General features: G+C 56.5%; 3 protein-coding genes across 5 annotated transcripts; all 3 read right to left on the bottom strand.

Annotated features, from left to right (window-relative positions):
* Positions 1-3,741: 3,741 nt before the first annotated feature.
* CSNK1G2 (casein kinase 1 gamma 2) lies at positions 3,742-8,341 on the bottom strand (the record flags this gene model as incomplete). 3 transcript variants are annotated; one of them, XM_080712553.1, is made up of 11 exons in its annotated part: positions 3,742-3,796; positions 3,879-3,985; positions 4,048-4,131; positions 4,213-4,361; positions 4,427-4,511; positions 4,575-4,660; positions 4,772-5,006; positions 5,075-5,223; positions 5,402-5,471; positions 5,547-5,587; positions 8,059-8,341. In XM_080712553.1, the coding sequence occupies 11 exons, from the start codon at positions 8,339-8,341 to the stop codon at positions 3,742-3,744; spliced, it is 1,344 nt and encodes a 447-aa protein (XP_080568679.1). The 3 variants fall into 3 exon arrangements, with proteins under 3 accessions (XP_080568679.1, XP_080568680.1, XP_080568681.1); XM_080712554.1 differs by having other exon boundaries at positions 5,075-5,277; positions 8,155-8,341; XM_080712555.1 differs by having other exon boundaries at positions 8,155-8,341.
* Positions 8,342-43,856: 35,515 nt separating this feature from the next.
* SCAMP4 (secretory carrier membrane protein 4) lies at positions 43,857-53,013 on the bottom strand (the record flags this gene model as incomplete). The annotated part of the gene is made up of 8 exons (XM_080713897.1): positions 43,857-44,036; positions 45,883-46,000; positions 48,469-48,570; positions 50,689-50,845; positions 51,104-51,232; positions 52,350-52,401; positions 52,637-52,764; positions 52,866-53,013. 8 exons carry the CDS (start codon positions 53,011-53,013, stop codon positions 43,857-43,859), a joined length of 1,014 nt encoding a protein of 337 aa, XP_080570023.1.
* A 1,331-nt stretch (positions 53,014-54,344) lies between these two features.
* ADAT3 (adenosine deaminase tRNA specific 3) lies at positions 54,345-55,451 on the bottom strand (the record flags this gene model as incomplete). Its single annotated transcript, XM_080712361.1, has 1 exon — positions 54,345-55,451. One exon carries the CDS (start codon positions 55,449-55,451, stop codon positions 54,345-54,347), a length of 1,107 nt encoding a protein of 368 aa, XP_080568487.1.
* Between the last annotated feature and the right edge of the window lie 10,782 nt (positions 55,452-66,233).

The raw sequence follows: 66,233 nt of genomic DNA, 5'->3' as shown, positions 1-66,233 counted from the left end.
TCTGGACGGCTGGCTCACCCGTGGCCAGCAGGCCGCCTGGCTCCTGGAGCCCAGAGCAGGGCCTCTGCCGTGCGCCTGGAGGGACCCGAGGCAGGCGGCTGGGCCTGTCAAGACGCAAGGGGACCCCGCGGGCAGACCCCTGCCCTGCACACACTGCAGCCCAGGCCCTTATGCGCCCTGTCCAGAGGCGCTGGAGGGTGCAGCCCCCCAGAACCCCCACCTCTCGTGTCTCTGCCCCGTGATCCCCTAATGTATGTCCGCCCCAAAGCCATGGAAGGTGTGTGCTCCTCACACCGCGTCCACAAATGATTTTTTTAAATAAAGGAGAGAAATGGATCTTTGCGGGTGCCTTGTGCTGGTGCAGGCCAGGAGCCAGGACCGTTCTCTCCCCTTGGGTCCTAAGGGTGTTTCCCCTAGGGTGCCTAGGGCCTGCCACAGGGGCAGGGGCAACCTCAGACTAAAGCAGGGGCAGTGGTGGCGCACCCTTGCAATCCCAGCCTTTGGGAAGCTGAGACAGGAGGATCCTGGTTTACTGACAGCCTCAGCTACTACTGAGGCCCTTTGCAACTTAGGCATACCCTGTTTCCAAATAAAGAATAAAAAACAGGAGCCAGGCGTGGTGGCTCAGGCTTGTAATCCCAGCCTTCTAGAGGCTGAGACAGGAGGATCACGGTTCTCTGACAGCCTCAGCTACTTAGCAAGGCCCTCTGCAACTTAGTGAAACCCTCTTTCCAAATAAAGATAAAAACAGGCCAGGTGTGGGGCCCAGTGGTGCGCGCTTGCCATCCCAGCATTTGGGAGGCTGAGGCAGGAGGATCGTGGTTCGTGGTCAGCCTCAGCTACATAGTGAGGCCCTCTAGTGAGACCCTGTGTTCAAATAGAGAATAAAAAATTGGGCTGGGGGTGTAGCTCGGAGGTCTAATGCCTCTGGGTAGAATCCCCAGTGCGACACACACACACACACACACACACACACACACACACACACACTAATAATAATAATAATAAAATAAAGGCCAGGTGTGTGGCGCACACTTGCAAATTCTAGTACTTGGGAAGATCGCAGGTTTGAAGCCAGCCTCAGCCACTTAGCAAGACTCTGTTTGCAAGTAAACAAAATAGGTCTGGGGGTACATCCCAGAGGTAGAAGTTCCCCAGGTACCATTTCCGATACAAGTAAATAAGATAAAAAGCTGGGGGGACTTAAGAGGCCGATACTACAGGAGGGTCGTAAATTTGGAGCCAGCCTCGGCTACTTACTGAGGCATGCTACAATTTAATGAGCCCCTGTTTCAAAATAAAGAATTAAAAATCAGCTGGGGGTGTAGCTCGGAGGTAGAATGACTCAGGTTCTGTCCTGAGTACTGCCAAGAAAAAAACAAAAGCCATAGTCTAGCGGGTTCTGCTGACTGTGGGCGTCACAGGTCACAGAGCCCACGGGCCTCCTCCTCTCCCCCCTTTGTTTTCCTTTTGTAGTACCGAGGGGTAGTCCACCTGTGAGCTGTAGCCCCCCTCCAGTACTATTTATTTATTTATTGCAGTACTGGGGTTAAACCCAGGGGCATTCTGCTTCTGAGCTACACCCCCAGCCCTAGTTTTTAGTCCTTTTTCTTTTCTTTTTTTTTTCCTTCAGTACTGGGGATGGAACCCAGGGGCATTGTACCTCTGAGCTACACTCCTGGCCCTATTTTTTATTCTTTATTTTGAAACAGTCTCACTGAGTTGCAAAGAGCCTCACTAAGTAGCTGAGGCTGTTGTGAACCACAATCCTCCTGTCTCAGCCTCCCGAATGCTGGGATTACAAGCGTGCGCCACCATGCCTGGCTTCCAACTCTTTATTCTTTATTTTGAAACAGGGTCTCACTAAGTAGCTGAGGCTGGCCATGAACGTGCGATCCTCCTGCCCCAGCCTCCCAAGTACTGGGATGACAAGCTTGTGCCACCATGCCCAGCTTTATTTCCAAACAGGCTCTTGGTAGGTTGAAGAGAGTCTCATTACTTGCCGAAGCTGTCCTCAAAACTGAGACCTCCTGCTTCAGTCTCCCAAGTACTAGGATTACAGTGTGTGTTACTGTGCCTAGAAAGCACCTTTATTGTTTTTCTTTTTTGGTTCTGGACTTTGAACCCAGGGGCATTCTACCTTTGAGCTAAACCCCAGCCCTATTTTTATTTTCAAACAGGGTTTCACTAAGTAGCTGAGGCTGGCCGTGAACCTGTGACCCTCCTCTCAGTCTCCCAAGTACTGGGATTACAAGCATGCACCACCACACTTGGCTGCAATTTTCTTTCTTTTCTTTCTTTCTTTCTTTTCTTTCTTTCTCTCTCTTTCTTTCTTTCTTTCTTTCTTTCTTTCTTTCTTTCTTTCTTTCTTTCTCTTTCTTTCTTTCTTTCTGTGTGTGGTATTGGGATTGGAACCCAGGGGCATTCTTCTGAGATACATTCCCAGGCCCCCACCCTTTTCTTATTTGGAAACAGGGCTTCAATAAACGGTTGAGCACCTGTTTTTGAGGTTGTTTTTAACCTGATCCTCCTTGTCTCAGCCCCCCAAGCACTGGGGTTACAGGTGTGCACCATCTTTTTTTTTTTTTTTTTTTTTTCCCCCCGCCGGTCTGGGCCTGGAACCCAGAGGCATTTGACCTCCGGGCTACACCTCCCGCCCAATTCTTTATTCTTTATTTTGAAAACAGGGTCTCAGGAAGGGCCTAAGTAGCGCGATCCTCTGGTCTCAGCCTCCTGAATGCTGGGACGACAAGCGCGCGCCCCCTCGCCCGGCCGCCCTCTCACTCTGAAGCAGGGTCTCACTAAGTTGGGGAGGGCCTGGCTAGGTAGCTGAGCCTGGCCCCAGCCCCTGACCCTCCGGTCGCGGCCTCCCAGGTTCTGGGATGGCAGGGCGCAACCACCCCAGCTCCCTGCGCGCGTGCGGCTCGCGGTGGGCTGGCCTTCGTCCAGCTCCAGGCTCAGTGGGGCTCAGGTAACTACCCCCAGCCGCCCCCTCCCCTGGCCGTGGGCGCGGCCAGCGCGGGGCGCCTTCAGAGCGGGCCTGCACCCCGGCCCCTCGGGTCTCTGGGAACGGACCAAGCAGCCCCGCCGCGTCCTCCGTCCTTCCAGGCCAACCGCTGCCTTCTCTCTCTCCTACCCAGGACCCCACAGACCCTCCTCCTGGAGGGGGTCGCGTTTCTGGACCGCCCCCCTTAGAAAGACCAGAGGCCACACTCGGGGTGGCTTTGTTTTCCTTTTATTTTTTTAAAAAAGCCCCTAAATTCTATGGCTTCAAGGAAGCGTCAGAGAAACGTAAATGCCATTTCTGTACACTCCGTAAAGCAAGGACCGCGCGGCCGCCGCCCCCCGCCCCCGCCGCCCGGCCTGGGGGGGCTTTAAGGCTGTGGCCGGCGGGCGGGTCCAGCCGCAGCCAGCCGGCGGCCCGCGGCCTCGGCCCAGGCGCGGCGGGTCCGGGGGGCGCGGCCAGCTTTGGTGCAGCATGTGGGGGCCCGCCCGCCCGCCGGCCTCCCCGCGCTGGGCCTCCTGGTCAGCCCCGGCCGCCGCCCCCTCGAGAAAACGGCCTTCGGATCGCGGGAGGAAAGCTGGACTTTATGGGGCGGGGCGGGGCGGGGCGGGGCCTCCGCGGTCCCTTCTCTCCTGGTTCAAATAGTCGATGCTGTCGAGGGGAGGGCCAGACTGGCGTAGACGTTTCGGCCAGTCTCGTGGAGGGAGCGCGCCGTCCTGGGCGGCGGCCGCGGCCGGTCACTTGTGCCGCTGCAAGGATTTTCTCTTCCTCCTCTTGAAGAAGCAGCAGCACCTGCGGGGAGGCGGCGCGGTGGGCGCGGGCCCCCCGCCCAGGCCCCGCCCCCGGCCCCCCGGCCCCGCCCCCGGCCCCGTACTTGGTGTCGTCCGTCACCTCCACCTCCGCGGGGGCCGTGATGGGGGCGTTGGAGTGTCCGGCCGTGGGGTCGTCGGCGTTCAGCTCTCCGTTGGTGGAGTTCACGGCCTGGGGAGGGCGCGGTGAGCGAGACCCCCGCCCCGGCCCCCGGCCCCGCCCCCCGCGCTCACCTGGCTCTTGCCGTGCGGCGGCGCCTTGTCCCGCGGCTGCGGCTGCGGCTGCAGGTCCGAGTGCGCGGCGCCGATGGGCGTGGGCTGCGGGCGGCGGTGACCGGGCGGCGGTGACCGGGCGGCCGGGGCCGGGGCGCCGCCCCCCGCCCGCCCCGCGGCACCTACCAGCGGCTTCCCCGCCCAGTCGTACTCGTAGTCGAAGACGAAGCCGCTGCGGTCGAAGAGGTCGGTGAAGAGCTTGCGCAGGTAGTCGTAGTCCGGCTTCTCGAAGAAGTCCAGGCGGCGCACGTAGCGCAGGTAGGCGGCCATCTCCTCTGCGGAGAGGGCGGCAGTGGGCGGGGGCGGCGCGCGGGCGCGGGCGCGCGGGGCGGCCACTCACCTGGGAAGCTGTCGCACAGCGCCTCGATGGGGGTGGCCCGCTTCGTGTCCCCGATCTTCTGGTAGCGCTCCTTGAGCGTGTCGGCCTGCGGGGGCGCGGGTCAGCGCCGGCGGGGCCCCGCCCCCCCCGCCCCCCGGCCCCGGCCCACCTTGAGCCCCTGCCAGGGCAGGCTGCCGCGCAGGAAGTACAGGAACATGTGGCCCAGCGCCTCCAGGTCGTCGCGGCGGCTCTGCTCTGCGGGGCAGGCGGCTCAGCGCGGGGGGGCCGCCGCTCCCCCCGCCCAGGCGCGCGCTGGCTCGTGCCCCCCCCCGCCCGCTCCCCCCGCCCAGGCGCGCCCCCCCTCACCCTTGCCCAGGTGCGTGTTGACGCTCATGTAGCGCGCCGTGCCCGTCAGGCTCTTGTGCTCGCGGTACGGGATGTGCTTCTTGGTCTCGGGGTCGATGTACTCCTTGGCCAGCCCGAAGTCGATGATGTGGATGGCGTGCTGCCGCTTGGTGCCCGGCCGCCCCACCAGGAAGTTCTCGGGCTTCACGTCGCGGTAGATGAGGCTCTTGGTGTGCACGTACTCCATGCGCGTGATCTGCGGGGGGGGGGAGGTGAGGGGCGCGGGGAGGGGGCCCGCCCGCCCCAGGCCCGCCGCCGCCGCACCAGCTGAATGGCGATCATCAGCACCGTCTTGAGCGTGAAGGTGCGGTCGCACAGGTCGAACAGGTCCTCCAGGCTGGGCCCCAGCAGCTCCAGCACCATGGCGTTGTACTTCCCGCACGGCCCGAAGTAGTAGACCTGAGGGACGCCCTCTGCAGGGCCAGGCGCGTTGGGGCCGGCCTCGCCCCGGCCGCCGGCTCCGCCACCTGCGGCCTCGCCCCCCGCCCGCTCCGTCCCGCCGCCCTCGCCCCCCCCACCCCGTCCCGCCGCCCTCGCCCCCCCCCCACCCCGTCCCGCCGCCCTCGCCCCCCCCCGCCCGCCTCCGCCCACCTGCGGCGCTGAGCTGCTTGTAGAAGCGGTACTCCAGGTGCAGCTGCGGGGCCCGGGACTTGATGGGCTCCTGCGGGCGGGAGGGCGGCAGGCGGTCAGCAGCCCGCGCGGCGGGGCGGGGCGGGGCGGCAGGGGGGGCACTCACCAGCTTGATAGCCACGTACTCGTTGGTGTAGAGGTTCTTGCCTGCGGGGACACAGCGCATCAGGACAGCAGGCCCCCGCCTTGGCCGCCCCACCTCCCCATCCTGGGCAGCAAGGAAACCCACTCTCCAAAGGCACAGCTGGGGTGTGGGCTGACCCCTACCCATGCACCCCACCTACCCTGCGCGTCCACGGCCCACTGCTGTCGGGGAGCCCCGGCCAGCCAGGAGGAGGCCTCTCCTGCGCAGGCCAGCTGGAGCAGAGCCTGCAGACTCAGCCCACAAACCTGCAGCAGCTGGGGGCAAAGCCCAGCCGGCAGGCCGCCCTGCCAGCGTGGCTCCCACCTGCGGGTCACTGGTGAGGCCCAGGCGGACCAGGGAGGCTGCTGTGACTCCCGCCAGCAACTCAGAGCCCCAAGGAGTCGGCTTAGCTCGGCAGGCCCCGCCTGGCAGTGCGCTGGCTCTGCAGACACTGCCTGCCCCTGCACCTGTGCCCAGTGCCCCATCTCGGCGTCACCCGGGCCACCCTGCGGGTGCGCCTCAGCCACCCCTCCACCTCGCAGCGGTGGAGGGCCTGGGGACACCACAGATGCAGCTGCGGGCACTGGAGGGGCGGCCCAGACCACGCAGCCACACTCCGCGCCAGTAGACTGTGCTGGAACGCGGTTGGCACTGGCTCCCCAGGGCCTGTTTCCAGCCCTGGTTAACCATCTGCCCATCAGCAGCCCAACGGCCTGTGGAAGGACCTGGGAACACACCGCTCAGTTCTGATAGGGAGTGATCATTAGTTTTAAGAGGGCAGGGAGCCACTGGCCCCTCCGTGCCTCCTGTGCTGGGGTCTCCCATTGCACACTTCCCATCCTGCAGTCTTTTTTTCTTCTTTCTTTTTAGTGGCACTGGGGTTTGAACCCAGGGTCCTTCTACCTCTGAGCTATACCCCCAGCCCTATTTTATTTTTTATTTTTATTTTTGGTGGTACTGGGGTTCCTGAAAACCCTTCTGCCTCTTGGCTACACTCCCAGACCTATTTCTTTTTTTGATATATATATATATATTTTTTAATTTTTTTTTTTAACTTGGAAACAGGGTCTCTTAAGCCAGCACGGCTGGCTTCGAACCTGCACACTCCTCCTGTCTTCGCCTCCCGAGCGCGGGGATGACAAGTGTGGCCGCCGCGCCCGGCTTATTTTTATTTTGAAACAGGGTCTGAGTCCTCCCACAATTTGTCCTGATCTCTGAGACAGGAGGACCGCGCAGGTTCGAAGCCAGGCTCAGCTACTTAGGCCCTCAGCAACTTAGACCCTGTTTCCAAATGAAATATAAAAAATAGGTCTGGATGTATAACTGGAGATAGAAGGCCCCTGGGTTTCATCCCTACTACCACACACACAAACATACAGGCCCACGCTTGTCATCCCAGCATTCGGGAGGCTGGGACAGGAGGATCACAGGTTGCAGACAGCCTCAGCTACTGAGTGAGGCCCCCTGCAACTCAGTGAGACCTGGTTTTAAAATAAAGAATAAAAAATAGGGCAGGGATGTAGCTCAGAGGTTGAATGCCCCTGGGCTCCATCCCCAGACCCTCAAAAACAAACAAAACCAACTTCACAATATGACCCATGAGGGAGGAGAACCACCATTGGGTCTGTTATGGGCTCATTGGGTCTGTTATGGGCTCAGGACGTATTCACGTCGGGATTAAGATGCTTTTCGTGCTGGGATGGAACCCAGGGCCTTGCTCGTGTAATCCAGCAGGCCTCCTGGGCCCTGGCTGCAGACTGCCCGGGAGAGGGAGGGCTGTGCGGACACAAGAAGCAACCCAGGGTCAGCGCCAGCCACACCCTCCCCACTCACCATGGGTGCCCGCCTGCTCCCAGGGGAACCTGCACCAGCCCACAGGGGTAAAAAGTGTGCGGCAGCCACCTGCTGGGCTTTAGTGACCCTCTTCTGACCACCTGCGGTGGGTGTCAGATGCGGGCTCTGCCTGGCTGAACTCCACCAGTGGGAGTGGCCCTTCCTGCCTGGCCCTGCTCCCTCTAGCACCCCCCTGCCCCCCCCTTCCCCGTGACAGGCATCCGGCTGGATGGAGTGTCTGGCAAGCCCCACCGCATGGGGAGCTGAGTGCCCTCTTGCACACAGGGCTCCAGGAGTTTGTGGTAGTGCTGGGTACCCCAGGCAGCACGCAGGGTGAGGCCTAGGCCCAACCCATTGAGAAAGGGGCTCCTGAAGGCCTGGGTGTGCGCCCAGAAGGGGGCGCCCCGGCCAGTGAAGGCATGATGGGGGCCCTGCTCCCTCACAGCTCCCTGGGCAGCACCCCAGCTTCAGGTGGTTGCCCCAGACCTGGGCCAAGTGCTGCATTCCTCTGAATAGGGACAGTGGCATCGACGAGAGATGTGCCGTGGGGCTCGGCCAGAGCTGCCCGGCTGGCTGCCCACAGCTGCGGGCCTCTGAGCCACTCAGGAACTGGGCGGGGCGGGGCAGCTTCACAGCACATGCCGGCCCCTCCCATGGGCACCCCGGGGGAGGCCGGGGCTCCCTCTCCCTTGACCTCCTGGAGGGCAGGCCTGGCCAGCAACGCGAGGGCCTCCCACCCGGCCCCGTGGGGGCTTACCTAGGCGAAGCTCCCCGAAGTTGCCACAGCCTATCTTCTTGCCGACTCGGAAATTGGGGCCCACCATCAGGACCCCCGAGCTGGTCCCCGGGGCCCGGACGCCGTGGCTGCTCCGGCCCCCACCGGTCTTGGACATTCTCCGGCCCTCCTCCAACTCCCCTTTCCCTCCTTTCTTGTCAAAATCCATAAGTTTGTGATACCCTGGCCTCTCCACGGTGACTCTGCTCCGTGCAAAGCCGAGTCTGCGAAGCCCGAGGTCCTGCTCTGCGCTAGCACACCATGGCGGCCCGGCGGGCGGGCGAGGGCGGGCAGCCTCCGGCCCGCTAGTGAGATGCGGGCGCTCGTCCGGGGCCGGCCCTGGCGCTCATCTTGGTGGCCTCGGGGTCGCTGGCGGGGAGAGGAGACATTCTGCTGACAAGCTCCCACTGCCTCAAAGCTCGTGGCGCCCAGCTGTGGAGAGACAGGCGCAGGTCAGGGGCGGCGCCACTGAGGCCAGCGCGTGGGCCCAGGCCTGGAAGGGTGAGCGGGGGTGGGAGCGGGGCTCCAGGCGCAGGGCGGGCTGGTGTTCTGGGAAGACCTTCGAAGGCCTGGGCAGAACAAATTCCTGTCCAATCCTTCTGGACGCACCCCTTACAAACCAGGACAAAAGGTCAGAGGTCACAGCAGAGGCTGTGGGGTGCAGCAGAGGCTCGTGGAACTTTCTGGGGGCTGTTGGGGTGGGTGGTCTGGGCACAAGTGGCCCCACCGTATGCCAAGCCCACCACGTGCCAGAGAAGAGCTTTGCCAGGTGGGTGGGTCACCCACCGTGTGGCAAAGGCCCCCGAGGCTGAAACCAGGCAGAAGCCCCCAAGCCCAGAGCAGAGGGCCCTTCCACCGTCTGTGTCCACACCAGGGGCTGCTCAGAGAAGAGCAGGTAGGGGACAGAGGCGGAGCAGACAGCACTGGGACAGCCAGGCCTGTTATCTGTCCTGTCCCGAGACGGTGACACCAGCGTGCAGGAAGCTGGTCTGAGAGTCACCAGGAGCCCCGGTGGGAAGTCAGGCTTGTTGTGTGGCCCCTGAGTGGCACACAGAGGGACGGGGCCTGTGAAGGGACGGTAGGCCCAGGCTAGGGGCACCTCTGGATCCAAGATCAACTCAGGCCAGCACCCTGGGCCACCCTGCCCCACCTGTGTCCAAATCATGAGTGTCCAAATCATGACCCAGCCTCAGGGGTCCTTGGTCACAGGCACACCACCTCGGCCTCTCCTCTCCTAGCCAGGGCCACCGACCTCCTGCCCCTCCAGTTCTCAAGCCAAAGCCAAGCCACTTAAAAAGCTCACCAGCTTGCTCGGCAACCGAGCGCCCGGGGTAAGCCTCAGTACCAGGACTCACAATCCCACCTGCTCCTCTGGGCCTGGCACCCTGGAAGCCGAGCATGGCCAGGGGCCTGGCAGGGCCTGCCTGGTCACTCCGCTCAGCCCACCGGGCACTCAGGGTCTCGAGCAACCGCAGAGTTAGGAGAGACGGGAAACGCGGGCAGCAAAGCTCTTGCCCAGCTTGACCTGGGAGCTGGTGCTTCTGCAGAGAGCATCCATGCCAGCAACGGCAGGAAGGAGCCCCGCCCACCCTCCCCTATGACCCACGTCACAGCCCCCAGTGTCATCCGTTCACGCCGAGTGCCCAGCGCTGCAGTGGAACACAGGGCGAGCGGCTGGTCCTGGTAACGGGGAGCCGCAGGTGACGAGCACAGGCCGCAGTGATACGGAGCCTCGGCATGGTGCTGGCTCGCAGCCCCGCGGCCCACCTGACGGAGCCACACTTCAAGCACCCCCTCTGTGGTGGCAGGCACAGCCCTGGGGAGGGAGACTGGGGCACTCCCATCTCAGGCGGACCTGGGAAGACCACACCAGGACCCAGGCCACGCCCCGGGGCCTGCCCGCCTGACCACAAGCAGCAGGGACTCCAGGCGTGCGTGGGCAGGGCAGGGGCTGTGGCTCGAAGGTCGAGCTACAGCCCTCAGCTGGCCGAGGCCTGGACTTCCTAGACTGCCAAACCTAGGCATACAGAAACGCCACCACTGCCACCTGACCCCTGGCATGGGCGCACTGCTCTCGGATCCTCAGCAGCCCCTCCCTGGTCAGCCACCATCAAAACTCCCAGGCAGCGAGCGGATAGCTGCTGGGAACTGGCCATCAGGGACACGGGATGGCCAGCACTGGGCCAACCACCTTGCCAGCCGGCCCGCGCCTACCTGGGAACCATATCCTCGCAATGGTAGAAGGACGTGCGTGCCACCGGGCCCCTCGCGGCAGCACCTCCTGCAGTCTCCCCAAAACCCGGCAACCAACGGACTACTCCGCTGCACAGGCCAGGCCAGGCTAAAAATGGGCAGCCTCGGGCCAGGCCTGCTGGGTGGCCAGGCCAGGGAGCAAGCTGGCCCGCACCACAGGCCACTGCAGGGTGGAAGCCTTCCGGGGCCAGCTCAGTTCTCCCGGCTCGAAACTCAAGCACGAGGCTGCTGCCTCCCAGATGGCCCTGCCTGCGCCAGTAAAGCAGGTGGGCGGTCCCGGGGGCCCCAGGAGCCTGGCTGCAGGCCTTGCTTACTGTGGACACATCAGACACCGTCCGTCCACTGTACCTCTTATCTCCAGCCCTCAATGCACAGGAGGGCTGGAAAAAAGACTGCTGAGCAGCAAGGGCTTGGGAAGGCAGCACAGAGCTCACAGCAGGCCACAGACTGCCAGAGGGCAGCCGGCGCAGGCTTGCCATCCCAGGGCCTGGGAAGCTGAGACAGGAGGCTCACGTTCAGACAGCCTCAGCTACTTGGCGAGGCCTCCACAACTCAGACCCTGCTTCACAATGAAGAATAAAAATAGAGCCGGGCATGGTGGCGCACGCTTGTGAGGCCCTCTGCAACTTAGACCCTGTTTCAAATTAAAGAATAAAAAAACAGGGCAGGGGCTGTAGCTCAAAGGTCAATGCCCCTGGGTGTCATCCGGAGACCTGAAAAAAAACGAGGGAAGCCGGGTATGGTGGCGCACGCCTGTGATCCCAGCATTCGGAAGCCTGAGACCGGAGGATCGCAGTTCGTGGCCAGCCTCAGCAATAGTGAGGCCCTCTGCAACTCAGACCATTTCAAAATAAAGATAAAAAACAGGGCTGGGGTGTAGCTCGGAGGTTACATCCCTGCCCTCCATCCCCCAAAACCACAGCCCCAGTCACGGTGCTTTGCCACACTTTCCTTGCCGCCTTCCTTTTTTCTTTTCCTGCTTTTGATGCTGGCAATTGAACCCAGAGGCATTCTATCTCCAAGTTGCACCCCCAGCCTTATTTTTTTTTCCCCCACACTGGGGATGGAACCCAGGGACATTATACCTCTTTTGTGCTACACCCCCAGCCCTGTGCTTTTAGTCTTTATTTATATTTTGGCGGGTCTGGGATGGAACCCAGGGCATTCTACCTCGGAGCTACACCCCCAGCCCTATTTTTTATTCTTTATTTTGAAACAGGGTCTCACTGAGTTGCAGAGGGCCTCACTAAGTAGCTGAGGCTGGCCTTGAACCTGTGTGATCCTCCTGTCTCAGCCTCCAGAATGCTGGGATTACAAGCGTGCACCACCACACCTGGCTCTTTTTTTTTGTGGTACTGGGGGTGGAACCCAGAGGCTTTCTACCTCTGGGCTATACTCCCAGACCTTTTTTATATTTTATTTGGAAACAGGGTCTCACTAAGTTGCTGAGAGCCTCACTAAGTGGCTGAGGCTGGCTTCGAACCCGTGTGATCCTCCTGTCTCAGCCTCCCAAGCGCGGGGATTACAAGCGTGCGCCACCACGCCCAGCTCTGGCTCCTTTATTTTTGAAGCAAGGTCTGAGTTGCAAAGGGCCTCGCCAAGTAGCTGAGGCTGCCTGTGAACTGCGGTCCTCCAGTCCCCACCTCCCGAATGCTGGGATCACAAGCATGTGCCACCACGCTCGGCCTCACTGTGCCGAGCAGGTCTCAAAGGGTGTAGCCTGCGCCGGCTCGGCTCCTTCCCCTGCCTATATTCCTGGAGTTGACTGTGGACTGTGCACAGCGCCTCCTTCCCTGTGCTGGGAGCTCGGTAACATCGGCCACAAAGGAGCTCCTTAAGATCCACAAGTCGGAAGCTGCCAGCACAACTTCCTGACCGACTGTTGTCAGTCCTCAGCTGACACAGAACTACAGATGACTCAGACTGAGCTCAAGACCGATCCTGGCCAGACACAGCGGCACGCGCCTGGCACCCCAGTGCCTGGGGTGGGAGGAGAGGCTGAGGCATGAGGATTCCAAGTGTGAGGCCAGCCTCAGCAACTCAGTGAGACTGGCTCAACATAAAAGAAGAAAATCGGCTGTGGATATAGATGAAAGGTAGACTGACCCTGAGTCCCATCCCCAGTAGTGATAGACGCTGAAGAAAGAAAAAGAGGAAGAGCTGGGTGGTCGGCACACACAGTGGTCGTGACAATCACACCACCAACAGCACACAGCCGGGAGCACCTGCCCTGGGGCCGGCTTCGGCAGGTCCTGTCCAACAGAAGTGGGTTAACAACCAGGGCGCAAGGGCACTGGACAACTCGTTAAGAACAGCCACAGGTCCGCCGCTGCCCCAAGAACCTGGCAAGACCAGCGCCCAGCTCTGCAAGCACCAGTGGCTACGTGGAACCTCCGACGGAGGACCTTACCTCGGAAGCTGCCATAAATTCACATAAGCCTCATCCTATGCCCTGGACGTCTCTACCAGTGGGCCCTGCGCTGTGGCCTCGTGGCTGACGGTCCCTGAGCACGGTGTCCTCAGGGTCCGTCCATGCGCGGCAGGGGCCAGCGCCCCATCCAGCGGCCACCTGGGACTGCTGCTCCCGGGTGGGCGTGCTGGGTTTCAGAGCTAGCAGCAAGGTCCAGCTCATATGGGAACACCGGCCCGGGATCCGGCAGCTGCGCCGCCTCAAGCTCTACCAGCCGCGCAGGACGGTGGGTCCTCCCCGCAGCGCGTGGGCCGTCCTGCCTGGGTGGCACTGCGCGGTGGTTTTGGTGTGCATTTCGTCGCCGACTCCTGAGGGTTCCAGACACAAGTTTCTCCACAGGTCCTGCACACGCGCTGGGCAGAGGTGGCCCGAGACGCTGATACAGACGGCCGACTGCACCAGGCACCGACAGCGACCCGGGCCACCTCCACTCTGCTTAGCGGCCCTCAGTTTCCTAGAAACGCTAGGTCTCCGCACCATTCTCACATACAGGAAACCACAGACAGTCGGCCTAGTTACTCCCACACCAGTCCACCTGCTAAAACGGAACTTCAGCCAGCCAGGCGAGTAACGCACACCCGTAAACCCAGTACTCGGGAGGCCAAGACAGGGTCTAGGCTAGCCCCGGCAACATAGCCAGTCCGTTTCCAAATAAAGGGCTAGGGATGTAGCTTGGAGGCAGAATACCCATGGGTTTGATTAAAAAGAAATCTGAACTTACTTCCTGAGCAAAAATGGGTGTCCTCCAGGAAGTGAGCCCCCCTCTGACGTGGACCTTGGCCTGGTGTTGGGAGCTGCTGCCGTGGGGACACCTGCTCTACCTGGCTGACACCAGGCCCCTCCTGGCACAGCTGTGCTGGCATCCAGGGGAACAGAGCAGCGCGTCTCTAGGACAGGGCAGCCGCCACTACCCTGAAAAATGTCCTCCAGCTCCAGAGGAAGCCAGGCTTTGCCCTGAGGCCGGCCCTGCCCGCACCTTGGGTTGGGACGGCAGCCGCAGGCTGACCCCAGGGAGAGTTCCCGGGAGGGCCCCACCTGCAAAGCCGCAGCAGGGGTTGCTATGGGCGGGGCCGGACTTGTGCCCGCCTGCCTGTCCAGGCATTCGCCCACCACTGCGGTGCCCTGCTGCCAACCGCACAGGGTGGGGGCACAGAGGACACTGCGCAGAGGGCCGAGGAGGACGTGGGTGTGGGCCGGGGCGCAGACTGGAAAGCACAGGCGGGCACTGCACCTGAGCTCACACGGGTTCCTGCGCTGGCTGAAGGCTGTCACCGCACAGAAAACAGCCTGGCAGCCAGTCTATGCAGCCGTCTCCTCGCCCACAAGTAGCCACTCCACCAGCCGCGGCACACCTGGTAGACCTGCACAGCCCACCGGCACAGGCGCGCCCTCCTCCACTGGAAAAGCTCTGGATTCCACAGGAAAGGAGGTCACATAAACATAGTCTGCTTCCGTAACAGACTCAGGAGCTGTTTACCACTGGATTTCTTTCCTGCTAGAAAGCGCATGTGCGCACACACCTGAGGGGCGGCCTGCTCACAGCTCACCAAGACTGTCCAGATAGTGAAGAGGCTGCTGTTCAGGGGCACTAGGCCACCGGAAGAGCCATCCTCTCGAGAAGACGCCCAGGGGAGAGGGGGTACCCCAGGACAGGGGCGCAGGTCCACGGGAATCCAGGCAGCCACAGGCACAGCCCGGGCGCACACCTCTGTGGACTTTGCCAGTCCCTGCCATGGGACCACCTTGACTCAAGCCCTGGCCCCCACCGGAGCCGAGGCTGGGGCGATGTGCCTCACCCCAACTCCAGCCTTGCTTCCGTGGCTGATGCTGGGCCCCCACCGTGCAGCCCAGGAATGCGGAAGCTGGGCGGGGCAGAGCCCCCACCTAGAGTCTGCACGGACTCAGGCAGTGTGCGTCAGGAGGGGCCTGGACTGTGGGCGTTGGGGGCTGGTGTACAAGAGAACACCCTAGCTGGGCTTGCGTGCACACCTGTGATCCCAGGACTTGGGAGGCAGGACAGGAAGATCACAGGTTTGAGGACAGCTTTAGAAACAGTGTAGCTTCAGCCACTTACCAAGACCCCATCTCAAAACAAAAGAGCTGGGGTATAGCTCAGAGGTAGAATGCGGCTGGGTCCAATCCCCAGGATAAAAAGGAGAACCACACCCGGAGTCAGGAAAGACCGGTGCGTGTGGCACCCCAACAAGGAGCATGGCAGAGACACAGGGCACACGCAGGCGTGGGACTGGCCAGGCCAGGCAGCCCCACGCACAGAGGGGAGAGCTGGAATAGCCTACACCCTTTAAGACACAAGCAAGGTCCAGAGTCAACCCCACAAGCCCCACCCTGAAAACCACAGCATCCCTTTCTTTCTGGGGTGACGTCTACCCTGAGGCCGACGAAGCCACCAAGGGCACGCCTCCCAGGCGACACGTGCGTGCAGACGCCACCCCAGGCGGGAGTGGACTACTGGACCCCGCGTGCCAGGGACACCAGGAGCCGAAACATCAGCCCTGAGGGGCCAGGGGAGCCCCAGGGCCTGCCGTCTGGGCAGCTGCTGCAATCGGGAAGCAGCGCTCGCCATGTGAACCCAGCCTTGTCCAGAGAACAAAGCTACACTGAGTTCTAGGAAAGAGGCGAGAACCAGGACAGCAAGCAGGCCGTGAAGGGGGCGAGACCACGGGCCAGCATCGCGGGCCGACTCTTGCCAGATCCCGGCCAACCGCGAGCAAAGCTCCCGTGGGATGGGAAACGGGCACCATTCTGAACAAAGCGCCCAGGCCCTAAGGGTTACAGGCCGGCCCTGCAGCAGGTCAGTAGGTCAGTCCTAGGAGCTCAATTTAGGATCAAACAGAAACCTGCTCATGAAAGACTGGGAAATGGCTGAAACCAGAGACGCCTGGGAGACAAAAGAAAAAAATGTGGGGTCCTAGGCGGGTGGGGACAGAAAAGGGATCTCTGGGGAGCAGGAATCCAGCGGGCAGGGACAAGCCAATGCGGGCTTGTCGCAGGAAGTGTGGGAGAGCTCTGTACTTTTTTTTTTTTGGTGCTGGGGATGGAACCCAGGGACATACCTCTGAGCTACGCCCCAGCCCTATTTTTATTCTTTATTTTGAGACAGGGTCTCACCGAGTGGCAGAGGGCCTCACTAAGGAGCTGGGTTGTCCGTTAACCGCGAACCTCCCGTCTCAGCTTCATGGATTCTGGGATGACAAGTGTGGGCCACCACATTGGCTTCTATCTTTTTAAATTTTATTTTAATTTTATTTATTTTTTTGGTGGTACTGGGGGTGGAACCCTGAGGCTTTCTACTTCCGGGCTATACTCCCAGACCTATTTTATGTTTTATTTGGAAACAGGGTCTCACTAAGTAGCCAAGGCTGGCTTTGAACCTGTGCGATCCCCTGTCTCAGCCTCCCAAGCGCTGGGATTACAAGTGTGCGCCACCACACCCAGCTTATCTTATTTTTTATTTTAAAACAGGATCTTGCTAGCCAGGCCTGGTGGCACAGGCTTGTGATCCCAGTACTTGGAGGCTGAGACAGGAAGATCACAGGCTCACAGTCAGCCTCAGTTACTTAGTGAAGCCCTCCGCAACTCAGTGAGACCTTTTCAAAATAAATAAGAGCTGGGGTGGTGGCTGCCCTGGCTTCGTCCCCCAAGCATCTGCTTCCCATGTCGGCAGTGGCTGCTGAGACCCAGCGAGGCCTGTTGTGCAGGCAGATTGCAGCCTGGCCTTGGCAGCACCCAGCTGCCCACCCCAGTGCACGTGCAGAGCGGCCGAGGCCCTGAGCCCCTGAGCCCCTCTGCCGGCTGTCTCCCAGTCCTCACGCCCGATTCCATCTGACTGAGGCGGCTTGGGGCCTCCCCACACCTGTTCGCAGGGGGCGCATCTAGAGTTCACTGAACACGACCTGCAGCGGGCCAGGCTACCAACAGGTCCAACAGGGCCGTGTCCTGGGGCCTCTGAGAAAGGCCCTGCACACAGCGCGCTCCTGAGGCCGGGACCCAGAACGCCAAACACCCACTGCTCAGGGGCCAGAGGCACAGTGGAGCCGCACACCTCCTCCCGCCACAGGCATGCCGACCACAGGGAAAGATCAGCACACGCCCCGGTGCAGGGCCCCAGTGTAACCAGTGACACCCTGGCCGTCCTGCCCATCCCACCTGGTCCCGTGAAGTCCAGCAGGTGGCTGGGCCAGGAAGGCCAACAGGTCTGTGGCCAGAGGGGTGAGTCCCTGTCCTGGGGGACAGAGGGCATGGCCATGAGGACACCACAGCTCGCTCAGATCTGGGCCCCACACCCCCCCCATTGCCCCCGACTCGGGCAGCTCCCAGAGGGTGGGGTAAGCCACACAGAGCTGGCAACCATGCACCAGCTCCCGGGAGGGTGTCAGCCGCTCCTGCGCACACCCCGCAGGTCTCACAGGCATGCCAGGCCTGGGGTGGGTCATGGCCACTGGAGACCCCAGAGGAGCAGAACACACCTTGGTTCTGGCCCAGGAGAGGAATGAGGCTAAAAATACCCCTGGGGAGGGAGGGGCCAAACTTAAACCCTGTCCTACAGGGCTCAAAGCCAGATCTCCTGCCCAAGGGAGTGCAGGCCCTAGGCTCAAGGCACCCACTGGAGACAGCTCCCCTCCACCTGCTCGGGCTTGGTGGAGGACAGGAGAGGAGAGGCCAGCCCCACAGCGCTTCCTGGATGGAGGCTCAGAGTGAGGGCTGTCCCCGAGGTGAACTAGGCAAGCTACCTGCTCTGTTCTTTTGGGGATCCTCCATCTTGTGCGGGCCCAGGCCAGCCCCCCTGCGGGAGGCCCCGGGCCCCCCTTCTCTACCACCTACGTCAGTGATGTCACAGTCCCTGGCTGACATCACCAGCAGAGCCCCGGCCCAGAGCCAGTGCGAGGCTAAAAGACACACACCGGATGGACTTCGCTGGGAGGGCTCAGCCGCGCATCGAGGACCACCAGGAAGCACCTGGCCTCCCCTCTGACTGGGCCACCTCTGCGTGGGCACCGAGAGACAGGCTTCGACCTCCTCCCCGATTCCCCCGTGCCCTGCAAGGTCCTAGGAACCGCGAGGTGCTGAGGACCGCAGCATCTCTGGACTTGTCCTGCATGGCAGACAGGAAGGAAGCGCTCCAACCAGGATGGAGTCAGCTCCACCCCCAGCCCTCCAAAACCCAGGCAAGTACCCGCCAAGGCACGCTCAGCCAGGAGGAGCTTGCACAGAGCCAATCCAGCCCCAAACAAGAGGGAGACAGGAGGACACAGCTGCGCTCATGGCAGGGCACCAGGGGCAGAGCGGCCATCACAGCCCGGGGCCAGGGCTCCTCCACGCCCACAGCACGAAGGAAAGGGCCCTGGTCCCTCAAGGAGGGGAGTCCAGGGCAAGCTGACACCAACAGGTGCCATCAGGCCTCACCCACCATGCCCAGTACCCAGACGCCTTGGGACTGCCTACCCACAAACAGTATTCATGGTCCCATTCCCATGGGGACTCATGGCACCATCTTGAAGGGCAAGGCAGGGCAGGGGACAGGCAGAGGCTGGCGAAGCCTACACATCAGGTCAAGGCTGGACTGCGGCCAGCCGGGGGCAGCCTGGGGAGCCCAGACCCTTGCCACCAGGCCCAGGACAACACACTTAAGCCCAGGAATTACGACAGAAACAGCCGCAGAAGCCGAGCACACGTGATGCCACACACCCTGTAATCCCAGTACTTGGGAGGCTGAGACGGGAGAATCGGTCCGTGGCTACCCTCAGCTACTTAGTGAGGCCCTCTGCAGATTAGTGAGACCTTGTTTCAAAATAAAGAAAAAGCTCAGCCCGGCGTGGTGGCACACGCTGGTAATTCCAGCATTTAGAAGGCCGAGATAGGAAGATTGCAGTTATCAAATAGCCTCAGCTACTTAGTGAGGCCCTTTGCAACTCAGACCCTGTTTCAAAATAAAGAATAAAAAGCAGGGCTGAAGCTGGGCGCGGTAGTGCATACTTGTAAAATCAGCGTTTGCGAGGCTGAGACGGGAGGATTTCGGCTCACAGGCAGCCTCAACTACTTAGTGAGGCCCTTTGCAACTTGGTGAGACTGTTTCAAAATAAAGAAGAAAAAATAAGAGCTAGGGGGTGTAGCTTGGCGGTAGAGTGTCCCTGGGTTCCATCACCGGCATGGCAAAATAAATAAATAAAAATTAGGGCCGAGGGTTTAGTGTACCTTGGAGGTAGAATACCCCTGGGTTCAATCCCCACTACCACCAAAAAAAAAAAAAAAAAAAAAAGAAAGAAAAGAAGAAGAAAAAGAAAAAGAAAAGAGCTGCAGAAGCCGAGCGTGGTGGCACACTTCTGTAACCCCGGTACTTGGGAGGCTGAGAAGAGTAAGATCACAAATTCGAGGTTAGCCTCAGCAATGTAGTGAGACCCTGTTCCAAAATAAAAAATTAAATAGAACTGGGCATGGTGGTGCACGCTTGTAACCCAAGCATTTACTGAAAAGATAAATTTAAATAGGGCCAGGATATAGCCAAAGGGTGGACTGCCTCTGTATCTCTGATACCACACACAAAAAAAGAAAAAGCAAAGGAGCTGCATGAACGAGGCCAGTGGGGACGGAGGGAGAGCCTGGTGAGGTGACCTCTCAATACAGGTGCAGACAGTGGTGCACACCTGGAATTACAGTACCGGGGGGCTGAGACAGGAGGATGGCAGGTGTTTTTTTTTTTTTTTTTTTTTTTTTTTTTTAACAGTACTGGGAATGGAGCCCAGGGGCATTCCAACTCCAAACTACACCCCCTGCTCTATTTTTTTTTTTTTTTTTTTGGTGATACTGGAGATGGAACCCAGGGGATTTTACCTCTAAGCTACAACCCTTTATTTTTTAATCTTTATTATTTGTGGGTCTGGGATAGAACCCATGACCATTTGACCTTCCAAGCTACACCCCCTGCCCTACTTTTTTTTTTTTTTAATGGTACTGGGAATGGAACCCTTCTACCTCCGGGCTACACTCCCAGGCCTATTTTATATTTTATTTAGAAACAGGGTCTCTTAAGCCAGCGAGGCTGGCTTCACACCTGCACGATCCTCCTGTGTCCACTTCCTAAGCGCGGGGATTACAAACGTGCCCCACCATGCCTGGCCCCTGCCCTATTTTTTATTCCATCCATCCATCCATCCATCCATCTATCTATCTATCTATCTATCTATCTATTTATTTATTTATTTATTTTTGCAGGTCTGGGGATGGAACCCAGGGGCATTCAACCTCCTATCTATCTATCTATCTATCTATTTATTTATTTATTTTTGCAGGTCTGGGGATGGAACCCAGGGGCATTCAACCTCCGAGCTACACCCCCTGCCCTATTTTTTATTCTTTATTTTGAAACCAGGTCTCACTGAGTTGCAGAGGGCCTCACTAAGTAGCTGAGGCTGTCCGCGAACCTAGATCCTCCTGTCTCAGCCTCCCCAATGCTGGGATTACAAGAGTGTGCCACCACGCCCAGCTTTTATTCCTTATTTTGAAACAGGGTCTCACTGAGTTGCGGAGGGCCTAAGTAGCTGAGGCTGTCCGCGAACCATGATCCTCCTGTCTCAGCCTCCCGAATGCTAGGATTACAAGCATGAATGACCATGCCCAGCCTATTTTTTTTTTTCCTTTTTGCGGTACTGGAGATGGAACCAGGGGCATTCTACCTCTGAACTATACCCCCAGCCTATTTTTTATCCTCTATTTTGAAACAGGGTCTGAGTTGCAAAGGGCCTAAGTATCCTGGTTCAAGGACAGCCCCAACTACTTAGTGAGGCCGCCTTTGGGCTCAACCCCCAGTAAAGTAGTTAAACAAATAACAGAGCACTGGGGGTGTAACTCAGCGGTAGAACACCCCTGGGTTCAATCCCCAGTATTACACACACAGTAAGTAAATAAAAATAAGCCGGGCATGATGGCGCACGCTTGTAATCCCGGCACTTGGGAGGCGGAGACAGGAGAATCGTGCAGGTTCGAAGCCAGCCTCATCTGGCTTGAGACCCTGTTTCCAAATAAATATAAAATAGGCCTGGGAGTGTAGCCCGGAGGTAGAAGGCCCCTGGGTTCCATCCCCAGTACCACCAAAAATAAAAAAATAAAAAAATAAAAGGAAATCATCCTGAGTTAGAGTCCGCCCTAATTCCAGCCACAGGTGTCCTTCAGAGTGAGATTCTAGGCACGGAGGCGCACATCTGATCCAGGTCCTCAGCCAGACTCACGACAACTTACTGAGGCCTTGTTTCAAGAGAAAAAGAGCTGGTGGACTAGCTCTGAGGTAGAATGTCCTAGGCTCAACCCCCAAGACCACAGGAACAAAGGAAGAAAGGAGGCGGAGGGCGGGCAGAGCCAGGCGGGTGGGGAGGGAGGGAGCGGAGGCACAGGCGGCCACCGGGCGGGTTGCCCCTAGTGAACACACTCGGCGGGGCACAGTGGACCCCAGCTTCTGGAGCCACCTCCCCTCCCTCCCCACCCCGCGTGGGTCCAAGGTGGGCTGTGCCCAGGACCTCAGGGACAGGCGATCGTGGAACGCAGGGCGTCCCAGGGCAACACCGGGGGGCATCTGTGGTTGTCATGACTGGGGGAGCTCCTGGCATGGATGAGTGGAGGCCAGGCACGCTGCTCAGCACCCGCAGTGCCCCATCCCACGCCAGAGAACGGCCAGCCCGGTGCCCAGTGCCAAGAGGGAAGGGGCCCAGGGGAAGCAGATCCACGCACGGGACGGCCCGGTGCCCTACAGAGCAGAGAGGCCAGGCGCAGCGCTCACGCCTGTCCTGCCGTCCCAGGGCTTGGCCAGATCACTGGACTCGCAGCGGCGAGGCAATGTGCAAGGCACTGACCGAAAGAAAAGGGCTGGAGTGCAGCCCAACGATGAAGCGGCCCTGGGCTCACTCCCCAGCACCGCGCATGCACACACCTACTCAGAGGGCTGCCGCTGGCGGTCAGGGCACGCCTGTCCCTGACCCCAGGACGCCACCCAGGGGAAAGGCCCACCACCAGCCGCAGGTCTCATCCGGACACAGGGCTGTGGGTGGCGGTGGGGGATCAGAGCTTCTGGGAGTGACCACAAGAGGCCCTGGAGTCTTGGCACGCTGAGGCTTTGTACTTAGTTTGTTTTTGGTGCTGGCAATTAAATCAAGAGTTTCACACTCGGCCACTGAGCCATAATCCCAGCCCATGTTTATTTATTTTTATTAATTTTTTTCCAGTACTGGGGATGGAACCCAGGGACAGTCTATGTCAGAGCTACACTCCCAGCCCTATTTTTTTATTCTTTCTATTTATTTATTTATTTACTTGATGGTAGTGGGGATGGAACCCTTCTACCTCCGAGCTACACTCCCAGACCTATTTTATATTTTATTTGGAAACAGGGTCTCTCAAGCCAGTGAGGCTGGCTTCTAACCTGTGTGATCCTCCTGTCTCCGCCTCCCAAACATGGGGCTTACAAGCGTGTGCCACCACACCTGGCAGGATTATTTATTTTGAAACACGGTCTCACTAAATTGGGGAGGGCCTCACTCAGCTTCCTAAGCACTGGGATTACAGGCACATGCCACCAAGCTCGACCATGTTTAAATAATACTATGTGCTGGGCGTGGTGGCGCACCCTTGTAATCCCAGCGCTTGGGAGGCAGAGACAGGAGGATTGGCACAGGTTCAAAGCCAGCCTCAGCTACTTAGTGAGGCTCTCAACAACTTAGACCCTGTTTCAAAATATTTAAAAAATAGATCTAGTAGAGCCCAGAGGAAGAAAAGCCCCTGGGTTCCACCCCCAGTACCTAAATAAATAAATAAATGTATGTGTGAAGACGATAAAGACTTTCTATACAAGGCCAGGTAAACGCGTGTTTTGGGGAACGCCTGTCCCAGCAGGCATCACAAAGGCCCAGAGGCCTGCTCTGCTGGGGCAGAGCACAGAGCGCCAGGTCTGCACGGGAGCCTGTGTGGGGAAGCGGCTGTGTGACATGTGGATTGTAACGAAGCTGCTGACACCGCGGGCACAGCAGAGCCCAGGGAGCTGGCGGGGCTGCATGGGCCAGGGTGCCAGAGAACCCAGCTCCTCTGTGTAGGACCAGACTTGCACCAGCCTCCGCCAAAGCTACCTCCCTCTGGGGGGAAGTGTGAGTGAGTGTGTGTGTGTGTGTGTGTGTGTGTGTGTGTCCCGCATGGGATTGAACCCATGGGCATTCTACATCTGAGGTACGTTCCCAGAGCCTATTTCATTTTTTATTTTTATTTATTATTATTTTTTGGTGGTACTGGGGTTCCTGGAAACCCTTCTATTTCTGGGTTATACTCACAGACCTATTTTTATATTTTTTTTATTTGGAAACAGGGTCTCTTAAGCCAGCGCAGCTAGCTTTGAACCTGCGAGATCCTCCTGTCTCCACCACCCAAGCAGGGGGATTACAAGTGTGCGCCACCACGCCCGGCGTCATTTTTTATTTTGAAATCAGGTCTCACTAAATTGCAGAGGGCCTTTTGAAATTGCTGAGGCTGGCTGCAAATCTGCAATCCTCCTGTCTCAGCCTCCCAAAACTGGGATTACAAGTGTGAACCACACTGCGATTATTTTTTATTTGTATTATTATTATTTTAAAATTATTATTTTGCAGTACTGGGGATGGAACCCAGGGACATTCTACCTCTGAGCTACACCTCCAGCCCTATTTGTTATTCTTTATTTTGAAACTTACTAAGTTGTGGAGGGCCTCACTAAGTAGATGAGGCTGGCTGCAACCCTCCTGTCTCAGCCTCCCAAGTACTAGGATACAAATATGTGCCACCATGCCCCTGCTATTTTTTATTTTGAAACAGGGTCTCACTAAATTGGGGAGGGCCTTACTAAGTTGCTGAGGCTGGCCAGGAACCTGCGATCCTCCTGTCTCAACTTCCCAATTACTGGGATTACAGGCTTGGGCCACCGCACCCAGCTCAGCTGGCTTTTACAACTGGACAGCATGTAAATATTTCAGATGAACATAGGGTGCGCACCCTTCCCTGTACAGAAAGTGCCAGACACAGGGCCCGGGAGCAGGAGGAAGAGGCAAGGCTGACTCCCCAGGGCTGTGGGAGAGCCACCTGCAGCCCTGGAAGCCAGGGCGCGGCCCTAGGGAGGTTCCTGAGCTACGGGCCAGGCAGCCACTGGGCTCAGGACTCTAGCTCCCGGTCCTACGTGCCCCTCAGTGTATAGGCCCAAGCAGCAGGGTGCGTGCTCCCCTGTACATGACACCTGCTCGCCGCACCTGCACACAAGCAGGTGAGGCCCCTCGAGCTCCTGAGACCCCTCGTAAAAGCAACGAGGGATGCCACTAGCACTAGCATGGTCGCCTCCAGGATCCCTTGGCCTCGGTGTCCAAGGTCCAGAGTAACTTGCAAAAACCACAGAGGAGCCAGCTGCTCCCTGCCAGGAAGGCCAGGCAGTTCTGACCAGCACCCTCAGGGATGACGGCGGCACCATGCGTGGCCCTGCCCGCGCCCAGGCCAGCCTCACATCAACAGAAGGACGCAAAGGACACAACAGCAAAACCAAGCAGATGCGTCCAAGCCGTCTGAATTCCCAGGGTGTGGACAACGCAAGGCCCACGCCCAAACCCACATCGCACGTGTGAAAACACACCTCGCCAGATAAGTGTGGCCACTGGAGACGGCCTCCCGAACGCTCACCACCTCACCTGGGGCGGTGTCAGAAGGCAGTACAGATCCAGTAACTGGGAGGCCGAGCCGGGAGGATGGCGGATTCAAGACCAGCCGCAGCAACTCAGACTCGGCAACCACAGTGAGACTGCTTCAAAATAAACAATGAAATAGGGCTGGCGGCGTAGCTCAGAGGTAGAATGCCCCTGGATTCCATCCCCAGCACCTCCTGACCCCTGTGGGTCACTTCAGAAACAAGTCCCTCCTGATGGCAGCCTCATCTGGTCTCAAAGACAGAGACTTCCTCCCACCTATCCGAACCACGACTGCATTCTGGGGAAAAGAAACTTCCAGACTGCGAAAAGGTTTTCTTTAAACACAATTGTAAAGGCCGGGCGTGGTGGCGCACGCTTGTAATCTACGCGCTTGGGAGGCTGAGACAGGAGGATTTCGAAGCCTCAGCTACTTACTGAGGCTCTCAGCAACTTAGTGAGACCCTGTTTCCAAATAAAATATAAAATGGGTCTGGGAGTATAGCCTGGAAGTAGAAAGCCTCTGAGTTCTATCCCCAGTACCACCAAAAAAATAAAAAATAAAAATAAATAAACACAATTGTAAGACTCCAAGGTGAGTCAGGTATCAAGATAAAATTATGAGCTGCGAGCTGGGTGTGGTGGCACACGCTTGTAATCCCAGTGCTTAGGAGGCCGAGACAGGAGGATCACAGGTTCCAAAACATTCTCAGCAACTTAGTGAGACTGTTTCAATATAAAAAAAATAAGGCCAGGAGTGTAAGTGTAGCTCAGAGGTAGAATGCTCCTGGGTTCAATCCTGAGTACAAAAAAAACAAAACAAAACAAAAAAAAAAACCCTATGAACTAGAGTGACCTACTGCTTTTCAGAGACCTGGAGAGCCCGGGGCTGCCTTGGGGCCATCCTGGGACCCTGGGAACCCAGGGTGGTCAGGACAGTGCCAGCGCTGCCCAGGAGTGAGACCGAGCGGCGCTCCTCAGGTGGCACTCCTCAGGTGCTCGGAGGCTCTGGGCTCTGGGGGAGTTTGGCAGCGACTGCTCCTGTGTGGAGGTCAGGCAGAGCCAGACAGGAGAACTCCTGTCCCACCTCCACCTGGGAGGCTCCTGGGCTGCCTGTCAGATGCCACAGGGCTCCTCACTGGGGAGGGCGCACGCCTGCTCCACGGTGCGCTAGGAACTTGCAGAGATGACCCCAAAGGTGGACGCCTGAACGCTCCTTGGCTGGACTCAACGCAAACCCAAAAGAGCCCAGGGGACTGTGACGGTTATTTAACAGCACGCCACCTAAAACTGTCTCTGCCTCGTGGCACTCGGCCGTCCCTGGGGCGTGCAGACAGGTCAGGGGAGGCTCCAGGGAGGCCCGGGCTGCCTTCTGAGGGGTGCGAGGACAGTCCAGGCAAGGGGATCTGAGACAGGCCCAAACTGTAGCTCATCTGTGTGTGCCAGGGAAACGCTCAGGGTATCCAAGGAAAGAAAAGACATGCCAATGTCAGGCATGATGGCGCACGCTCGTCACCCCACTACTTGGTAGGCTGAGACGGGAGGACTGCAGGTTCACAGCCAGCCCCCCGTGACAGGGACCTGGCACTTCTGAGCTCCCGCGGGACTCCCAAGCAGACCCTGGGCAAGAGCCAAAGGTACTGGATGAAGCCGGGGCTCCCTAGAAACCTAGCCAGAGCCGGGAGCGGTGGTGAGGTTCACAGACAGCCTTAGCAACTTAGCAAGGCCCTCTGCGACTTATTGAGACCGTTTCAAAATAAAATAGGGCTGTTGTAGCTCAGAGGTAGATTGCCTCTGCACTCAATCTCCAGTATCACACACACACACACACACAAAAAAAAAAAAAAAAAAAAAGAGAGAAAGAAAAGAAAGCCAGCCAGGCTCTGGCTCCCTGTGCCCTCCCTCTCCCATCTGCCCAGGACCCACCAGCTGGTGGCAAGGTGCAGCGGTGGGCAGAATAGGGAAGGAGCACATGGGTGTTTCGATGGCCCTGCCCTTTCACAGGAGGGGTGGGCACAGATGTGCAGGGCCTCCCTGGACCCCCACTGGGAGGTGAGCTCCGTGTCCTGCCCACATCTAGGTCAGCAGCCATAAAGGGCGGTCAGTGACCTGGCCACTCACATCAGCTGGTGGGCCCCGCCACCCACACGCTCTGGGTGCGCACTCTGCCTTGCAGGAGCCAGTTTGAGGGCCTGCTGGGCCCCCAGGCCTCCCTCTGAAGTCCTGTGCCAGCCCCCAGGTGGGGCACCAAAAGGGGTCCTGCCTAGCAAGGCCAGGCCTACCTGGACATGGGTGGGGTGGAGCGGGCCCAGGGCTGGGAGGAGCGCAGCAGGTCAACCAGGCACCGGCTTCCTCAGGACACAGCCTCCTAAGACAGCCAGGTGTTGAGCTAGCCAGGCCCCTCTGCAGATGGGGCACAGCGCCTAGGAAGGCACCAGACCACCCAGGCCTCTGCTCGGACGTCCCTTTCCTGCACTGGCTGGCAGGTGTAGAGACACACTCCGTCTGCCCACCTTGCGGGCTTCGTGCCTAGAACTGAGCTGGTGCCCGTGGTTACTGGACAAGTGTGTCTCAGGAACAGCCACCAGTTCCTACCCCCTCCCCACCTCACCGTCTCAGTCCAGGCCTCAACGAACCACGTGCCCCTGGCAGAGGAAGGGGCTGCTGGCCACTCTGTAGGGTATGCAGCTATTCTTGGGGAGCTAAAAGGGATAGCAAAATCATACCAAGTTCTTCACAGACACTCCGGGAAATGCCAACTGCCCCTAGACACGGTCCTGTTCCATGCCACCGTGTAGACGCGCCGGGTCTGCCTCTTGGGAGAGCAGCAACCCACCCGCAAGTTCCCGCAGAGCCAAGCGGCTCTACATCGGCCTGGCATACCATAGGACCAGCCCAATTCCCAAATAAATGGCTAGCATGCTGGCTTCTCCAAAGCTTGGCGCGAGCAGAGAGGAAGACTTTCAATTAAAAAAAAAAAAAAGAAACCTCACCTCACCTACTTCCTTTTGCAGCACAGAGGCAGAGGTAATTACTGTATAATTAAAAAGGAGGAAGAGGAGAAAAGTAAGAAGACACCAGAGTCGGTAATTCAAAGAAATCTGTCGGCATGACTTCCGCAGCTGTCACCGGCAGCACGGGGGCGGCCCGGCCTCCTGGACAGTCCACAGCCCAGAGGGACAATCCATCTCTCGCGCCTAGAGTGACCAGGGAGTCAAACCGGACAGAAGGCCACTTGACACCTTAGCAGGCCTGCAAAAGGGGCACTATCAAGCCAGATCTGTGGCAGGATGACCACCACTTTGAGGGGGAGGGGGACAGCAGCTCCTCCCAGAGCTCACCAACCACCCCATGTCGCCCACTGGAGAGGCAGCTGGCCTCAGATCCCCTACACCCGGCCCTCCTCTGGGGCCTCCAGTGGCGCCTACCAGGCGGGCTCCCAGGCAGCACTGGAGGTTGGCCTGGGGGGCTGAACACAACACCTGGGCCCTGGAGACCGAGGACAGGCGTGTGCACGCCTGCAAGTGCTCCGGGTGCTGCCTGGGAAATTCATCAGCCAGCGCCACCCAGCTTTGGTGGAGACAGAAGCCAAAAACAAACTACCGGTGACAACCGCAAACTTCCCCCTTTCAAACCTGTGGCCCCTACACGTAATCTGTACTTTCCCCTGGGGCAGAGGCCCAGCAGGGTGGCCCCATCCCAGGGCCACCCTCACACCCCTTATTGATAAGGGCCTCTCCCCTCCCTCCAGAGGCTGGAGTTTCCCCTAGATCCGGGAGCTTCCAAACCTTCCCACTGGGCTCACTCCCACAAGCCACCCAAGAGGCTCCCGCGTGTCCCAAGGGTGAGGACAGAGAACCCCAAGACTGCGAGACCCAGGAAACAGACTCACCCACAGACAGCAGCCCAGGCTCCTAGCAAGGGGCCCGGGAGAGGACGCGGGCCCCCACCTACACACCCTCCAGGGCTTCCTGCTAACAATGCCATCCGGAGGCAGAGGGGAATGAGAACCAGCTGCCCTCAAAGCCCGCCTCGCCCAGGACGCACGGGGGTCCTGAGCCGGCCTTTCCGCCCCCACCTCCCAAGGAGAGTCAACCCCCAATAAAGTTGGGGCAGAGGGACCAGGCAGGGATCCCTGGGGCCGGCTCGGACATCTCACCCCTCCCTCCCTCCCTGATCCGTGTGTTTCCGGAAAACAAAGCCGGTGGCCAGAACGGAAGGGGGAGGACGCGGCCGGCCGAGCCGGGAGTTCCCCAGCAGCGCCCGCAACAGGTCCCACCCGCCACCAGACCCCCTTCCTCTGCCCCCAATCCCCCGGCACTAACCCCCAAAAGCTTCAGGCCCACAGTGGAGGCGGAGGGAAGGACTGGGAGGAAAGAGGATTAAGTATCGAGCCCCGGGGAGCAGGAGGCAATAGGACCAGGTAGGCGGAAGGCCTCAGAGTAAGAGCAGGAGGTGGGGTGGGTGGTGGGCTCGAGCCTGAGGAAGCGGGAAAGTGGACAGGTGGATGGGGGCCCTACGGGGTCAGTGGAGGACGGCGGGAGCAGAGTGCGGGGTCAACAGGGTGGAGTCCGGAGTGTGGCGGGCCCGGGGAGAGACCCTAGAAACCCAAATGGAGGGCTCAGCGGCTGGGGGCCCCGCTCCGCGGCGCGAGGTCTGCGGGGTGTACACGGCGGTGATGTCTCGAGTGGGGGTGCGGGTCCCGGGGGCGGCGGGGCGTGGGCTCGGCGAGGTCCCCAACATGGGCTGGGGGCGGCGGGGGTCGCCAGGGTCCGGGCACAGGGCGGGGGGCGAGGAAGACGGCGGGGTCCCAGCTGGGGCGGGGGTGAGCGGGGGTCGCCAGGTCTGGCCCGGGGGCGGCGGTCCCGAGCGGGGTGAGGGCCCCCGGGTCCCGAGGCGGGCGGGGGGCGGGGGGCGGGGACCCGGGCCGGGGCGGCGGCGCGCGCGTCGTTACCTGCGCCCCGCCTGGGGCCCGCGGGCGGCGACGGCCGGCCTCAGCAGCGCGGCGTCCCCCGCTCCGGGCCCCGCGTGCGCTCGCGCTCCGGCTTGGGCTCCGGCGCCCGCTCGGGCCCCCGCTCCGGCTCCGGCTCCCGCGCCGCCGGGGCCGGACTCGGCATGTTCGGCGGGAGGGCCGGGCTCGCCGCTCCGCCGCGCCCGCTCCGGGGCCCGCGCGCCTTACGCCGCCAGCGTCGGCCAGCGGGGGGCGGCGGCCTGCGCGCGCCACTGCGCAGGCGCGGCCCGGGCGCGGGGATGCGCGCGCCGCGTACGTCACGGCGCGGGGCGGGGCCGGGCGGGCGGAGGGCGCGCCGCTTTGCGACAGCGTGGAGCGCCGCGCGACGGCCGCCTCGCTTTGCGGCAGCTCCTAGGCTGCCGGGCCGCCGTCCTCGGGGACGCCGGAGGCCCGCGGCGGGAGCGGGAACGCGCGTGTGCGGGGAATACACTTAGTGTCTCCCATATTCTCCGGGGGGCGGGGCTTCGCTGCGTGCCCCGCCTCACCGTTGCTATGGAGACGCGTGGCCCGCCGCAGTCGTGGCGTCACGATCTCGCCATTTGACGTCACGGCGGGCGGCGCCGCGGGGCGTGGTCTGCGTGGGCCTCGGCGGCGGGTCGGTGGGCACCTCAGCTGTGGGGCCTGAGAATGGTTCCATCATGATCTCCTAGACCAGGAGGGGAAAAGAACCCGAACATAGTGGACAGCGCCGAAAAAATAAAAATTATATATATATATATGCAGAGAGCACAGTGTTCAGATAGCACCGAGTTCAGTGCCTGATGGGCGGCGGCGCAGCGTGGGCTTCTGATGTCCCAGAGCCTGGTGAAGTGTGTGGGAGAGACCAGCCTGAACCCAGGGGCGGTCCACCGCCAGCTACACCCCCAGCACTTTTTTTTTTTTTGGTGGTACTGGGGATAGAACCCAGGGGCAGTCTACCTTCAAGCTACACCGCCAGCTCTATTTTTATTTTTTATTTTTATTCTTATTTTTTGCGGTACTGGGACTGGAACTCAGGGGCATTCTACCTCTGAACTACACCCACAGTCCTATTTTGTAGTCTTTTTTAAATTATTTATTTAATTATTTATTTTTGGTGGTACTGGGGTTCCTGGAAACCCTTCTACCTCTGGGGTACACTCCCAGACCTACTATATATATATATATATTGGCTTCGAACCTGGATGATCCACCTGTCTCTGCCTCCCAAGTGCGGGGATTACAAGTGTGCGCCACCACACCCGGCTTTTTTTTTTTTTTTTTTTTTTTTTTTTTTGGTGGTACTGGGGGTGGAACCCAGAGGCTTTCTACCTCCGGGCTATACTCCCAGACCTTTTTTATATTTTATTTGGAAACAGGGTCTCACTAAGTTGCTGAGAGCCTCACTAAGTAGCTGAGGCTGGCTTCGAACCCGTGTGATCCTCCTGTCTCAGCCTCCCAAGCGCGGGGATTACAAGCATGCGCCACCATGCCCGGCTCAACACCTGGCTTTTTTTTTTTTTTTTTTTTTTTTTTTTTTTTTTTTTTTGGTGAAATGGGGTTTCACTGAGTTGCAAAGGGCCTCCCTAAGTAGCCGAGGCTATCCACAAACCACAATCCTCTGATCTCTACCTCCCGAGTGCTGGGATTACAAGCATGCGCTACCACGCCAGGCTCTATTCTTTATTTTTTGAAACAGGGTCTCACTGAGTTACAAAGGGCCTCACTAAGTAGCTGAGGCTGTCCTCGAACTAAGAGCCTTCTGTCTCAGCCTCCCCATTGCGGGGATTACAAGCGTGCGCCCCCATGCCCGGCTTGCTGGGGGCGTTTTTAAAGTTGGAGGGCACACACGTCCTTTCAGATGTGTGTTAAGTGTGTGCCAGTGGTTCTGAGAATACAGTGATGAGCTAGGTTCTTGGCATCTGACTCCACGGGGTCCTCAGTCCTGGGGGGAAGGAGAGATAAGACAAAAAATAAATGGGCACGGCAGGTTCAGATGGTGTTAGAAGGCCGTGTGGGGCGGGGTCCTGGGGGGAGGGACCTTTCTTTGTCCAGATGGTTGGGGAAGATGAGAGTGGAACGTTCCCCATAAAGCTACAGAGGAGAAATGGAAGAAAATTCAGCCTGGATGGGACGGGTGAGTAGCAGTGCTTTCAGGGCCAGATCCAGCCTGGGAAGTGCAGGTATTAGATGTTTGGCAGCGGTGCCAGAGGCAGGCGGTGCCGCCCTCACCCTCTTTTCTTCCCCTTGGGGAAGGCGGCGGGGAGCCATGGGGTCCTGACCCTGATGGTCAGCGTTACTCCCAGCGTACACTGTGCTGGAATGTTTCTTTAATGTCAGTCTCCTGCGGCTGTGGGCAGGCACACCATAGCTCTTCCTTCTGTAAAGTGACTGCATGTCGTGAGTGGGTGAGTGAGGAGGAAGCCCCACAGCCCCAGTGTGCCTTTCAGGGTTTTTGTTTGTTTGTTTGTTTTTTTAGTACTGGGGACAGAACCCACTCCTGGCTTCTTAGCCTGTGTGTGTGTGTGTGTGTGTGTGTGTGTGTGTGTGTGTGTGTGTGGTACTGGGGATGGAACCCAGGGGCTTTCTGTTCCAGGCTACACTCCCAGACCCATTTTATATTTTATTTGGAAACAGGGTCTCACTAAGTTGCTGAGAGCCTCACTAAGTAGCTGAGGCTGGCTTCGAACCTGTGCGATCCTCCTGTCTCAGCCTCCCAACCGTGCACCACCACCCCCAGCAAGTCCTTTTATTTTTTTATTTATTTTTATTATTATTATTTTATTTATTCACTTATTTATTTATTTATTTATTTTGGTGGTACTAGGGGTGGAACCCAGCAGCTTTTCTACCTCTGGGCTACACTCCCAGGCCTATTTAATACTTTATTTGGAAACAGGGTCTCACTAAGTTGCTGAGAACCTCACTAAGTAGTTGAGGCTGGCTTCGAACCCGTGCGATCCTCCTGTCTCAACCTCTCAAACTCAGGGATTACAAGTGTGTGCCACCACGCCCAGCTCCCTTTTTTTTTTTTTTTGAAAACAGGGTCTCACTGAGCTTGGAAGGGCCTTAATAGGTAGCTGAGGCTGTCCACAAACCATGATCCTCCAGTCTCTACCTCCTGAATGCTGGGATTACAAGTGTGTGCCACCATGTCCCCCCCTATTTTTTAATTTTTATTTATTTATTTTGGTGGTAGTGGGATGCCTGGAAACCCTTCTCCGGGTTACACTCCCAGATCTATTTTACACTTTTTTTTATTTGGAAACAGGGTCTCTAAAGCCAGCGCGGCTGCCTTCGAACCTGTGCGATCCTCCTGTCTCTGCCTCCCAAGCGCAGGGATTACAAGCGTGTGCTTATTTTGAAACAGGGTCTCACTGAGTTGCAGAGGGCCTCACTAAGTAGCTGAGGCTGTTGCGAACCGTGATCCTTCAGTCTCAGCCTCCCGAATGCTGGGGTTACAAGCGTGCGCCACCACGCCTGGCTCTGTTCTCTTTCTGGACCTATATGAGAGGCATGTCCATCCTTGAAAAGCTCCCCAGGTGAGAGCGGTGACTCTGTGTCCAGTGCCAGCCCAGGCACAAACAGGTGCCCTGGGGGGATTTATCCAGTGGAAAATAACTAACCTGCCCTGCAGCCAGGCCCCTCTCCCTCCCTGGTGCAGTTCTCTGAGCACGTGTCCAGTGGCCCCAGGTGACCTGCAGCAGGCTGGGTCTCCCACCACCAGAATCTGTGGGTCACAATTTCTAAGAACTTCTATACTGTTGCTTTTATTGGGGGTGGGGACTAGGGATTGAATCTACACCCCCAGCCCAATTTTTTTTTATTGTTCTTTATTTTAAAACAGGGTCTCATTGATTCGAAGAGGGCCTCACTAAGGAGCTTAGGCTGGCTGCGAACCCAGATCCTCGTGTCTCAGCCTCCCAAGTGACGAGATTACAAGCGTGAGCCACCATGCCCTGTGGAAACGGTCTTGAGAAGGTGTTGACAACCTAAATTGCCCGGGCTGGCTTCAAACCTGCCATCCTCCTGCCTCAGTGTCTCAAGTACTGGGGTTACAGATGTGTACCAACACACCCAGTTTTATATTTTTGTTTGTGCCGGGCATGGTGGCGCACACTTGTCATACCCGTGCTTGGGAGGGTGAGACAGGAGTATGGCACAGGTTCGAAGCCAGCCTCAGCTACTTAGTGAGGCTCTCAGGGTCTCCCTCTGTTGCTGAGAGACTTGCTCGTTGTTGAGGCTGGCTGAGACCAATCCTTCTATCTTGGCCTTCCAAGAACTGGGATTACAGGCCTGTGTGACCATGCCCTGCCTGTTACTCTTTTTCTTTTTTTTCTTTTTGTGGTGCTGGAGGTTGAACCTAAGAGCATTCTACCTCTGAGCTACACTCCCAGCCCTATTTTATCTTGAAACAGGGCCTCACTAAGTTGCTGAGGCTGACCACAAACCTGCAAGCCTATTATCTCAGTCTCCCAAGTACTAGAATTACAAACATGCACCACCACACCCGCTGCTTTTTCTCTTTCTTTCTTTCTTTTTTTTTTTTTTGGTGTGTGTGTGTATATGTGTGGTATTGGGGATGAAATCTAGGAGCATTCTACCTCCCAGCTATACCCCCAGCTTGATTTTATTCTTTTATTTATTTATTTTTGCAGTAGTGGGGATCCAAACCAAGGGCATTCTATTTCCAAGCTACACCTCTAGCCCTATTTTGTATTCTTTCAAAAGGGTCTCACTAGCCGGGCGCGGTGGCGCACACTTGTAATCCCCGCGCTTGGGAGGCAGAGACAGGAGGATCACGCAGGTTCCAAGCCAGCCGCGCTGGCTTAAGAGACCCTGTTTCCAAATACAAATATAAAATAGGTCTGGGAGTGTAGCCCGGAGGTAAAAGGGTTCCATCCCCAGTACCACCAAAAAAAAAAAGCGTCTCACTAAGTTGTGGAGGGCCTTCATGAGTAGATGAGACTGGCTGCAAACCAGTAATCCTCCTGTGTCAGCCTCCTGAGTACTAGGATTACAAGCGTGCACCACCATGGCTGGCTGGCTGTGTGTGTGTGTGTGTGTGTGTGTGTGTGTGTGGTACTGGGGATGGAATTCAGGGCATTCTACCTCCAGGCTACAACCCCAGCCCTATTTTTATTTATTTATTTTTATTTATTTATTGTGGCACTGGGGATGGAACCCAGGGGCATTGCACTTCTGAGCTATATCCCCAGTCCTATTTTTTAGTATTTTTACTTTTTTTTTGTGTGTGTGTGTAGTACTGGGATGAAACCCAGGGGCATTCTACCTCCAAGCTACACCCCCAACCCTATTTTTTATTCTTTATTCACTGAGTTGCAAAGAGCCTCACTAAGTAGCTGAGGCTGTCTACGAACTGCGACCCTCCTATCTCAGCCTCCCAAGTACTGGGATTACAAGCATGCGACACTACGCCTGGCTTTTTTTTTTTTTTTTTTTTTTTTTTTTAGGTCTGGGGATGGAACTCAGGGGCATTCAATCTACACCTTCTGCCCTATTTTTTTTTTTTATTCTTTATTTTAAAACAGGATCTCACTAAGTTGCAGAGGGCCTAAGTAGCTGAGGATGTCCTGAACCTGGATCCCCTGGTCTCAGCCTCTCGAATGCTGGAATTACAAGTGTGCTCCACCAGGCCTGGCCTATTCTTTATTATGAAACAGGATCTCACTGAGTTGCAAAGGGCCTCATTAAGTAGCTGTCCTTGAACCACCATCTTACCATCTCAACCTCCCAAATGCTGGGATTACAAGCGTGCGCCACTACACCAGGCTCCTATTTTTTATTTATTTTTATTTATTTATTTTTTGTGTGTGTGTGTGTGTGTGTGTGTGTGATACTGGGGATGGAACCCTTCTACCTCCGGGCTACACTCTAGACCTATTTTATATTTTGTTTGGAAACAGGGTCTCTTAAACCAGCGAGGCTGGCTTTGAACCTGCGCGATCCTCCTGTCTCCGCCTCCCGAGCGCGGGGATGACAAGCGTGCGCCACCACCACGGCCAGCTCTATTTTTTATTTTTTATTTAGAAACAGGGTCTCACTAAGTAGCTGAGGTGGGCCGTGAACCCAAGATCCTCCTGTCTCAGCCTCCCAAGTACTGGGATTACAAGCATGTGCCACCGTGCCCGGTGACAAGTGTTCTTATACGAAGGTCACAAACAGAGACACAGAGCAGATGGCCCCAGGAAGATGACGGCAGAGACGACAGGACAGACTTGACCGAGGCAGCTGTGAGCCAGGGAACACAAGGCCGGGCAAGGCAGAAGGGCTGTCCCCGGGGGGAGGAAGCGCCGCCCCGTTGCTGAGAGCTTGCCTTTGCTAGCCAAGGCTACAACACAGCAGGTCACAGCTGCCCACACCCTGAGCCAAGGCAGAATGGCTCCAGTACAAAGGGCTCCCTGCCTGAAATAGCTGGACACCGAGACTTGCTGCCAGCACTAGCGTACTCCCCCTGAGAAAACGGGTCAGAGTTTATCATCTCCTCAAGGTCTGGATCAAGCAGGAACCAGCCTTGAACAGCAAGGGTCAAGTGACTCCTGTCCAGCGCTAAAATATACACACAGAGCCGGGCATGGGGGCGCACGCTTGTAATCCCAGCATTCGGGAGGTTGAGACCAGAGGATCGCAGTTCGCGGCCAGCCTCAGCTGCTTAGTGAGGCCCTCTGCAACGCAGTGAGACCCTGTTTCAAAGTAAAGAATAAAAAATAGGGCTGGGGTATAGCTCAGAGGTAGAATGCCCCTGGTTTCCATCCCCAGTACTGGAAAAAAAAAAAAAATGCTGGGTGCAGTAGTTCACACCAGTAATCCCAGTATGTAGGAGGCTGAAAGAAGAGGATCACAGGTTTGAGGACAGCCTCAGCAAGTAGTGAGATTCTCATCAACCTAGCGAGATCCTGTTTCAAAATAAAAATGAAAAGGAATGAAGGAAGGAAAGATGGAAGGGAGGGAGGGAGGAAGGAAGACAGACACCTGTAATCTGAATACTTGGGAGGCTGAGACAGGAGGATCACAGGTTCATGGCCAGCCTTAGCAACTTAGTGAGGCCCTCCTGTTTCACTATAAAGAATAATAATCGCCAGGCGTGGTGGCGCACGCTTGTAATCCCCGTGCTTGGGAGGCGGAGACAGGAGGATCACGCAGGTTCGAAGCCAGCCGCGCTGGCATAAGAGACTCTGTTTCAAAAATATAAAAAATAGGCCTGGGAGTGTAGCCCGGAGGTAGAAGGGCTTCCAGGAACCCCAGTACCACCAAATAATAATAATAACAATAATAATACTAATAATAATACTAATAATAATAATAATAAATAGGACTGGGGGTATAGCCCTGGGTTCCATTCCCAGTATCCATCTCCCCCCCCAAAAAAGTCAATCCAAGAATCATCTCGTCTATGACGACGACCAGGGACTGGGCCGGTGCCGTGCAGGGTTGGCATGTCCTGGGCATCCTTCCGCAGGGACACAGTAGCCTGGAGGGGGGTGCCCTTCAGACCCACAGTGGGCACCATTCAGCTCCCACTGGCATGACAGAGGCCCGGGAGGCTTTGAGAAGCTGGTCAGAACACTGTGTTCTGTACACTCCGCTTTGCCCAATATTTATGGACACGTGGATTTGGGCCAAAGAAAAATTTGCAAGTCTTTCCTGGAAGGGGGCCTGACGAATCCTCCGGGGGTTCACAGGGGAGGCCGCGGTGCGCCAGACCCTTGACTCTGATCCCTGCATCCTCGCCAGGGGCCGTGCCTCCGCTTCCTCTTGGGCCTGTGGAAGGTTTTAAGAGCCGAGTGAACCCCAGGCCCTGGAACTCCTGGGTTCACGTGTTGGGAACTTACTCTGGGAATTGCTTAGGGAAACCCAGTAAGAGAGCGCTTACAACAGCAGGTTCAGGGCCAGAGGTGCATGTGTATTATTATTTTTTGGCACTGATCCTAAGGGCGTTCTACCTTTAGCTATATCTCCCCTAGTCCTTAAAATATATTTGATATAATTAAAGGTAGAATAATATATTTTATCACATATAAAATATATATGTGTTAGCGGGCGTGTGTGTGTGTGTGTGTGTGTGTGTGTGTGTGTGTGTGTGTATTAGAGGCAGAATGCCTTTAGGATATTTGTGTGTGTGTATAAAGTTTGGTACTGGGGCCAGGCGTGGTGGCGCACGCTTGTAATCCCTGCGCTTGGGAGGCGGAGACAGGAGGATCACGCAGGTTCGAAGCCAGCCGCGCGCGCTGGCTTAGGAGACCCTGTTTCCAAAAATGAAAATGTAAAAATAGGTCTGGGAGTGTAGCCCGGAGGTAGAAGGGCTTCCAGGAACCCCAGTACCACAAAAAAAAAAAAAAAAAAAAAAAAAAAAGTTTGGTACTGGGAATGGAACCCAGGGACATTCTACCTCCAAGCTATACCCCCAGCCCTATTTTTTAAAATCTTTTTTTATTTTTAAACAGGGTCTCATGGAGTTACCCAGGCCTCACTAAGTAGCTCAGGCTGTCTGCAAACACGGATCCTCCTGTCTCAGCCTCCCAAATGCTGGGATCACAGGCGTGTGCCACACCTGACTCCTATTTTTTATTCTTTTTTTTCTTTTTCTTTTTGTGGGTCTGGGTATAGAGCCCAGGGGCATTCTACCTCTGAGCTACACCCCCTGCCCTATTTTGTATTCTTTATTTGGAAACAGGGTCTCACTAAGTTGCAGAGGGCCTCACTAAGTAGCTGAGGCTGTCAGCGAACTGGGATCCTCTGGTCTCAGCCTCCCAATGCTAGGATTACAAGTGTGTGCCACCATACCTGGCTTTATTCTTTTGTTTTTGTTTGTTTGGGGTTTTGGGGGGAGGGTTTTTTTTGTTTTTGTTTTTGTTTTTTAGTGGTACTGGAGTTCCTGGAAACCCTTCTAACTCTGGGCTACACTCCCAGACATATATATAATTTTTTTTTTTTTGAAACAGGGTCTCTTAAGCCAGCGAGGCTGGCTTCAAACCTGTGCAATCCTTCTGTCCGCCTCCCAAGCCCGGGGATTATAAGTGTGCACCACCATGCCAGGCTTTATTCTTTATTTGGAAACAGGATCTCACTGAGTTGCAAAGGGCCTAAGTAGTAGCTGAGGCTGTTTGCGAACCATAATCCTCATATCTCAGCCTCCCAAATGATGCAATTACAAGCCTGTGCCACTCCCACTGGTTTGTTTTTTGTTTTGAAACAGAGTCTCACCGAGCATGATGTCACGAGTTTGTAATCGAGTACTTGGAACGATCACAGGTTCGCGGCCAGCCTCAGCTACTTAGGCCCTCACAACTTAGTGAGACCCTGTTTCCAAATAAAGAATAAATAAATAGAGCTGAGGGTGTAGTTCAGAGGTAGAATGCCCCTGGGTTCCATCCCTAGTAAAGAGAAGGAAAGAAAAAGAGAAAGAAAGAAAGAAATAAAGAGAGAGAGAGAAGCCGGGCGTGGTGGCGCACGCTTGTAATCCCAGCGCTTGGGAGGCTGAGACAGGAGGATCACGCAGGTTTGAAGCCAGCCTCAGCTGGTTTAAGAGACCCTGTTTCCAAATTAAAAAAATATTTAAAAAATAGGTCTGGGAGTGTAGCCCGGAGGTAGAAGGCCCCTGGGTTCCATTCCCAGTACCACCAAAAAAAAAAGACTCACTAGGTTGCTGATGGTGTTGCTACATTGCCCAATCTCTCCTCAAACCTATAATCCTCCTGTCTTTGCCTTCCAAGCACCAGAAGCACAGGTATGCACTACCACACTGAGCTGTATTTTATTTTGCAACAGAGTCTCAGCCTCTGGAATGCTGGGATTATATTCTTTTTTAAAATTTTTATTAATTTTATTTTTTGGTGGTACTGGGGTTCCTGGAAACACTTCTACCTCCGGGATACACACCCAGACCTATTTTTTTATATATATTTTTTTATTTGGAAACAGGGTCTCTTAAGCCAGCGCGGCTGGCTTCGAACCAGCACGATCCTCCTGTCTCCGCCTCCCAAGCGCGGGGATTACAAGCGTGCGTCACCACGCCCGGCTTATTCTTTCTTTTTGAAATAGGGTCTCACTAAGTTGCAGAGGGCTTCACTAAGAGGCGAAGACTGTCGGTGAACAGTGATCCTCCTGTCTCAGCCTCCTAAATGCTAGGATTTCAAGCGTGTGCCACCATGCCCGGCTTCTTTTTCTTACTTATTTGGAAACAGGGTCTTTTCAAGCTGCTGAGAGCTTCACTAAGTGGTTGAGGCTGTCCTCAAAACTGTGATCCTCCTGTCTCCGCCTCAGCGTGGGATTAGAGGTATGTTCCACCACGCCCAGTTGGACGGTCACTGGTAAACCGAGGCCCTTCGGTCCCTGCCCTGAGAATTCCCACCACGGGCAGCGGCCTTTGGGGAGCCCCAGGGATGCCCAGCTGTCCACGGGGGCCTCTCCATCATCCAAGTGCCGTTTCTATCTCTGGAACCCTTAAGGGACAGGGTCACTTGGAGAGAAGGTCATGGCCTGCCTCGGTTTCCCCACCCAAAGATTGGAGCCATAATGGCTTCTACTGTCCTTTATTATAAACCAATTACTAGCCGGGAGTGGCGGTGCACGCTTGTAATCCCCGCGCTTGGGAGGCGGAGACAGGAGGATCGCGCAGGTTCGAAGCCAGCCGCGCTGGCTTAAGAGACCCTGTTTCCAAAAATAAAAATATAGGTCTGGGAGTGTAGCCCGGATATAGAAGGGCTTCCAGGAACCCCAGTACCACCAAAAAATAAAAAATAGAAAAATAAATAAGCCAATTACTAGAGTGCACTGTGTCCTTATCCGCTGACAGGTGGCTAACAGGGTTTGAGTCTCCATGGGAGAGAACCCACATCAAACACGAAGATGGACTGCAAACTGTGAGGTCCTTTGGGCAGCGGCTGCAATGAGGGTGTGGGTGGGGCTTTTGAGAAAATGCTGGTGAGCCTGCGCGGGTGTAGGGGGCGCAGATTTGGGGGCATATGCTGGGGCAAATTGCAGGGTGCTGCCCGCCGCTGGCAAGATTCGAGAGCGCCCCCTGGCGGCTGGACGGGCGGCGGCGATGCCCTGGTTGGGTGTTGGGTTGTGTCGTCCAGCAGACGCTGGGTTGCATCCCGGTAGCAGCGTTATGTGCGAGTAGGCTCCGGCTGCATCCATAGGGTGCGCCAAAGATTCAGTAGCTTACACACAGTTTACTATTTTTTTGCGGTACTGGGGATGGAACCAGGGGAATTTTTGTATTCTTTAATTTGAAACAGGGTCTAACACTTTAGTCTCCTTCTGGAGGCTGGATGACCAAGTCACCGGCGTGGGCAGGGTTGAGCTCCTCTGAAGCTAGAGAGGATTTTTTTTTTTTTTTTCAGTACTGGGGATGGATTCCAGGGGCATTCTACCTCTGAGCTACACCCCCAGCCTTATTTTTTATTCTTTGTTTTGAAACAGGATCTCAATGAATTGCAAAGAGCCTAAGTAGCTGAGGCTGGCATGAACCGCAATCCTCCGTCTCAGCCTCTCAAATGCTGGAGCTACAAGCGCGTGCCACCACGCCCAGTTCTAAAGGAGGATTTTGCAATGGCCCGTCCTGTGCAAGGTGTTGGCTGCTGATACTGCACGTGCCTTGACTGTAGAAGTGTCCTCAGCCAACGCAGTGGCACCCACCTGTACTTCCAGTACTCGGGAGGCTGAGACAGGAGGATCACAGGTTCGTGGCCAGCCTCAGCAACTTGGTGAGGCCCTCAGCAACGTAGTGAGACCCCGTTTCATAATAAAAAATAAACTTAGGTGCAGTGGCGGTGCACATCAGTAATCCCTGTACAAAAAATAAAAATCAGCAAGTTAGCCGGGCGTGGTGGTGCACGCTTGTAATCCCCACGCTTGGGAGGCGGAGACAGGATCCCACAGGTTTGAAGCCAGCCGTGCTGGCTTAAGAGACCCGGTTTCCAAATAAAAAAGTATAAAAATAGGTCTTGGAGTGTAGCCCGGAGGTAGAAGGGTTTTCAGGAACCCCAGTACCCTGATTCAAAATAAATTTAAAAAATAGGGCTGGGGTGTAGCTTGGAGGTAGGATGCCCCTGGGTTCCATCTCCAGTACTATCAAAAACAAAACAAACAAAAAGATATAGGCTGGGCCAGGCATGGTGGTGCACACTTGTAATTCCAGTACTTGGGAGGCTGAGACCACAGGACCGCAGGTTTGTGGCTAGCCTCAGCTACTTAGTGAGGCCCTCAGCAACTTAGTGAGACCCTGTTTCAAAATAAAGAATAAAGGCCCCTGGGTCCAATCCTCAGTACTACAAAAATAAATAAATTTTAAAAATAAAATAGGGTTGGTGGGTGCAGCAGCTCAGAGGTATAATACCCCTAGGTTCAATCCTCAGTTCCAAAAGTAATATAATATAGCTGGGTTTAGTGGTGCATGCCTGTAATCCCAGCATTTGGGAGGCTGAGGCAGAAGGATCGCAGTTTGGACAGCCTCAGCTACTTAGTGAGGCCCTTTATTACTCAGTGAGACCCTGTTTCAAAATGAATAAAAAAACAGGACTGGGGTTGTAGCTCAGAGGTAGAATGTCCCTGGATTCTATCCCCAGTACTACAAAAATAAAAATTAAGAATAAAAATAGGGTGGGGTAGCCAGGCGTGGTGGCGCACGCTTGTCATCCCCGCGCTTGGGAGGTTGAGACAGGAGGATCACACAGGTTCGAAGCCAGCCTCAGCTACTTAGTGAGGCTTTCAGCAACTTAGTGAGACCCTGTTTCCAAATAAAATATAAAAAAAGGAAAAAAAAATAGGGCTAGGGTGTAGCTAGGAGGTAGAATACCCGAGTTCCATCCTTAGTACCTCAAAACAAAAAACGGGGTGCAGCTTGAAGGCAGAGTGTCCCTGGGTTCCTGCCCAGGCCCACAGCTCCCATGGGCGGCTCTGCCCCGCTCCTTCCTGTCCTGGTGTCTGAGCCTGCCCATCCCTCCTCACACCAGAGCCCTCCAAGACCGTTCTACTCCTGCTTTGACCGGCAATATTCCTTTTCAAGTGAAAACTGTGGCGCAGAAGGGAAGACACAGATTTACAGGACCTGACGGGGAATCTCAGCTCTTCGCCCTGGATGCGAAGGTGGCGGGTGAGCCAGGGCTTTGTCTTGGGTACTTGACGCAGGGTGCTTGAGAGCCTGGGGCGGGCCAGGCAGGGTGGGCTGCCCACTCTTGGCAGCCAGGGGGAGACACGTCCGCTACAAACACAGCCCCCTGCCTCGTCTGACACAGAAAGAGGATTTATTTCCAGTTATCTTCGTGTAACCACACCCATGCCACACAGTGCACGCGGGCCAGCCGGGCAGGTGCTGCCGGTACCCGACGGCGTCCTCGCAGCCAGCCATGCTGAGCTGGGGCGCCGCGGGGGCAGGGCAGTCCTACGACGGGTGTGGTGCACCCCTGCTATCCCCACCCCCAGGCCCAGGCCGCCCCTAGGGGTGCCAGGTGCAGGGCTCCTGAACCCTGAGGCAGGGAGGGGCCGCAGCCTGGCACCACGCAGTCCTGGCAGTGATAGGAGAGGTCACCAAGTAAAGTGCTTTTGGCCCAAATGCCCCCGGGCGCTGCAGGCTCTTCTGACAAGGTGCAGCTGCCCGGTGGAGTGAGAACGACGGAGGGAGGAGGGGGGAGAAGGAGTAGTGTCGGTTTGCTGGGTTCCTCTCTAAGGCACAATCTGTCCAACCCCACGGGAGCCCGGGCTCCTGTCCTGAGCAGGCCTGCTCCCCGCAGCCCCGGGAGCAGCTTTTGGCCCTGGCTTCTGGGCAGGAGCCTCGGCCAGGTCGCCTCCCCAACTGGGGGCGCCCAGGCTGGCCCTCGTGTGCCCGTCGGGAGCGGCCGTCACCACAGAGGGAGTGGGCCCGAGTTCAGAACGCAGACAGAGGTCCAGCCTAACCCCCAGGCAGGGGGCTGCCACAGCCACAGGACCGCGAGCTCCGGAGCCCCTGGCCTGGGGGTGTGGGAGGAAGGCCGACTGGACAGACGGACACACAGGAGAAGCATGGACCGTTGGGAGCCGCTGGCTGCAGGGGCCCTGGAGCCTAGCCAGGAGCTGGCCAGGGACCGCAGCACTGCCAGCTCTGGGGGACAGGCAGGCGGCGGCAGCTCCTCCCAGGTGTGGACGAGGCTGTGGCTGCCCACGCGGACGTCAGGTGTGGCCGCAGATTTCAGGCTGAAGAGGCGCCTTCCTGGGGTGTCTGCGGGGAGCAGCCTGGTCGGAGGGGCCGGCGTGGGGCAGAGGCCTTGGGGGCCGGCGGGCAGCAGGCCGGCCAGCCCCTCTAAGGCCACTGGCTGCCACCTGCAGGGTAGTTGGGCACGGTGGGGTACTCGGGCAGGCTGTTCCCTGAGAAGTTGTTATACTGCGCCTCCCGTGACGGTGGGTTCCGCCACGCGCCGGTGCTCCACTCCGTCTGCGCCTTCTGGAAGCTTCCGCCACCGCCGCGGTAGATCCTGTGCACCTGCGGGCCAAGGTCGGGGACAGAAAGGAGAGGTGGCGGGTCTGCGTGCGGCAGGGGCTTGCCCACGATGGAGCAAGCGCTCTCTCCTCTCCAGCACAGGGGCCATGCCACCCCCGCTCCTCCGCCCAGACCACTGCTGCCCCGCAAGCAGCGGGCCCTCCCCACAGGACTCCTGCCCGCGGGCGGGGCCTGGGCTCAGTGCAAACCACGGGACACAGGGCCTGTCCCAAATCTCAGAAATCAAGTCCGAGAAATGAGGACAGCGACACAAAACATCCTCTGAAAAACAAACCCAAAAGCGAGGCTGCAACCTGTGCTGCCAGGCGGCCGGCAGTCAGCGAGCCAGGGAGGCCGCAACTGGGCCTCGACCCAGGACAGGACACACCGGACGCACACTAAACCATGGGGCGGTCTTCCTCCAAGATACAACCCCAGTTCTGTTTTTTTTTTTTTTTTTTTTTCAGTACTGGGAATGGAACCAAGGGGCATTCTACCTCCGAGCTACACCCCAGCCCTATTTTTCAGTCTTTTTATTTTAGTTCAGGGTCTCACTGAGTTCCAAAGGGCCTCACGAAGTAGCTGAGGCTGTCTGTGAACTGCAATCCTCCAGTCTCAGCCTCCCGAATGCTGGGGTGACAAGCGTGCGCCACCACGCCCTGCAGCCACTGTAATTTCAACCTGATGTTCTGGCCCATCAGCCCAGCCGAGCACCTGCCACCTTCCAGTGGGCCTGGACGTCCGCCATATGGCTGTCTAACAAGGACGGGTCTCTCTCCTCTGGGCCTAAGCCACCGGTGCAGTGCGGCTTATGCTCAGCCCCTGCCCTCCTCTGGAGTCTGGGATCTTGGCACCTGCAGGGCAGGGGCACTACCTGACACCCTATAAAAATCCTGGGCACAGCCGGGTGTGGTGGAAGAGAAAGACAGGAGGGTTGCATGGGTTCAAAGCCAGCCTCAGCTACTAAATAAGGCTCTCAGCAACTGGGTGAGCCTGTTTCCAAATAAAATGTAAAATAGGTCAGGGGGTGTAACGCAGAGTTAGGAAGCTCCTGGATTCCATCCCCAGTACCACAATAAAATAAAATAAAATAGGGCTGGGGGTATAGCTCAGAGGTAAAATAGGGCTATGGGTGTAGCTCAGAGGTATAATTTCCATGCATTTAACTCCTGATAACACACGTATATACAAACAAAAAAAAATTCTGAGCCGGGTGTGGTGGCGCACGCTTGTAATCCCTGCGCTTGGGAGGCTGAGACACAAGGATTGCACAGGTTCAAAGCCAGCCTCAGCTACTTAGTGAGACCCTGTTTCCAAATAAAGTATAAAATAGGTCTGGGAGCATAGCCTGGAGGTAGAAAGCCTCTGGGTTCCACTCCTAGTACCACCAAAAAATAAATAAATAAACAAATAATTAAAATTCTGAGCCGGGCATGGTGGCGCATGCTTGTAATCCCAGCATTCGGGAGGCTGAGACCTGGAGGATTGCAGTTTGTGGACAGCCTCAGCTATTTAGTGAGGCCCTCTGCAACTCAGCGAGACCCTGTTTCAAAATAAAGAATAAAAAATTGGGCAGGGGGTGTAGCTTGGAGGTCAAATGCCTCTGGGTTCCACACCCAAAACCCTCCCCCCAAAAAATTCTGGGCACACTGGGGAATGAAACTGGCCTGACTACCTGGGATGCGTGTACAAATATGTAAAAGACCTTGGAAAACAGGCCGAGTAGGAGAAAAAGCGAAGAAAAGGAAAAGCCCACCCGGGGCCGTCCCCGAGCTGCGCCGACAGCACCCACGTGACCGCAAGCACACGCGGGATGGGGCCTGCGTGGCTCCCGGGGCTGACCACTCACCTTCATGATGGCAACGGCCATCATGGCGGCTGACAGGGAGAACATGGCGGCTGGAAGGAGCATGACCACGGCGGCCCCGATGCTGGTCTGGAAGAACCCGATGGCTGCCAGCCAGCCGCTGCAGGGGAGGGAGAGGTGGGTTGGCTCCTGGGGCTCTCCGTGTGCACAGAGCTCTGACAGATCGGCGAGGAAAGCGAGAATTCTCGGAAGACTGGGTGAGAATTCTCAAGGACTAGAGGTGAGCAGCAAACACGGGAGAGGATGCGCAACAGCCAATATGGCTGCGCAGGTCTGATCGGCGTCCTGTGCTAGGAACGGCTCGCGGCCAGCCTCAGCTGCTGAGCGAGGCCCTCCGCAACTCAGTGAGACCCGCTTTCACAGTGAAGAATAAAACGTAGAGCTGGGGGTGTCGCTCGGAGGTCGAATGCCCCTGCGTTCCATCCCCAGACACACACATAAACACACACATACACACACACACACACACACACACATGTAGGGAACAGAGAAATGAGCGCTGCCCTGTCAGTGCCCTTCGTGGAGGGCAAAGGGCCTCTGCCCAGGAGGCTCACTGAGCCTTTCACCCGGATGGCGTCCTACAACGGTTGCACTACTGGGGATTAACCCAGGGCGCTCTGCCACAAGCTACACCTCAGCCCTTTTATTTTTTTACTTTTTTTTTTGGTACTGGGCATTGAATCCAGGGGCATTCTACCTTTGAGCTACACCCTCACCCGATTTTATTATTATCATTATTGTGTGTATATATTATTGGTAACTGAACCCAGGAGTATTCTACCTCCAAGCTACATATCCAGCCCTATATTAATTAATTAATTAATTTTTGCATGCTGAGGATTAAACCCAGTGGCATTTTACCTCCAATCCACACCCCCAGCCCAATTTATATAAATATGAATATAAATAATATAAGTATATTAAATATAAATATATATAAATATATATATATTTATTTTTGTGGTACTGGAGATGGAACCCAGGGGCATTCGACTTCCAAGCTACACCCCCAACCCTATTTTTTTAATTATTTATTTTGAAACAGGGTCTCACTGAGTTGCAAAAGGCCTCACTCAGTAGCTGAGGCTGGCTGTGAACCGCGATCCTCCTGTCTCAGCCTCCCAAATGTTGAATTACAAGCATGCACTACCACGCCTGGCTCCTATTTTATATTCTTTATTTTGAAACAGGGTCTCATTGAGTTGCTGAGGGCCTTGCTCAGTAGCTGAGGCTTTCTGTAAACTGTGATCCTCCTGTCTCACCCTCCCAAGTCCTGAGAGTACAAGTGTGCGCCACCATGCCCAGCCCTCCCTCGCATACCCATATACTCCCAGACCTATTTTTTATTCTTTCTCTCTCTCTCTCTCTCTCTCTTTTTTTTTTTTTTCGGGTCTGGGGATGGAACCCAGGGTCATTCGACCTCCGAACTATACCCCCTGCCCTATTTTTTATTTATTTTGAGACAGGGTTTAAGTTGCAGAGGGCCTCACTAAGTAGCTGAGGCTGTCTGCGAACCGCGATCCTCCAGTCTCAGCCTCCTAAATACTGGGATTACAAGCGTGCACCACCACGCCCTTTTTTTTTTTGTGCGTGTGATACTGGAGATGGAACCCGGAAGCATCCCATCTTAGTGTTAAACCCCTAGCCCAGTTTAATTTTTTGTTTTTGCAGTACTAGGGATGGAACCCAGGGACATTCTACCTCTGAGCTACACCCCAGCCCTAATTTTTATTCTTTATTTTGAAACAGGGTCTCACTGAGTTGCAAAGGGCTTCACTCAGTATCTGAGGCTGGCTGCAAACCCGGATCCTCCTGTCTTGGTCTCCTTCAATTTTTTTTTTTTTTTTTTTTTTGTGATACCAGGGGTGGAACCCAGAGGCTTTTCTACCTCCGGGCTATACTCCCAGACCTATTTTTATACTTTATTTGGAAACAGAGTCTAAGTTGCTGGGAGCCTCACTAAGTAGCTGAGACTGGCTTTGAACCTGTGCGATCCTCCAGTCTCTGCCTCCCAAGCGCTGGAATTACAAGCCTGCACCCTCATTCCCGGCCTGTGGCCACTTACAACAGCTGCCACAGAGCTCATGTAGTACGTGAAACACAAAGACGGGGAGATGGAAGACAGCAGATCCTGGAGCCGTGAGCGCGCATCTGGAGGCTGGCCTGGGGCCGGCGTCCCTCCCACGGCTTCCCACAGGGCACACGGCTGGACCTCTGTCCAGGCTCCAGGGCACAGGCAGCCCTGTTCAGTGCAACAGCACGTGGGCGAGCCTCCCACCCCTTCCCAGGCAGGAGTGAGCTGAGGAGCAGGGCCACCCGAGCCTGGGGTGGGGGACCCCAGGACCACGATGCGATGCCCTTGGGGTGCTTACAAGCGCAGGACGCCGACTCCCGCTGCATTGCGCTCTCAGAGTCTGTCTGCACCGGCCCACAGCCCACACACACGGGCATTTCTGCAGGTTTTCTTAGAGGTGCTGGGGTGCCACGCTGCCTGTGCGTGTCAAGCCAGTGTGGGCTGCCGTGCACACTCCAGCTGCACAACACACCCCGTGTTACCGCAGAGCTTACCACGCGCCCCATCCCGAGAAGCCGATCGCCTGGATGACGGTCAGGACAAACTGGGCTCCGAAGATGAAGAAGAACGCCATGAAGTTAAATGAGCTGTCGGCCCTGAAGGGGACAGAGAGTATAACCAGGACGCTCATGGACCAGACGGGCTGGGGCCAAGACGGCGAGAACAAGGAGCTCCTACTAGGGGCTGAGCCCAGGGGCAGGCGACCTGAGCTGCACCCCCAACCCTACTCTGTACTATTGTGTGTGTGTGTGTGTGTGTGGTACTGGGGGTGGAACCCAGGGGCTTTTCTACCTCCAGGCTATGCTCCCAGACCTATTTTATTTTGCAGATCTGGGGATGGAACCCAGGGATAGTCAAATTCCAAGCTACACCCCCTGCCCTATGTTTTATTCTTTATTTTGAAACCAGGTCTCACTGAGTTGCAGAGGGCCTAAATAGCTAAGGCTGTTCATGAATGGCGATCCTCCAGTCTCAGCCTCCCAAATGCTGGGATTACAAGCATGCGCCAAGACCTATTTTATATTTTATTTGGAAACAGGTCTCACTAAGTTGCTGAGAGCCTCACCAAGTAGCTGAGGCTGGCTTCGAGCCTGTGTGATCCTCCGATCTCAGCCTCCCAAGCGCAGGGATTACAAGCGTGCGCCACCTCGCCCAGCTTTTCTTTATTGTTTTGAAACAAGGTCTCACTGAATTCCAAAGGGCCTCACTAAGTAGCCGAGGCTGTCTGTGAACCGCAATCCTCCTGTCTCAGCCTCTCACAGCTGGGATTACAAGCGTGCGCCAACACGCCCAGCTCTCTAGTTTTCATGTTGACACAGGGTCTTGCTGGGTTGCCGAGAGTCTGCCTACAGTACTGAGGCTGGCCACAACCCGTCTCAGCCTCCCAAGCACTGGCATTGCTGGCACGAGCCACCAAGCCGGGCCAGGACTCCTCCTTTTTGAGGTGCTGATAAAAGCACCGACTCTGCCGCATCACGGTGCACGCGCTGGGCTCGGTCACAGCGCCCGGCACACCACTCCTGGGGCACTGCAATCCCGGGTCCTCGCTGGGGGCACCGGGTGACCCTTTGCACCTGTGTCCAGGGACAACACAGAGGCCCCGCCTGGCCGACTCTGGGGTCAGTGCCGAAGGTTCTGGAAGCCAGGGCAGCCCCCTGCTCTTCCTGCTACTGCTCACAGTGGCCCGGCCAGCCTGGAAGCTTTCGGGACGGGCGGGTATCTGTGCTGTCTTCAGGGCGAGCTCAGGGGCCGTCCAAGGTGAAGGAGACTTGTAGTAACGGAGGACGGGCGGGCTGAGGACAAATGTCCACAGCAGCCACCTCACAAGGGGCAAAGTGAGCTAACCCAGGTGTCCCAGGTGTCCACCGACAGACACACACAGTGATCCGTCCACGCGTTTGTAACCCCAGTACTTGAGAAGCTGAGACTGGAAGATCGCAGGTTCAAAGACAGCCCTGGCAATGTATAGGCTCTCAGCAACCTAATGAGAGCCGATTTCCACATAAAAAATAAAACCGGGCTGTGGATATAGCTTGGAGGCCCCCGGTTCAATCCCCAGCAACACACACACACAGCCAGGCGCGGTGGCGCACGGTTGCATCCCAGCATTTGGGAGGCTGAGACAGGAGGTTCGTGGTTTACAGCCAGCCTCAGCTACTTAGTGAGGCCCTTTGCGACTCGGGGAGACCCTGTTTCCAAATAAATAATAAAAAACAGGGCAGGGGGTGTAGCTCGGAGGTAGAAGGCCCCTGGGTTCCAACTCCAGTACCACAAAAAAAAGAAGAAAAAAAAAAAGAAGGATGGGGCTCAGGAAGCCGCGGTGGACGGGCCCTGAGGGCCGCTCAGGGGGACAATCAAATGCCAGGCCACACTGCGGGCGACTCCGCCGACAGGAAGTGTCTGCGGCAGCAAGTCCAGAGACGGAAGCGGCTCCATGGGGGACGGGGAGGGGACGCGGAGGGACGGGGTTTCCTCTGGGGTGAGAAGAATGTTCTGGAGGGTGGCCATCGATGGTGGCTGCATGGCCTTGTCAGTGTGCAGAGCCGCGGGCCGCACACGTTAGGCCGGGGGCTGCGTGGTGGGTGCTGAAGCGCCCTCCCCGAGGCGGTTACGGTGCCGCAGGGGCCGCACTCTGCCAAGCCGGCCTGGAGAGGGCCAGGGGCTGATCCCAGGCTCCCTCCGTGTGCTGGCGTGGCCGCCCGGCACCCACTCACCTGAAGGCCTTGTAGGCGGGCCGGAACCAGCACACGTAGCCACAGGGCGTGAAGAGCAGCAGCCAGAGGAAAGCCAGGCCGAAGTTGGCTCCTGAGCCGCCGCCGATCCACCAGGCCAGGCACGCGACCACGTTCACTCCCAGGGTGGCACAGTAAACTGGGGGAGGGGCTGGGTTGGCGACGGCCGGCAGGCCTGCCGCCTCCGACCCGGGGTGGGGCCCGGCTCAGGCCAGCGGCTCCATTTACCACAGGGGCCTCCAGGGCCCGGGTGGACCGAGGGCTCCTGCCAGGCTGCCCCACCTCCCTGCCCACCGCACAGCGCTGCCTCGGGCAGAACCGCGCCACACAGAGGGTGCCCGAGGACCAGGCGCTCCTGACAGCGCCCACCCACCCCGCGCCCCGGCCCGCGGCTCACACATCCACAGCCGGTAGATCCTCTTCACCAGCACCTGGTGCTCAATGGGGATCTCGTCAGAGAAGTCTTGGTAGAAGCAGGGCTTCAGCGGAATGAACCTGGGCAGGGGAGGGAAGTTGTTCTCCTTTCCTGTGGGAAGAAGCCCCGCAAGATGCCGATCACCGTCTGCTGAAGACAGCCTGCAGGTCCCCGTCCTGACCCCGGAGCCTGAGAACCTGTGGCCCCACTCTGCAGAGGGGATATATACAGGACCCGAGACTAAGGGCTGTCCTGGTCCCCTGGGGTCCAGTGCCACCACAGGGTCCTCACGAGAGGGAAGCCGGGGTTCAGGGTCAGAGGGAGACCAGGAGATACTGTGCTGCTGGCTGTGACGAAGGTGGAGGAAGGGGCCGCGAGCCGAGGGTGGCCAGCACCTCTCGGAGCTAGAAGAGGCGGGACACCGGCTCCCCCTGAGCCTTGGGAAAGGACCAGCCCTGCCCAGGCCTGGAGTTCATTCCAGCAAGGCCTATCACACTCAAGATCCCCAGAACCACCAAAGAATAAAGTTCGAGCCGGGCTTGGTGGCACATGCTTGTAATCCCAGCATTTGGGAGGCTGAGACTGGAGGATCGCAGTTCGCGGACAGCCTCAGCTACTTAGTGAGGCCCTCTGCAACTTAGCGAGACTCGGTTTCAAAATAAAGAATAAAAGCCAAAGCCGGGCATGGTGGCGCAAGCTTGTAATCCCCACACTTGGGAGGCAGAGACAGGAGGTTCACGCAGGTTCGAAGCCAGCCTCAGCTGGTTTAAGAGACCCCGTTTCCAAATAAAATATAAAATACGTCTGGGAATGTAGCCCGGAGGTAGAAGGCCCCTGGGTTCCATTCCCAGTACCAAAAAAAAAAAAAAAAAAAAAAGAGAGAGAGAATAAAAAATAGGGCAGGGGGCATAGCTCGGAGGTCAAATGCCCCAGACACACAAAAAATAATAATAAATAAATAAATAAAATTTTATGGGAGCCTGAGATAAGAATGTAAGCTCAGCCGGTCATGGTGGCACATGCTTGTAATCCCAGCATTCAGGAGGCTAAGACCAGAGGATCGCGGTTCGCAGACAGCCTCAGCTACTTAGTGAGGCCCTATACACAGTGGCTTTGCGGACAACAACCCATCCACACCAAACCAGCTGGCTCCAGCACATCTGGAGGCGGGGCACCGAGGCTCCTGGGGGACACAGCAGACCCCGCCACCTCCTCGGTGGGCACTCACCTGACATTTCTGCTCTGGCTGACGTGACGCACAAGCTGAGGTCTACAGCCACCTGAAAGGAGACAGGTGGTCAAGGAGTCCCCATGGCCCGGGTGACCCACCGCCCAGCCACAGGCCCAGGGCTGCCCGGCCTGATCAGAAAGCCCCAGATGGTGGCTAGGAAGGCCAGCCCCACTCAGCTGCTGGCTCAGCAGGCGCCCAGGCCGGACGTGGGGCCGCCGGTCATCACTTCCCCTCAGAGCCCAGCTTCAGTGTGGACGACTCCGGGTGCAGGCCTTCCCGCCCACCGAGCCAGGGCTGGGCCGCTCTTGGTCCAGCCCTGCGGCCCACCCTCTCTGACTTCTTCCCGAGGCCCAGATGGCTCCATGCGCCTCCGCCACAGTGGCCGAGAAGCCGTGTGAGAAGCCATGTGACCCTGGCGGTCCCGTGGTTCTGCCCATGAGCCCAGCAGAAAAGAGGACCCTGCCACGAACCAGTGACAGCCAGGGTCACACCTCAGGGCAGTGCTGCCCCCACCTTGCACCCTGACCAGGACTTGGCTGGCACCGTGGGGCCTGGTGGACAGCTTTGCCACCTGCAGGGCCAGGCCAATGTGGCCAGAGCTGGCAGGAGGGGAGGAGCAGGACAGGTGCCACCAGCCAGTTCGAGCTTCCCGGACACACATCCGCCATGGCTGCGAGGCCCAGCCCTCGCCTGCTCCCTGCCTGGCCCCTCCGCCCCAGTGCCACCCAGCATGACAGAGCCTCCAGGAGGGACTGATCTCTGTGTGTGCAGTACTGGGGACTGAACCCAGGGCATTCTACCTCTGAGCCACACCCTCCAAGCCCTATTTTATTTTGAAGCGGGGTCTCTCTGGGTTGACAAGTCTCACTACTTGCTGAGGTTGTCCTTGAATCTGTGATCCTCCTGTCTCAGCCCCCCATGTCCTAAGCTTATAGATGTGGACCACCTTATCTGGCCTGAGGGCAGGCGGCGGCTCCTCTCACGGACATCTCCCTCCAGCACCCCGGCCTGGTGACCTGTAGGCTTGTGGCTCCAGGGCAGTCCTCACCTGGCACCGTGGGCTGGGCTCACCCAGGCCAGGTCTCAAAGGCAGGCAGGCCAGGAGTCCCTCCAACACCAACTCCAGCCCTACTGTCCTTTTTGGGTTTTTTTTTACAACACTGATGGAACCCAGGGACATTCTACCTCCAAGCTACACCCCCAGCCCTATTTTTTATCCTTTATTTTAAAAGAGAGTCTCACTGAATTGCAAAGGCCTAAGTAGCTGAGGCTCTCTGGGAACCGCAACCCTTCAGTCTCAGCCTCCCCAATCCTGGGTTGACAAGCATGTACCACCATACTCGACTTATTTTGTAACAGGGCCTCACAAAGTAGCTGAGGCTGGCCAGGAACTGCGATTCTCCTGTCTCAGCCTCCCAAATGCTGGGATTACAAGTGTGCGCCACCATGCCCAGCTCCTTCTGTCTTTTGTTTTGAGTGTGTGTGTGTGTGTGTGTGTGTGTGTGTGTGTGTATGGTACTGGGAGTGGAACCACAATGCTTGGAGGCCACACCTCCAGGCCTAATTTTTATTTTGAAACAGGGTTTCACTAATTTGTCAAGGCTGGCCTCCAACGTGCTGGCCAGGCTGGGCTTGGTAGACGCCAAGACTTCACAAGCCACGCCCGACACGTAAGCCCTGCCTGGTCCCAGGGACCCCAGTCTCCACTGGCCGCAGATCAGTTTGGGATGCTTTATTTTCACACGTCAGAGCTGTTTTCCTGGCACAACCATGGAGGACCAGCAAGACCATAAACAGCCACTGCATCTCAGAGCCAGACCGGCGCCGCGGCGCTCTCCCCGCTGGCCAGCGGACAGCGGCAGTGCTGGCTTCGGGCGGAAGGCACCGGTGCACCCAGGAGACGGACAGGGTGGTAGCCCAGAGGAGGCCTGGCTGAGTCAGACGACAGAGGACGGGAGCATCAGGACATTCTGGAAACCGAGGTCACCCAGGCTACGTGTCTGGGTCCAGCTGGCGACACTGGTCCTCGAGGATGCCGCGGAACACCTGGAAGCGGTGGTTGAGGTCAGGCCGCGCGTGGATGCGGAAGCGGGTGCCCAGGGCGCCGTCGGGCGAGGGCGCGCCGTAGAAGACGCGCTGGATGCGCGCGTGCACGAGGGCCATGGCGCACATGGCGCAGGGCTCGCGGGTGACGTAGAGGTCGTAGCCAGTGCACACGTAGGGCAGGCCAGAGTCCTCATCCTCATCCAGCTTGCGCACTGTGCCGGCCCGGGCGCCCTGTGGGGCGGCGGCTGGGACGAAGGAGCAGGCCGGGTGGGGCCTGAGGTCGTAGGCGCCACGGCCCTGGCCCTGGGCCACGAGGTCCACACACACCATGACGGCGTGCAGCAGGGGGTTGGTAGTGCGGCTGCAGTCGTGGCCAGTGGCCAGCACGTGGCCCGAGGCAGGGTCCACCACGACGGCCCCCACGGCCCGCAAGCCCCGGGCTGCTGCCCGCTGGGCAGCCCACACAGCCCGCTCCATGTGGCTCTGCATGGTGGCCCGCTCCTGTGCTGAGAAGAGCTGGCCGGCCAAGGCGCTGGTCACCTGCTTGTCCTCATGGAAAGACGTGGGCCAGTGGGCTCGGGCCTCCTCAAACTGGCCCCTGGTGAGGGGCGGCCGGGCAGGCACAGGCACCAGGAAAGGTTCCCCCAGGCCCCTCGGGTCCACGGCTGGCCTCGGGAGCAGCTCGGCCAGCGAGCACGTGCCTGTGGCCGGCCCGGCCAGGCACAGCAGCAGCTCCAGCTGGTGGGGGCCGCTGGGGTCCCGACTGGGCCGCACGCGCTTCAGGTGGGGCTGGGCAGGCAGCGGGTGCACAGCCGACACCTCCTTGAGCAGGCGGGAGGTCTGGCGCTTGTCCAGGACGGGCGCCACGTAGGCCAGCACCAGCTCCACGTCCCCACACTGCTGCTCCGACAGGACCGGGAGAGCTTGCCACGGCGCTGGCTCACGCTCCGGGCTTCGCGCCTTCTCCTGACCACAATGCTCCGTGAGGTCCCGGCCGGGCTCCATCCTTGGCGAGGCTGGCTGTGGAAGACAGAGATCGGAGCAGAGCATCATCCGTCAACCGAGGCAGGCCTGGGAGAGCTGAGGATCCATCCCAGGAGGCTCTGCGAGGCCAAACACGTGGAATCTGGAATCTGGAGGCTCGTCCCGGAGCTCCAGCCCGAGTCCGGCACATCACGCTCCTGGCCTCCCAGCGCTGGGTCGGCACAGTCTAAACCGCCATCAGCTCTTTCAAAGTTGAGGTGAAATTCACACGCCAGAGAGGCAGCCACGTTTTAGCACACGATTTGGCTGCTCCTGCCAATGGCAGACGTGCAACTGATACGTCACCGCGCTCGAGTTCAGCACAGCGTGCGGATCTTGTAACTCCGCCCACACACCTGGCTTCCGCAGCCACGGATCCGCCATCTGTTCCCAGGAGTCACAGCGCGGAATGGTGACCGCTGACCTGCGGACGCCGGCTTCAGGACGGGTCGCTGTGGCCAGCTAAGCGCCGGCAAAGACCAAGGGACTGAATTCCGCCCAGAGTGATAGCCAGAAGCTTCCTTCTGCAGTCAAGTCCCTGGACGAGCGCGTGGGCCCAGGTGACCCTGGGTCTGGCCTAATGAGGCCCTGTGCAGATGCTCCTGACCACGGAACGGGGAAGGGGAGAGGAACATCTTTTTTTTTTTTCTGGTACAGAGGATTGAACCCAAGGGGAGTCTACCTCCAAGCTACAACTCCAACCCTTTTTATTTTTTGCTTTGGAACAGGGTATCATCAGGCTGATGAAAGTCTCATGCTGGGCATGGTGGCGGACGCTTGTAATCCCCGTGCTTGGGAGGCAGAGACAGGAAGATGGCGCAGGTTCGAAGCCCCTCACTGGCTTAAGAGACCCTGTTTCCAAATAAAAACACAAAAGAGGTCTGGGAGTGTAGCCTGAAGGTAGAAGGGTGCCATCCCTAGTACCACCAAAAAAAAAAAAAAAAAAAAAAAAAAAAAGACTCACTACTTACTGAGGCTGTCCTCAAACCTGTGATCCTCCTGTCTCAGCCTCCCAAACACTGGATTATAAACACGTGCCACCGTGCCCGGTGACGGGCATCATTTTAAGCTGCTAGGTTTGTGGTAGTTCGCTACGTACTGACGGAAGATGACCACGGCGAGCTTGGGCCAGGCAGGGTCCTGAACACACACAGCCCAGCACTGCCACGGACACCTGCTTCCAGGTGGTTAAAGACTCGCCAGCCTGCTCTACAGAGCTGGACAGAAGAGCGGCTACAGGAGGTGTGCCCTGATGCAGCCCCTCCCCTAATGAAGGCTCCTGCAGCCAGGGTGAGCTCGGGTGTTCAGGTGAGGCTGCTTCCCCAGCCCCCCACCACTGCCATGTCACAGCAGAGGCCCAGAGGACACAGGGCTGAGGCAGGGTGGGGGGTCCAAAGACAGCCTCTGGAGGTAGGAACGTGCATGGCAGGCTGGCAGGGCCCCTCCCGGGGCTTCTGCTGGGGCCCCCAGCTGGTGCCGGCAGGGGACTGTGCCAAGGCTCCCTCTGCATACCGGGCACTGCCAGCGCCGCCGGAGCCCCAGAGCTCACATGAGGAAACTGAGTCTGCGCAGGTCACTCCGGAGGGAGAAGCAGGACCAGCGGGTGTCCCTGGTTCTTGGCCCTCAGAACGGGTCACAGCCAGGGCAGGGGGCAGGAGGGGGCGCTGAGCCTGTTGGGGGCTTCCGCATGGGAGAACGGCAGGGTGGCACTTGTGGTTCCCCAATCTTTGGCATGGCCCCAACTTGCCCTCCTAAAGCCACAGCTTGGCTGGCGGGCACTTTCCCTTGACCTCCCGGGCCCGCAGCTGCCCCCAGTCCACTCGCCCCCACCACGAGACCACCAGGCCCTGCGTGGGGGCCTCTGAACACGAAGTGCAGGCCCAGCCTGGCATCCGAGGCCCCAACACACCCGAGCACCCCAGTGAGGTGGGACCTGAGGTGTAGGTCGCCATGCTGGGGCCAGTGCGCAGACGTGACACCACCCACACTGAAAGAACAGGGTCTGACCAGCAGCCCCGAGGCTGGCCCTGGGCTGTAGGGATCCCCGCCTTCCTAACAGGAGGGACTCCTGAGCCTCAACTGCTGCGTAAATAAGGTGGGGGTCATGTCAGTGTCACCAGGGTTAGGATGGTCCCTGATACACAGTTTGTGTGCTACAAAAGCACCACCCCAGCCAGGCATGTGCTACACCCCTATAATCTCGGGATACTTGAGAGGCTGAGACAGGAGGAGCACAGGTCCCAGACAAGCCTCAGCAACTCCACAGACTCTCAGCAACCTAGTGAGACCCTATATCAAAGTGAAAATAGCCGGGTGTGGTGGCGCACACTTGTAATCTCAGTGCTTAGGAGGCTAAGACAGGAGGATCATGGTTCATAGACAGCCTCAGCTACTTAGTGAGGCCCTTTTCAACTCAGTGAAAGACCCTGTTTCAAAATAAAGAATGAGGCCAGGAGTGGTGGCACACACTTGTAATCCCAGCACTTGGGAGGCTGAGTCAGGAGGATCACGGTTTACAGACAGCCTCAGCTACTGAGTGTGGCCTTTGCAACTCAGTGAGACCCTGTTTTGAAATAAAGAATGAGGCTGGGTGTGATGGCGCAGGCTTGTAATCCCAGCGCTTGGGAAGGTGAGACAGGAGGATCGCACAGGTTCGAAGCCAGCCTCAGTTACTTAGTGAGGCTCTCAGCAACTCAGTGAGACCCTGTTTCCAAATAAAATATAAAATAGGTCGGGGGTGTAGCCCAGAGGTAAAAGGCCTCTGGGTTCCATCTCCAGGATGACAGGACCACAAAAAAAATAAATAAAATAAATAAATAAATAAAAAAGAATGAAAAATATGGCTGGTGGTGGAGCTCAGAGGTAGAATGCCCCTAGATTCTATCCCCAGTACTAACATAAACAAACACTTAAGTAAATAAAATAAGATAAAATATAAAAGAAAAGGCTGGGAATGTACCTCTAAGGTAGAATGCCTCTGGTCTATCCCTAGTACCACAATAAAAGCAAGCCAGGCATGGTGGCGCATGCCTGTAATTCCAGTACTAGGGAGGCTAAGATAGTACGATAGCAGATTTGAACTTATAAGACTCTATTTTCAAACAAAAGTAAAATAGGGATGGGGTATAGCTCAAAGGTAGAATGCCTCTGGATTCTATCTCTAGTAAAACACACACACACACACACACACACACACACACACTCAAAAGCAAGCTAGACATGGTGCCACATGGCTTGTAACTCTAGTACTTGGGAGGCTGAGACAGGAGGATCGCAGGTTCAAAGCCAGCCTTAGCACCTTACTGAGGCCCTCCACAATTTAGTGAGACACTATTTCTTTCTTTTTTTTTTTTTTTTTTGTGGTACTGGGGTTCCTGGAAGCCCTTCTACCTCCGGGCTACACTCCCAAACCTATATTTTTGAAACAGGGTCTCTTACGCCAGCGTGGCTGGCTTCGAACCTGCGCGATCCTCCTGTCTAGTGAGACACTATTTCAAAATATCAAGCCAGGCGTGGTGGCACACGCTTGTCATCCCAGCATTTGGGAGGCTGAGACAGGAGGATCGCGGTTCACAGACAACCTCAGCTACTACTTAGTGAAGGCCCTCTGCAACTCAGTGAGACCCTGTTTCAAAAATAAAGGATAAGCCAGGCGTGGTGGCGCACGCTTGTAATCCCAGTGCTTGGGAGGCTGAGACAGGAGGATCGCACAGGTTCGAAGCCAGCCTCAGGTACTTAGTGAGGCTCTCAGCAACTTAGTGTGACCCCGTTTCCAAATAAAATAGAAAATAGATCTGGGAGTATAGCCCAGAGGTAGAAAAGCCTCTGGGTTCCACCCCCAGTACCATGAAAATAAATAAATAAATGATAAAAAATAGGGCTGGGAGCCAGGTATGGTGGCGCATGCTTGTAATCCCAGCATTTGGGAGGCTGAGACTGGAGGATCGCGGTTCACGGACAGCCTCAGCTACTTAGTGAGGCTCTCTTCAACTCAGTGAGACCTGGTTTCAAAATAAAGAAAAAAAAAAATAGGTCTGGGGATGTAGCTCAGAGGTAGAATTGTCCCTGGGTTCCATCCCCAGCACTTTCTTTTGGTGGGGGCGGGGGTCTGGGGATGGAACCCAAGCACATTCGACCTCTGAGCTACACCCCCAACCCTATTTTTTTTTTTTATTCTTTATTTTGAAACCGGGTCTCACTGAGTTGCAGAGGGCCTCACTAAGTAGCTGAGGTTGTCCGCGAACCGTGATCCTCCAGTCTCAGCCTCCAGAATGCTGGGATTACAAGCGTGCGTCACCATGCCCAGCTCCCAGTACTTAAAAAAAAAAAAAAGCCTGGGGTGTACCTTAGAAGTAGAATGCCCTGGATTCAGTCCCTAGTGCCACAAAAAAAAAAAAAAAAAAAAAAAAAAAAAGATTCCAGGTGTTCTCAAATGTTCTCACCCCGCCCCTCCACTGGCCCTCTGGTTTCCTGGCACACCTAAGCCCAACCCCAGGGACAGGGCGCGGCACTAGTTTCTAGTTTCCAGACTGGGCTGTGGGCATCCTTCCTGGGATAAGCCTCTGGCCTGCAGATGGTAGGCGATGGTTCTTTTTTTGTGTGTGTGGTACTGGTGGTACTGGGGTTCCTGGAAGCCCTTCTACCTCCGGGCTACACTCCCAGACCTATTTTATATTTTTTATTTGGAAACAGGGTCTCTTAAGCCAGCGCGGCTGGCTCTGAACCTGCAATCCTCCTGTCTCCGCCTCCCAAGCGCGGGGATGACAAGCGTGCGCCACCACGCCCGGCCAGGCGATGGTTCGAATGCGGGCCACCTCCACGCTGAGGCTTCTCACTGGAAGACCCAGACTGTGATCTGCACGCAGCCAGCACCCAGAACCAAAGCAGCTGGCGGGAGCAAGTGGGGGCCCTGGAAAGCACTGACATGACCTGCGTGTCCGGGGCTACCAGGGCGCTGCTGCGGGCCCCAGGCCCCTGCTGGGCAGGGTGTGCAGAGGGGTGGGCGGACTCTGGACCCTCTGAAGCACACAGCGACCCTGCAGCCCTTGCCGCCTGTCCCGGCCACAAAGGGCCGAGTGTCTCCAAGGCTAAGGGCAAACAGCTTCATTCATCCCTGCAAGACTACAACCTCTGTCTCCTGAGAAACAAAAGCAGAAACAGGAGAAGGACGCTGCCCCTGGGGCAGCTGCCGGCCTGCAGGCCCCCCGGGAGGCGGCGGAGAGTCACGGGATGAGCTGGACAAAGCAGTGCTCCCTGTAATCTCAGTACTTGGAGGCTGAGACAGGAGAACTGCAGGCTTGAGGCCAGCCTCAGCAGCATAGCTATGTCCTCAGCAATGAGGAAGACCCTGTTTGAAAATAAAAAATAAGCCAGGTGTGGTGGCGCATGCTTGTAATCCTAGTACTTGGGAAGTTGAAACAGGAGGACTGCGGTTTGCAGACAGCCTCAGCTACTTAGTGAGCCCCTCTGCAACTCAGTGAACCCCTGTTTCAAAAAATAGAATAAAAAATAGGGCTGAGGATATAGCTCGGAGGTAGAATGCCCCTGAGTTCCATACCCAATACCACACACACACACACACACAAAGGGCAGGCATAGAAAGGCACACTTACAATCACCGGACTTGGGAGACAGGAGGATTGCGATTCGTGGCCAGCCTCTGCTACTTAGTGAGGCCCTCTACAACTTGACGAGACCCTCTTTCAAAATAAAGAATAAGCCGGGCGTGGTGGTGCATGCTTGTAATCCCAGCATTTGGGAGGCTGAGACCAGAGGATTGTGGTTTGCGGACAGCCTCAGCTACTTAGTAAGGCCCTCTGCAACTCAATGAGACCCTGTTTGAAAATAAAAGAATAAAAAGTAGGGCAGGGGGTGTAGCTCAGAGGGCAAATGACCCTGGGTTCTATCCCCAGACCTGCAAAATAAAAATATTCAATTCCCAGTATCAAAAAATAAAAATAGAAAAGTATTTGAGCTCCTTCCCCGTGGCCACAGCCTCCGGAGGGTCTGGCTGAACCGCGGGGCTGGGACTTTCCCCTCAGCAGCTTAGGACACCTGCCCTTTCTTGGGGGGCCTCTGTCCCCTCCCCCTCAGCACTGACCCTAGGTGGCATCAGGCTGTAGGCCTGGGGTCCCGCAGGAGTGACTCCAGCCTGGTCTGGCTCTGGGAGGGAAGGAAAACGGTGTTTCTTTGGACTGAATTAACCTATAAGGTGATCCTCCTGATAAATCCTAGGTCAGAGGCCTTGTCCTAGCCCATCGATGAGGAAATCAAAGAAGTCAGAAGTTGGACCGACGTGTGTGTGTGTGTGTGTGTGTGTGTGTGTGTGTGTGAATGTGGGTGTTACTGGGGGTGGAATCCTGGGGCTTTCTACCTCTGGGCTACACTCCGAAACCTATTTTATATTTTATTTGGAAACAGGGTCTCACTCAGTTGCGGAAGGCCTCACTAAGTAGCTGAGGCTGGCTTCGAACCAGCGTGATCCTCCTGTCTCAGCCTCCCAAATACTGGAATGACAAGAGTGTGTCACCACACCCCGCTGGACCCAGACAGATGTTTCTGACCAGGAAACGCAGCCAGTCCTGGCCCTGCCACAGAGGCTCTCAGCCCAGCTAAAACATCCCCCAAGCGGAGACTCTGGACACCAACCCCAATGCCTCCCGGCCTCAGCGTCCATCCCAGTGCAGTGGCGATTCCCTGGCTGTCAGACACGGGATCAGGACAGAAAGTGACAAGCCCAGGAGAGACCCAGCACCATCCCCAGACACACCAACACTCCAAAAACAAGCTCTGCAGCCCCTGGGGGACAAGTGGCATGACGATCTCAGGCAAAGTCCAGGAGGGCACCTGGGAGGCAGTGCCCTGAGGGGGACAAAGCAGGAAGGGTGAGCGAAGCAGAACTAGCCAATGCTGGCTGCCAGGCGTTGTGGCACATGTTTTTAATCCCTGCGCTTGGGAGGCTGAGACAGGAGCATTGCAAAGGTTCGAAGCCAGCCTCAGCTACTTAGTGAGGCTCTCAGCAGCTTACTGAGACCCTATTTCCAAATAAAATAGAAAATAGGTCTGAGAAGGTAGCCCGGAGGTAGAAAGCCCCTGGGTTCCATTCCCAGTACCAAAAACAAACAAACAAACAAAAAGACAGCTTAAGCCACTTAGTGAGGTCCTCTGCAATTTCGTAAGACCCTATTTCAACATAAATAATAAGCCGGATGTGGTGGCGCACACTTGTAATCTCTGCACTTGGGAGGCGGAGACAGGTGGATCGCGCAGGTTCGAAGCCAGCCTCACTGACTTAAGAGAGACCTGTTTCCAAATAAAAATATAAAATAGGTCTGGGAGTGTAACCCAGAGGTAGAAGGGTTTCCAGGAACCCCAGTACTACCAATAAAAAAATAAATAAAAAATAGGGCAGGGGATACAGCTCAGAGGGAGAATGTGCCTGGATTCCATCCTCAGTACCACACACACAAAAAAAGGTCACTACCAGCCAGGCATAGTGGCGCACACTTATAATCCCAGCATCTGGGAGACTGAGACAGGAAGATCCAGGTTCTCGGCCAGCCTCAGCTACTTAGTGAGACCTGCAACTCAGTGAGACCCTGTTTCAAAATAAAGAATAAAAAATAGGGCTGGGGATGCAGCTTGGAGGCAGAATGTCCCTGGGTTCCGTCCCCAGTACCGCAAAAAAAGAAAGAAAGAAATGGCCACTGCTTCCTTTCCTTTCAAGAGCACCCAGACCCTGAGTAAATGCTTTTTTCAAATAAATAAGAAGCCACTGAATATGCATTTGATATGAGAATCATTTTCCCAGTCTAAGTATATCCCATGCAAACTTTAATGTATACTTATTATTATTTTTTAAACAGGGTCTCCACTAAGTTGCAGATGGCCTAAGTAGCTGAGCCTGACTATGAACCTGCGATCCTGTCTCAGCCTCCCAAGTACTGGGATTACAAGCATGCATCACCACGTTTGGCTATATACTTATTTTGTGGTACTGGGAATGGAACCCAGAGGTATCCTACCTCCGAGCTATACTCCCAGCCATATATATATATGGTACTGGGGGTGGAACCTAGGGGCATTCTACCTCCAAGCTGTACCCCCAGCCCTATTTTTTATTCTTTATTTTGAAACAGGGTCTCACTGAGTTGCAGGTCTCACTAAGTAGCTGAGGCTATACTCCCAGACCTATTTTCTATTTTACTTGGAAACAGGGTCTCACTGAGTTGCTGAGAGCATCACTAAGTAGCTGAGGCTGGCTTTGAACCTGTGCGATCCTCCTGTCTCAGCCTCCGAAGCACTGGGATTACAAGCATGCCCCACCACGCCCGACTATACTTATGTTTTAAAAGTATTTGCTGTTTACAACAGAATTCACACTTGATGAGATGTCCTCTGTGTTTGGTTTTTTGTGGTGCTGGGGATTGAGCCTGGGGACTTTCGACCTCAGAGCTACACCCCTAGCCCTATTTTATTTTCATTGTGGAACAGGGTCTCCCAAGGTTGAAGAGTCTCACTACTTGCGAGGCTGTTCTTGAACCTGTGGTCCTGTGATCCCCCTGTCTCTGTCTCCTCAGCAGGGATTATAGGCATGAACCACCATTCCCAGCCCTTGGCATTTATATGCTGAACCTGCCCACCCTACAGGGGGACCATCTCTGCACAAAAGGAGAGGAATCTCGGATCCCTGGAATGGGCTATGGGAGAGAACTGGAGAGCTATATATAAAAAAGACATAAAAACTCATATTCGCAATAACGATGAATAATAATGGTCAATTTCTAGCATGTATAAAAGGATTAGGAGAAATTTTCGTCTAAAGGCAAATCCGAAATGGGAAGGAGAACACCACAGAGCCAGAACCAGGTAAACAGGCAGACCACAGGCAGAGGACTGGCTGCAGAGACCCAAGAGAGGGCGCACCGGAAGCGGCTGGGGTGCACGGGGTCTCCAGACCCGGCCACAGGGAAGCACGCATGCGCAGGAGGCGGCGGGCTTGGGAGTGGGCTCCTGCGGGCCTGCGCAGACGCAGCACTGCTGCCTGTGGCGCCGCGCGCACGCGCACGCCCACCCGCCCACCCGGGACGTGCGTGAGCTTGGCCAGGCCCCTGCCCTCAGCCCCCGCACGGCCCACCGCCCAGAATCCCTGTCCTCGCCCGGGCTTCCCCTTCACCGGAGCCTGGCTCGGGCGAACCGGAGCCCCTCGCAGGCTGCTCACCTGAGGGAGACCCACACGAGCGCCGCTCTCCGCCAAGTCCTAGCAACCAGCTCGCCCCGCCTGTCGCCGCGGGGCACGACGGGAACGTAGTTTCGGGGGGCGGGGCCTGCGCGTGGCCGAGGCGAGGCCGGAACTACAATCCCCAGAAGGCCAAGCGCGTGGACATCTGGCTCCGCCCCTCACCAGACCGTGTCCACGTGGCCGGGAGGAACAGGTTAGGAGGTGAGGGACCTTCTCAGAGTTAAGGTTTTAGGACCCAACCCAAGGCGGGCGGAAGCTTGGAAACTGGAGGCCATTTGGTTTGCTTTTTTTTTTTTTTTTTTCCTTTTTTGCGCTACTGGGGATGGAACCCAGGGGCATTCTACCTCTGAGCTAAGTAAACCCCCAGCCCGATTTTATTTCTTATTTGGAAATAGGGTCTAAGTTGCGGGGGGCCTCCCTCAGTTGTCGAGGCTGGTTTCAAACCTGTGAGCCTCCTGTCCCAGCCTCCCAAGTACTAGGATTACAAGTGTGTGCCACCACGCTCAGCTCCCACTGAACTTTTTTTTGGGGGGAGGGGGGGTAACTGGGAATGGAACCCAGGGGCATTCTACCTCCGAACTACATCCCTAGCCCTATTTATTTATTTAGTACTGGGGATGGAACCCAGGGGCATTCTAACTCCAAGTTATACCCCCAGCCCTATTTTGTATTATTATTTATTTTGAAACAGGGTCTCACTGAGGTACAAAGGGTCTCATTAAGTAGCTGAGGCTGTCTGCCAACCGCGATCCTCCTGTGTCAGCCTCCCAAATTCTGGGATTACAAGCGTGTGCCACCACGCCTGGCTCCCCAGCCCCATTTATTATTATTATTTATTTTTATTTTTTTTGGTGGTCCTGGGAATGGAACCCAGGGGCTTTCTACCTCCAGGCTACACTCCCAGACCTATTTTATATTTTATTTGGAAACAGGGTCTCACTTAATTGCCAAGAGCCTCACTAAGTAGCTGAGGCTGGCTTCGAACCTGTGCGATCCTCCTGTCTCAGCCTCCCAAGCGCGGGGATTACAAGCGTGCGCCACCACGCCCAGCTTATTATTTATTTTGAAACAGGGTTTCACTGAGTTGCAAAGGGCCTCACTAAGTAGCTGAGGCTGTCTGCGAACCTGTCTCAGCCGTCATCACACCCAGTACTCTAGAGGCCCTTTGGGAAACCAGATGACTGGGGAAACTGAGGCAGTGGGATACGACAGCCATCTGCAAGCACTCTGAAAACCTGGTCCTCAGACTCCTGCATGGGATCCTTTTGCAGTTGTGTCTATCACTGTGTCGGTGGTATCTGTTGCCTGGGTCCACACCAGACCTCAGTTTCCCTATCCATACACACATGCACTCGCGCGAACACACACACACACACACACACACACACACACACAGCAAGCTAGGTATGGTAGCATGTGCCTGAAATCTTAGAACTTGGGAGGCTGAGACAGGAGGATCAAACCTAGCAAAATCCTGTTTCAAAACAAAAAATAAAATAGGGATTACAAAATACTGGGATTACATTCTTGGACCACCACATCTGGCTTCTGCGTGTTTTTAATTTCTCAAA

The sequence above is a fragment of the Muscardinus avellanarius genome (genome assembly GCF_963383645.1).
Source record: "Muscardinus avellanarius genome assembly, chromosome: 16".
In the NCBI taxonomy this organism is placed as follows: Eukaryota; Metazoa; Chordata; class Mammalia; order Rodentia; family Gliridae; genus Muscardinus; species Muscardinus avellanarius.
The sequence above is the reverse complement of the archived record's forward strand: the minus strand, read 5'-3'. Positions and strand labels throughout refer to the sequence as shown.